The following is a 72089-nucleotide window of genomic DNA, read 5'->3' as shown; positions in this document are numbered from 1 at the left end:
CATTTATCGGTTAATTAAGGAAATATTTATCCCAAATTCCTTGGATAATTGAAAGAAAGTATAAATCGGTCTGAGCCTAAACAATCATAAATTTTGAATAGAAGTTCATGGATCAAATAAAAGCATTAGAAAAGTCCTGGTTTAGAAAAACATTATCATCATATCGTTATTCCACAAGTTCGAAATAGAAAATGAGGAAGATTACCTGATATAAACAAATCAAGATAAAACAAATGATAAACAGTTTGGAGGGAGTAGCATGACGGCAAGTAGATACCAAAATAAGTCACTAATTATCCGAACTCTCATCTTTACCCATCCGAGGATGATCCCATCTCCTCGTCTTCAGATATACATATTCCAACTAATGTGTCTTTCAATATCATTTAAAAGTCGCTCATTAATTTGGTTTCATTATTATATCTATTATTCTAGTGTTTTATCTTGACGACCTTGCTTCATATTATTCCACAAGCATGTGCTTAGCCGATAAGGTCTTACTACATGCATTCATCACGAATTACAAGTGGCTAGTTCCCCCTGGAAGTAGATCAAAGAGATCTTTCAGGAATCTCAATGCAATCCATAAGTTTAGTGGCATGTGTGTGCAAGCGAACATATGCTACCCAAAGTATAGAGGCCTACGAATATATACACGTAGTCTATGATAACATTTTTATCGAAGAATTCAACTTTAGACTCACTGGTCTCTCCTTTCAATAGGTGTTGAGATTGTTGTATCGCTCATTGAAACTATACGCGATTCCATTACATACACGCCATCAATTCTTAACGTCCTAGATCTCTAGGTTAACTCATCATGACTTAAGGTATGAAGCATACTCATAATATTACTTAGTGTGCTCGTCTTATGTTAACATTCTTATATGACATTCAAATCTTCCTCAAGGGAAATAAAATCCTCGAGGGTATAGTGGATACTATCTCTGATGAATTCGATGTTCATAGGGTGTTTGAGTCATCATCGGTAAAATGATACCTTCAACTAGTCCAGGTAACTTATTAACCTCAACCGTGTAAATATAATTAGACTACATGGTTTACACATGTGATGCCCCCTCATGGGCAACCTATAAAGAACTACGAGTACCAATGCTTGTGTTGTTCAAATCAACATATGGTGTTAGTTGTACCGTCTTTACCTTAAATACTCTGGAGACTCAGCTCCGCGTTTTATATCAACTATAGATCCGGGATCAGAGAATTTGGTCGTCACTATGAAACCTCAATATAAAATAGCATGTTTAACAATAAATAAATGAAATATAGCATCTGCGACCCCAAACTATACCGAGATCTTTTTAGGTTATAGTTCTAAAAACAAGAATTCCAAATTCCACAAATAAAATTTTCATTTCTTTTAATTATAAATAATTTAATTTAATTTAACTATTTATAGATAAAATTAATTAATTAAATGAATGAATCAATTAAATAAATTATAAATAATTAATCAAAACAAATTATTAATAATTAAATCAAACTATAATTTTGAAAATAATAAAAGAAAATAATTTTCTGAAATTAAATTAATTATTTAAAATAAATTATAAATTATAAATCAGTTTTGGGAAATTAAAAATAATTTTTAAATTATTTTTAAAATAAAATCTGCACAAACAGATTTTTAGAACTGGTATTGGGGATTTGAAGAAACTGAAACATTTTCTAAATTAATAAGGGACCCTGAATATACATGTAATGTATGCAAAGGCATGCAAATTGAGACTGAACATGTACCACGTAATAAACCCACTTTGACACGTGTCCAAATTGCGTATAATTTCATATAAATGCATTTTAAACACGTAACAATTATTCAAAAAAAACTGTGGTCCTTACGGGACCACATATAAATTTATCACATGTTAAATCATGGCCACCAGCATTTTAAATAATAATAAACACATAATAATTCATTTAAGACGTAACAAAATAGCTATTAATTACTATTTTTAAATATTTTCACAATTCAACCTATACCCGGGTGAACACAGATAAAATATTGAGGCGAGTAAAATATCCACTCAATCCCTAAGCTAGCAAAATAACTCAATTTACCGATAACGATAAAACGATCGGCTTCTTGATAAAATTTTGAAAAAGTAAAGTAATTAATACTTTCACAATAACGACAAGGCTCGATTAAAACATTTCAATTATCACATTAATCCAGTTAAAGACACAAACTAAGCAAACATGAATAAAATATCCCCATAATTTTATTCCTTCATTAATAAAAATTCACATAAAATAATCAAATAATTTACATAAAATGTGAATTATTATTTAGCAAAAAAAAAATTCACATAAAATAATCAAATAATAATACTAATTTCTGAAAATCCGGAATATTACACCAACATCTCTTCCAATCATGTAAGATTCTAAATTCTCTTCTCCTCATTCTGATGACCTCTAATGATTCCATTAATATTAGTATAATACCTCAAGTAAACATGTCATCCAAACTTACTCATTGGTACTACATCCGGTAGTCCAATAACGATCTCCATATGAGCTCTTACGCTAAGCTCACATCTAGACTTAACTCTTAACACTCCCATCTCTAAGTACTATAACTTATTGCTCTGATACCATTTCTGTAATGCCCCCAAATTCGGGGCCAGGAATCTTGGTTGTCACGCAATCATCCAATCATCTAAAAACTGTATTACTTTAATGATCCAACAACTCACATTACAAACCCCCAATCCCTTACACACACAAGTTATAGTCTTAGAAACGATGTACAAAATGTAACTTCTTTTATTATAACTCAAATGCACTTTACAGGATCTCAAACTATTATTCATAACCTCTACATGAAGTTACCACAATCCTATCAACATCTGATACCAATATTATTTAACCTTCCTAAGGTAAAGATGCAAGGACTTCTACCCCCGGTTTTCGATGACTAAGTCCCTCACCGGCATACTGGTTATCTGTTGTGTTGTGACATTTAAAAGAAAGCAAGAATGATCAATAATGCTCAACCATAATATATAAAATAATTTGAAGAATGACTGTTAAAGGTAATTTTATTTTCTCGTATAATATTATATATGTAGGAGAATAACTTTCTTGGTGATATACACCTCTTTCGAGACCATCTTTCATTTTCCTAAATATTCTGTGAATACTTTCAGTAAACCCAGCACCCTGGCTTGAGTCACAGTATTTCATAACAATTTTAATTGGAAATAATGAGGACATTCACCGGAGCCCCTACTATACGATGATCACTCGTATAACATAATATTGTTATTGTTTTCTACTACTACAGAGATGACTTCCTTACTCCCGGTTGTCGCCCTGCCCGCATTCGGGAATTCTATGTTTCCTCTTTATCTCGTGTGTATTTTGCATGCCTCGCATGTCCATCGATATTCATGGTACCTTCTCATACGGTAATAATTAGTAGTCTCCCCAGTACACAAAGTAATGGAGTCTATCCCTCCTTGTCCTTTTAAGAGTCCTATCATATATCTGTGTTAGGCCTTAAATCAACTGTAGAGGGGGGGGGTGTATACAGTTGTTAGGTCACACACACACTGTAGAGGGGGTGAATACAGTGTATAGTACACTCAAATCGAACTTTAAGAACTTAAGTAACAGAAAACAAACTTTATTGAAACAATAAACTCTGTTACAGTATGGAACTGTTACCTCTCAGTGATGAACAAATATCACGAGAGCTGCTAGGGTTACAATGAATAATCTTCTCTAATAATGATAACACTTATAGTGTAAACCCTATATCTGTGTTTATATACTACACAGTTACAAGATAATCGCTAATTGATATGGAATATAATTTTGCTTCCTAAAATATATCAATCAGATATCTTTTCTTCCAAGTATTCCATTCTTTACAGAATTCCTTCTTCATGCATATCTCTTCTTATGTTTATCTTGATCTTCTTTCCTTTAATCAACTACTGTCCTTATCTGATTGTCCTTCAGCACTTAAGTTCTGATATCTATCTTCTGACGATTATCTCCTGATAACATATGTACTGATATCCTTAAGTCCCGACTTCCAGTATAAGTACTGATCAACAGTTAAGTACTGATTTATCCTGTTCAAGTAAGATCTGAAAGCTAAACATAAAACATATTAGCCATGACATTATCAAATATATCTAACAATCTCCCCCAACTTGTAAATTAACATAATATACAAGTTTAACAGATATTTGATGATGTCAAAAACATTACGTACAAATGCATGAGAATTAGACTAGATAACTACAACTTACAGTCCTTAAAGCTTTTACCAATTTCAACTTCTGATAACAACTTCAGTCTGTATAAATATCAGAATTTAAGCAGTTGTAGATCTTCGATTTGGCTTCATCATTTTCTGATCTCTCTGATGTTAGGAGTTGTTCTGAGATAGTTCTTCAACAAACATTTCTCAGCATATCTGAGTTCATCAATCATTCTCCTTTTGACATCTTTAAGCTCTGCAGTATCTTCACCAGTTTGAAAGATTGCAGCTCTGAGATCATTGATCTTTGCTTTTCTCAACTCCTGATCTAGTCTTATGACATAAGCTTTGTCAGACTCTAGATTGAATTCAAGTCCCTTAATACCAAGATATGTTCTGATCTGTGCAGTATTAGGCTTCATATCAACAATATCACCATTGTGATCTCTGTACTTTGGAACATATATGCTGTCAAACTTAATAGAATAAAGCCTTTTCTGTCTCTGAATCTGTTCTTTTAAGTAGTTTGCAGCAGTCTCTGTTATTCTGTCATCCACTTGAAGTAAGAAAAGTACATGCTCCAATTCTTCAAAATACTTCAATGGAATGGCATTTTGTCTTATATGATAAACCCTACCATCTGTCATGAAATACAACATGATGTATTCTTTCAAGTAGGTATGGTAAACCATCTGTACAGATTCCAGTTGATTCAATCTCTCAGGAGTTGCTCCAATACCTGGTTCACTCAAGGAAGTTGGATCATTGGTAGTGTTGTGTACTCTTCTTTCATCAACACTTCCCAATCCAGTTTTATCTCTAGCTTCCTTTCCAGTAACTACTCTTGCTTCAAAACCACTTGCAGTAGTCTTCAAAGATTGAGTCTGTTTTGCTTTAGTGAATCCTGGTAGGAGTGTCTTTGATCTATTTTCTGATATCAAGTTAACTTGAGCTCTGTCAGAGGTTACTTGCTTCTTCTAAATATCAGAACTTACAATTTCTTAACTCTGAACAACTTGAGCCATGTCAGAGGTTGTTTTAAGAACTTTTCTTGAAGTCAGAGCAAGATCATCTTTTTCATCAGTAATTTCTTCCTCCTCAGGAGGTACATAAACCTTGATCGGTTCACCAACCTTTTCTTTACCCTTGGATCTTGGATCTATCTGTGGTTGTGATCTAGCCAACGTTGCTTCAGTATGTGTCCTTTCTTTGATCACAATGCCTTTGAGTTTTGGAAGTGACTTTTTACCAGAAGCTTCAGATTTAGATGTGACTTTCTCTGATTTAAGTCTGGCTTCTTCTTCCTTTAAACTTTCCAAGTCCATTCATGGATTTTCTTGAAGAAATAACTGTCTTGACATTTCCTCATCAAGATCTAGAAGTTCATCAGAATTTATCCTTTTACCAGCAGCAGAACTTATTCTTTTCCCAGTATCAGAACTTGTCCTGTGACTAGCTTGTCTTGATGTAAACCTTCTACCTTGACTATGACCGCTACCCATTCCAGAGTATCCTTGATCATCATTTCCATCATCCTTTCCTTGCAGTGTCTTGTTAGTGTTGCATTTGGACTTAATTACCTTCTCCCCCTTTTTGGCATCAGCAGGTAGTAAAAGAGAGATAAGTAATTCCACTGAGGATTCAATTTCAGTAAGTTGCGATTGCTGAGAAGCTTGATTTGTCAGAATGTCATCAATCTGAGCTTGTTGTTTCTCTTGAGTTTTCTCAATATAAGCAATCCTGTCAATGGTAGGTTGAAAGAACTTTTTCTTATCAATTTTCCAAACTTGTTCTTGTTTGATAAAGTTCTCCTGAATCTTGTGTAGCTCTGCATGAGTAGTTGAATGAAGACCTTGTAGATGTTTAATATTCAATGCAGTGACTCTAAGATGGGTTTTTAAATCATCAGAATTTAACATTTCATCAGCTTTAGTCAAGTGCTCAGCAAGATGTATTGCAGTTGGAACACATGAAACTGAGTTCCATTCCTTAGTCCACTCCTGACCTGCAGGAGTTTCACTCCAAGGTACTGGTGCAGCCCCGGTAACAAACTTCTTTACCAGTTCAGACTTAGGAAGAGTCTGTTGAGGAGTATGTCCTGAAGGACCTGCTTCATCAGCATCTACAGTTGGAGCAGCATCACCAGTATCTCCAGCATTTGCAGCATCAGAACTTAAAGAATCAGTATCTTCTGATAAGACAACAGTGTGAGTAGCAATGGAGGCTTCAGCATCTTCTAATTGCTGATATGATACTAAGTTCTGATCAAAAGCCATATCCTGATGCTCACCTAAAGTCTGATCATCAGCATCTTGATGTAGAGAAGGTGTTGTTGATAACTATGGAGTTTGAACATCATCAGTAACAGGTGTTGTGGAAGGATTATTTGCTGTTGGAGCTTCTAAGAAAAATACTTCAGACACAACCAAGTGTTGAACATCAATATCAACACTTGTGCCTGGATCAACAAGAGACACAGATGGTGAGTTAGCCTTGTCAGATACAGCTTCCTTAGATGGAGTTGATGGAGAAGAAGTGACTGGAGCAAATTCCTTGTCTTGTGAGATCAGAGATTCCTGATCCCCTTCCTTAGCTGCTTCCTCTTCATCATCTGAAACTGGCCTTTGTGCCCTCTGTTTCTTGTACTTCCTTGTTGATTTGGATTCCTTGGGAGTTTCAGGAACTATCATTCGTCTAAGCCTCTTGAGAAGCCTAGAACCCCCAATTTCAGAATCCTTCTGAGAAACCTCTTTCTCAGCTTCAGTAACAGCAGGTTCTCTAGCGGGAACCGGTTCCTCAGAATCAGATTCATCGCTCAATGCAATCCTCCTTCTCTTTTGAGATGTTTGAGGAACATTCTTTGTCCTCTTTGGCTTGGAAGATGAAGATTTCACAGTAGGTGCTGAAGATGAAGGTCGAGCAGTCTGTGAAGTTGAGAGATAGGATTTGAGATATGTTCTGAGGGTAGGTTGAGTAGAATGAGAGGTAGGTACTAAGGTTGATGGATTTTGGGTGTTTGGAGTTGGTTGGACATCAGAGTAAACAAATCTATAAGTATCAGGATCAGCATTTACCAGGATCTGTTTTACAGACTTAGGAATCTGTAATGGTCTAACCACTTTTTTCTTAGTATCAGCATTTACCAGGTCATTAAAGTATCGTTTTGCAACCTTAAAAGGTGGGGTTTGAGTGCTGACTAAATGAGATTCATCAGTACAGTAAGTGTAAATAAGTTGACAGAATCTAGCAAAATAAACAACATCTCGATCCTCTGTAATCCTATCCCCAATAAAACCAATTATTCCAGTTGCAAAATCAAAATGAGTTTGATGAATAATAGCATACCCTATGTGCTGACTCAGAATTGGGATAACATCAAAATTTGAACATTTGTTCCCAAAAGCTTTGGAGATGCAATCAAAGAAGAAACTCCATTATCTTCTGATATTAGCCCGTTTCAACTGTCCAAGTTTCGTCAGACTCTTTTCATATCCCAATTCAGCCATTAACTCCCGAAGGGTTGAGTCCTCTAGAATTGAGAAAGTACAATCTTCTGGAAGATGTAAAGCCCTGCGTACTGTACCAGGAGTGACTACAAAGGATGAATCACCCACTTGGAAGATAATACTGGGAGTTCCACGTTGACCACCATCATTAAAAAGTCCAGTCCTCCAAAACCTCAGAACTTGTTGGCTTGAAAAGAATTCAGGCTGTGTTAATACATACCCAACCTCACTATGTGCAAGAAGATCTTGCACAAAGTGCAATTCAGATGGAGCTTCAGTGTGATCAAGAACTGCAGCATAGTTGTTGGGGACAAACTTAGCTCCATCAATGATTAAATCCTTTGGTGCCATGTGAAAAAAAAATTGAGATTCAAGTATGCCTGTTAGGTGTTTGAGATAATGTCTGTATGAAAAACCAACGTAAGAAAGAAAGAGAAAGAGAGTAAAAGTAAGGAGAGAGATAAAATATAGAGAAAATAAAAGATTAAAGAAATCTTCTCTCTGTTGTACTTATACTCTGAACAAAAATGTTACCGTTGGACACCTGTCAGACATGCAGTAATAACGGACAGTTACTGGGCTTGAGAAAACAGGAATCATTACTTACGCAGTTGCCTAGTTTCAAGGAAAAACCGTTCCATTTATCAAGAGAAACAGTTTTAATTCAAAATTTAAACCGTTAGCACTGATTGAATTATTTTTCACTGCATCATTGATATTCTGAAAATACATCACATGAAAATGACCAAGATAAATTAGATAAGTAAGTGCTGAAAATGAATCAGAACTTAATATAAAACAAAATTTATATGGTCATCAGAATATCAATCAGGATTTATCAACACAAGATAAAATAACTCAGAGACAAAATCTTGAAGGAAAAATAACTTTCATTAATATATCAAGACAATACATTTATGAAATGGAAATTACATCAATACTTATGCAAGATTTTCCCTAAGCTTCTAATCCTAACATCAATAGCCTTAGTCCTAGCTAAGAAGCCTGACAAAGCTGATGATGAAGAAAAATAGGAAGAAGACAAGATTAAGTCATCTTCTTCTTCCTACTCTCGACAAACAGAATGGCGAGTCGGATGATTCGCTCTTGCTGGCGGAGAGCTTCCAGCCTTTCCTCCTCCAATCGCTCCAGATGGCGATGGTAGTCCATATAGAAGAACAGAAGGTGTGTCATTACCTCCTGTGGGACAGAGTCCCATATCTCCTCAGGAATGGCTGTGACATGCCATTCCTGCAGCCACTCGGCACAACTTAGCTCCATATTGAAGTTTTGGTAGTTCAAAAACATGTTATATCTGACCATTGTGTTTTTGAAAGAAGAAGTATGAAGATAAGTGTGTGAGAAGAATTTGATGGAAAGACTGATGTGAAGTGGCTGCTTATATAGGAAAGAGAATGCCAGGAGACGCAAAGAAATTGAATGCTGACAGGTAGAATTAATTCTACCTCTTCTCCCTAGACTTTGAAAAAGAATAACATTCATTGGAAAGAGGAATCATGGTTTAAACCGTACAAGAAACAAGAAACAGTGGACTGTTCAAGTACGAATACCATTAATCGTAATCATAGTGACTATTAATCTTCCACTTCAACATATTCTAGTTCGAACTGAGACTGTTATCAAATTTTATTCACAGATAAGCCAAGTAAAGGATTAGACTGAGAAATCAGAACTTAGACCTATACCAGAACTTAACAGTCATCAGAACATAATTTCTTAACTCGAAAAAGGAATGCCCATCTTAGTAAATCCTCATACAAGTTCTGAGTTATAGACTTCAGAACTTAATCATCAGAATGTGTAACTAGAGGGAGCCGAATGAATGGTTCTTGAGAATATTTTGTTGCCTTGTTTCATTTCTATGTGTTTTGGTGGTGATAACATAAATTTTGGATCAAAAACTTGATAAAACCCTTTGCATGCTAAGTGATCATCTAGATATAGCTTATTCTAGGCTTGCATGTCAATTTCATGGTAGAATATATTTAGAAAATATGTTTTTTTGGTTTGTAAGACTCGAAGTCATGCATGCATGTAGATTTCTCTTGGAATGTTGGAAGATTTTGATCATTTGGAAAGATTTTGTTAGTAAGCTTTAACTTCAGTAGGGATAAGGTATTAATCTTGATTAGTGCTCCTTGATATGTGGTAATAATTCGTATATATATTTTATAAGAATATATAACTTGTTATTTTCAAAAACTTGATGACTTATAAATTGTGTAATGTGATTTCCTTTATTTTGCCATGTTGCACCTTAGGTAAGGATGATCTCCACCAAGATTATTTTGAGTGTAAGGGAGTTAGTTCAGTATATCACCATAGTTAAGTCATGGTTTGGGTATTTGGGTTGTTGGTGGTTCAGTTTGTCAAGTAAAAACCTTGGAGAAAGGATAGTCTTAGTTTCTGCAGAAAATCAGTTTAGTACCCTGAGGTTTTGAGTGAGTTTTGACCATGTCATTGTTGTGCACTTTGAGGCCCAAGCCACTAGAAGCTATCATTGGGAGTATATAAAAGATTTTAGGTGTTGTTTGGAGGTTTGCAAGTCGTTTGGTTAGGTGCACAAGTGGAATCACAAAATCTGTCCAGCAGGGGACAGTTTTGTTGCAACTTAGAAATAGGAAGTTTTGACCATGTCATGGGTAGGCCCTCATTAGGCCCTGTTGGGCCTTAGTTAAAGGCCCAATTGAGAGTCAATAGGTTTTGGATAGTTTAGTAAAGGCACATTGAGTAAGGAAGCCAAAATTTAGAGACTATGTCTAGTATAGCGACCAAGTGACTTAAGTTGTGAGTCAAGATCATCCAAGCCTAGTATTGCATTATGGTGTATGTGATATTATTTGGTAATAAAATATGATATGTGAGTATATGTGGCTATGTGTACAATACTTGATTGATCCTCTTGATTATCATGCTAATGATTCCTAAAGTATTGATATCTCACCCTGATGCTTGAACTCCTATAGAAACATTACCTTGATACCTAAGAGCCAGATATCCATCAAAGTTGTTCTTGATTGATTGATACCCCTCTTTCTTACCCTAAAATTTGACATCCTGATATACCTTAAGCTAATGATCACTTACTTTATATCTTAACTCCTCTGATATTCTTGTAACCCTTGATGCTTATCTTCTTGATGTTACAATACATATACCTTGTTTATAATCCTTGCTTTAAGCCTAGTTCGACATTTACTCTTTCTTATTATCCAATATCCTTGCTAGAACACCTTGTCAAAGTTCTTGTATATGGAAACCTTTCAGTTACCCTAATAGAGTGAAGTCTAGTGGATCATGGCCTTGAGATTTTGTCACACCCCCAACTTAAACAGCAAAGTAAATGTAACTATTACACCATTTAAAAATAAATAAACATAACCAAATCCAAGATCTTACAGTTTAGGGTTTGGAACAGCCCAACACTACCATCTATTACAACTGATTTTAAATATCGAGTCCTCACACAAAACTACTATCTCTTATTCTACCTGAGCTCGAACATAAGCATCAGCATCACAGGTCTTACGGGCGGTCTGCTTGAATCTAACCATAGCTGCTAGCTGTAATATCAGGGTAAAGTAAGGAGTGAGCCAAATGCTCAACAAGTTCTAATCAATATGATACAAAATATAAGTCGAGATATATATTAAAGAATGTCAATGAGAGGACATAACCAATGATATCGAGAGATAAAACATTTGGGAGGTGGCATCATTTTGTTTATATCAAAACAACTTCAAAATCATACTTTTAATCAAAATCATTTTATGACGCTACGGATTACAGCCGGTGATCAGCCGCGAAGTAATCCCGAAACTCGCTGGGTTCTACAATATTAATGGGAATCCCTAGGCAACTTTTAAGCCTAATATAAGTGTGGAAAGGACTCGCGTCTCAGTCCAGATCCACTATTCAAGAAAACGTTTATCCCCCTTTGGGACTGAAAACCCACGTTATATTTATTTCAAAAACTGATGCCGAAATATAACAAAATCTCTTTTAACAGAAACATTTTATCAAGGAATTATAGATCTACTCGAAACACGGGAAATATGGTACTAAATTTCAGGGCCATGATCCACAAAACTATACTCTATTAGGGTAACTGAATGGTTTTCATATATCAAAGTTTGGACAAGGGAATTTAGCGAGGCTATTGGATATTATGAAGGGTAATGCCAAACTGGGCTTAAAGCAATGGTTTCTCATCAAGGTTCAAGTGCTGGATCATCAAGAAGGTAGGCTTCATGAATACTAAGGGTGTTAAGGTATGAAGAAATGATCTTGAGCTCAGGATTTATCAGAATTGTCAAGCTTTAAGATAAGAAAGAGGGGTAATCAATGAGGAATCACTTTGATAAATATCTGGCTTTCAGGGTTCAAGGTAAGCTTCTATAGGGGTTCAAGTATCAGGATGAGATATCAATACTTAGGAATCATTAGCATGTTAATCAAGAGAATCAACCAAGAGTTGTAGCTACCCTTTCTTTTATCATGGCATTCATATTACTTTAAATTAATATCATGATAAGACTTTTGAACTACTTGCAATACGTACTCAAGGGTTCATGGCATTTCAAGGATAAACATAAGATACACTTGACTTAAATATATATATCAAAATGACTCAGGATGGTTGCATCGATATAAATAAACTATTTACAGTGAATTCGAAAGACAAGTTGAATCACTTGCCTTGAGAAAGGCTGGTCTGGTCTGACTGGTAGGAGCAACTGGAAGCTTCACTCGACCTTTATGGCAAGTTTTCCCTTGTCTCGAGATCCTACATAAATAATAATAATCCTCATTATAATATATCCTCACCAACTTAACCTATTTACAACCCGAATTTAAACATGGATGGCACTTAGGCCTATATGCACGTAATTTATATTCACCTTTAAATTATAATTGCACACACATAGCCACATAATCACATATCATATATTAATACCAAATAACACCATATACACCATAATGCAACACTTGGCTTGGATGATCTCGACTCACAACTTAAGTCACTTGGTCGTTAAACTAGACAAAGTCTTCAAATTTTTGGCTTCCTAACTCGATGTGCCTTTACTAAAATATCCAAGACCTATTGACCCTCACTTGGGCCTTTTGCTCTAATGACCTTATAATATCTTACAACTATGGTGGTCAACCTAAATCTCATACCTAAGTGTTCTAAAACTATGTGATAAGTGAAAGTGCTCACTGGTGCAAATTTCAGAATGATATCTATGGTTTCTTGAGTGTATTAGACACTCTTAAACTACAATTTTTCCTTCAAAACTTTTACACAATACCCTCCTGACATAAGGGCATCTTCCAAACTTAATTTGGCTCAAGGGCCTGGCTTGGGCCTTCTTGGGCCTAAGCTCAAAGTCCATGGTTCCCCTGTTTTTCTGGGCAGAAAATGCCCTGACTTGAATTAACTCGTGACACATGGTTTTAACTCATATCCTATGATCTATGGTTGGAAAAACTTTCCTGACACTCCCTCTAACTAAGGCCCAACAGGGCCTAATGAGGACCTACCCATGACATGGTCAAATCTCCCTATTTCTAAGTTGCAACAAAACTGTCCCCTGCTGGACAGTTTTGTTATTTTACTTGTGCACCTAATCAAATGACATGCAAACCTCCAACAAACACCTAAAACCTTTTATATACTCCCAATAATAACTTCTGGTGGCTTGGGCCTCAAAGTGCACATCAATGACATGGTCAAAACTCACCCTAAACCTCAGGGTACTAAACTGATTTTCTGCAGAAACTATGACTCTCCTTTCTCTAAGGTTTTTACTTGACAAACTCAACCACCAACAACCCAATACCCAAACCAAGACTTAGACATGGTGATCTACTGAACTAACTCCCTTATACTCAAAATAATCTTGGTGGAGATCATCCTTACCTAAGGTGCAATCATGGCAAAACAAAAGAAACCACATTTCACAACTCACAAATCATCAGGTTTTTGAAACAACAAGTTATGCATTTTTATAAAAGATATACACGAATTATTACCATGCATCAGGAAGAATTAATCAATATTAACTCCTTATTCCTACTGAAATTAAAGCTTACTAATAAAATCCTTCCTAATGATCAAAATTTTCCAATATTTCAAGAGAAATTCACATGCATGCATAACTTCAAGTTTTACAAACCAAAACAACATATTTTCTAAATATATTCTATCATAAAATTGACATGCAAGCCTAGCATAAGCTATACCTAGATGATCACTTAGCATGCAAAGAGTTTTATCAAATTTTCACTACAAGTTTCATGCCATTATCACATAAACATACAAAAATTGAACCAAGCAACAAGAATGATCTCTAGGACCATTTATTCGGCTCCCTTAAGGTCATGGCCGAATGAAATGGAAGGGAATGGCCATTTAACATCAAGAGTTTCTTTCTCAAGACTTGGCACTTCACCATTCCTTGTAGTCCTCTCAAAAACAACCTTAAATCCACAAAAATCAAGGTTGTACTTTGAGTTTCAACTAAAACCTTAACATGCAACTTTAAAACTTAAACTTTTTACTCAAAACTCCTTGGAATATATGTGATCATGGTATGGGAAGTAACATTTACTTGTGTAGAAGGTGGAAACTTGGTGGAGGAATGAATAAAATGGGGAGGGGGTTGGTTTCGGCTGAAAAACCGAGAGAAGGAGGGGGAGGGCCGAGAGTGAGGGAGTGAGGAGGGTGGGAGGAGAAAGTGTGATGGTGAGTGGAGTGGATGATCATATCAATTGCTTGCTTTATGGTTTTTAATTTGGCAAATGTGAGTGGGAATGAGAATTGACAAGACTATCCCTCCACTTATACTTGGTTTATTTTGCATGCAAGGGTAAAGAAGGAATTTGGCTAGAAAAATAAGAGTTAGTGGGGTTGGAATTGTCTCTTTAGCCCTTTGAATTGAATAGAGACGGATTTGCATGCAAGGACAACCATGTAATTTGCTAATTATGACAACTAACATTTATAAAGATTTATTTTTATAAAATAAAATACAAGTTCAAAAATTATAAAATTTATACCATAAAATAACTTGGATTTTTAGAAATTTTATAAAACCACTTTTGAACTTTGTGAACAAAATAACTTTTAAAAAGATATTTATTCAAGGTTTAAAATATTCCTTATAAATCAAAAATAAAAGAAATAAATAAACTTTTGCTTTAAAAAAAATCATATACCACATAACGAAAATTTAAGACGCAGAAATTCTCATTCACACAAACATACAATAGTTGAATATATTGGCATTCGGCTTTAAAATTACACCAAATTTACAATTAATATTACACGAAAATGCCGGTTGTAACATCCTCTCCCCCTTAAGGGATTCTGTCCCCAGAATCTAAGAGAATAGATGAGGATATCGGGAACGCATATCAGACTCTAACTCCCAAGTCGATTCTTCGACCTTAGGGTTCCTCCAAAGTACTTTTACTAACTTTACTGACTTATTTCTAAGACTCTTCTCTTGCCAGTCGAGTATTTTGACCGGTTGCTCCACAAATGACAGGTCTGCTTGAATTTCTACTGGTTCATATTCTATCACATGGCTAGCGTCAGGATTGTACTTCTTAAGCAACGACACATGGAACACATTATACACATGCTGATTCTGAGGTGGTAAGGCCAACTCGTAGGACACCTTCCCCACTTGACTCAAAATTTCAAAAGGACCTATATATCTAGGTGCTAACTTCCCTTTCTCGCCAAATCTAGACAACCCTTTTCTAGGTGACACCTTCAACAAAACAGCTTCGCCAATTTGGAATCGAACATCCTTACGCGCTGGATCCGCATACTTCCTCTGTCTATCTTGAGCAGCAAGCAACCTTTTCTGAATTAACTTGACTGTGTCATGCAACTGTTGTACCAATTCCGAGCCGAGAATTCTTCCTTCTCCTACTTCATCCCAACTTGTTGGTGATCTACATTTACGCCCGTACAAAGCTTCGTATGGTGGCATGCCAATACTGCGAATGATAGCTATTATTGTAAGAGAATTCAATCAACAGCAAGTGGTCGTCCCAACTTCCTGTAAAATCGATTGCACAACTGCGCAACATGTCTTCGATTGTTTAAATTGTCCTTTCGCTCTGACTATCAGTCTGCGGGTGGTACGCCGTGCTCATATTTAACTTCGTGCCAAGACATTCTTGAAATTGCTTCCAGAATCTCGAGTTAAATCGGGGATCTCTGTATGAAACTATTGATACGGGTACTCCATGCCTTAGTACGATTTCGCGCACATACAGATGAACCAATTTGTCTAATGACGACTTCTCGTTAATTGGAAGGAAATGCGCTGACTTCGTAAGACGATCAACTATAACCCATATAGCGTCATGACCGGATTTCGTTCGCGGTAGTCCTACTATAAAGTCCATAGCGATATTTTCCCATTTCCATTCTGGAATCTTTAGGGGCTGAATTAATCCGCTTGGTCATTGATGTTCTGCCTTCACTTTCTGACAAGTATAACACTTCGCAACCCATTCCGCTACGTCTCGCTTCATATTTGGCCACCAAAAGTTTTTCTTTAAGTCCCGATACATCTTGGTACTCCCAGGGTGGATTGAAAATTTCGAATTGTGGGCTTCGTGTAGGATCTCATTCTTTAATTCAGGTACATGAGGAATCCAAATTCTGGAAGAAAACCTTAGTATCCCTTTCTCATCCCTTTGAGTATTAATCTCCTCTCCAGATAACTGATTCTTCTCTTTCTCCATTACTTCTTCTTGACACTTCTTTATCTTTTCCACTAGTGTTGGCTAAAAGGTCATTGCACGACAAACTTCCTCAACTTTTTCACAATCACAAAGTTCCAGTTCAAATCTCTTGATTTCTTCAGATAATTCCTTTGATGTTGTCATCATATTCAGTCTCTCCTTCCTACTTAGAGCATCGGCCACAACATTCGCCTTTCCAGGATGGTAATTTATCGAGCAGTCATAGTCCTTGATCAATTCCAGCCATCTCCTCTGCCTCATATTGAGCTCCTTCTGAGTGAAAATGTACTTTAAACTCTTATGATCTGTGTAGATTTCATACTTTTCTCCGTAGAGGTAATGTCTCCAAATCTTAAGTGCGAACACTATGGCGACTAGTTCCAAGTCATGCGTCGGGTACTTCAACTCATGTGGTTTCAACTGTCTTGACGCATACACAATCACCTTACTATGTTGCATTAACACACAGCTCAATCCCTTATGTGAAGTGTCACTGAATATCACAAAGTTTCCTTGATCATCTGGAAGCACTAACACCGGAGCTCTTACCAATCTCTGCTTCAACTCTTGAAAGCTATCCTCACATTCTGCACTCCATTCAAACTTTTGATTCTTTCTGGTTAACTTGGTCAATGGCGTGGCAATTTTCGAAAAATCCTTGATGAACCTTCTATAGTATCCTGCCAATCCTAGAAAACTTCGCACTTCCGTAGGAGTCTTTGGCCTCTCCCAACTCATAACTGCCTCAATCTTTGCCGGATCCACTTTAACTCCTTTATTTCCAATGACATGCCCCAAAAATTGAACTTCCTTTAACCAAAACTCACATTTGGTAAACTTGGCATACAACTTCTCTTATCGAAGTATCTCCAATGCTATCCAGAGGTGCTGTTTATGCTCTTCTTCTGACTTAGAATAAATAAGGATGTTATCAATGAATACCACGACAAACTTGTCCAAATACTTCTTAAATACTCGATTCATCAGATCCATAAATGCGGCCGGGGCGTTGGTCAATCCAAACGGCATTACTAGGAATTCATAATGCCCATATCTGGTCCTAAATGCTGTCTTGGGAATATCTTCTTCTTTGATCTTTAATTGATGGTATCCCGATCTCAAGTCGATCTTTGAAAAGCATTTTGCTCCCTTCAGCTAATCAAAAAGGTCATCTATTCTTGGTAGTGGGTAGCGGTTCTTGATCGTCACCTTATTCAACTCCCGATAATCTATGTATAGCCGCATACTCCCATCTTTCTTCTTGATAAACAGAACAGGTGCTCCCCATGGTGACGTACTTGGCTGTATCACTCTTTTATCTAACAATTCTTGTAGCTGGCTCGCCAACTCTTTCACTTCTGCTGGTGCCATCCTATATGGGGCCTTTGAAACTGGTTCCGTGCCTGGAGCAAGGTTGATCTCGAACTCGATTTATCGATCTGTTGGTAAGCCTGGTAGTTCGTCTGGAAACACGTCGGGAAACTCGTTAACTACGGGGATTTCTTCTATGTTGGGACTGCCTTTTTCTGAATCCACTACATACGCTAGGAACGGCTCATAACCTTTTCTAAGTAGCTTCTTAGCCTGAACGATTGTAAGAAATAGCTGTTCTTGCCTCTACCCCTTAAGTACTACCTTCTCTCCACTCTTCGTCTTTAAATACACTTTCTTGGTCTTACAATTAGTCTGAGCATTATTCTCTCCTAACCAATCCATACCTAGAATTATATCAAACTCCCCCAACTTGAAGAGTATCAAGTCGGCTGAAAACTTATATCCTGAAATATCGATCTCACACTTCGGACAGAATTGATTCACATGAATCTTCTCTTGGTTCACAATTACCACATTTACAACCTCACTCATAATCATTTTATCACACTGAAGCTTATCAACAAAAGATTCTGATATGAAAGATCTTGTTGCTCCCGAATCAATCAATACTTTAGCCTTGACATTATTGAGTAAAAGTGTACCTGCTATCACCTCAGAATTCTGAACAACATCCTTCATTTTCAGATCAAATGTCCTTGCTGTTGCTTGCGGGGTTGGTGCGGGTGGTGGAGGTAATGCCAATACCTCAGCTGGCACGCTCGCACTGGTACTTGCCACGTTCATTAGAGCTTTGACTGGTCCGATTGCCTTACACTCCCTAGCCATGTGTCCAGTCTTCCCACACTTGTAGCACGTAACTCCTGGCTTCGACATCTTGCACTCATTCGCCAAATGTCCCTTCTGATTGCACCTATAGCATGTCATGCTCAACTTATTACACACTCTGGGGTGCCTTCTTCCACAGTGCTTGCATTCGGGTCTCTGGAACCTGTTTTCTCCAACTTGTCCTTGGCTTGCCTGGTTGTTCCCTTTTGATTCTTGCCTTTTGCCCAAATTTCCCTTCTTTTGAAAATTTCCGCCCTTATGGAATCCGATCCTCTTTACATTCCGATCTTGTGAACTTCCGGCTTCAGACTTTTCTCCATAAAATGGAACCTTCCTCTTCTTGTTATCCCTTTCCTTCCTTGACTGCATCCCATTATTCTCAATCAGAGCAGCTTTCTGTACTACTCCCGCATAAGTTTCAAGCTCAAATATAGCCACTCTATCTCTGATCCAAGGCTCCAATCCTTGCTGAAATTTCTTCGCTTTTTCCTCCTCGGTGCTGGTATACTTTGTTACAAACCTTGGCAACTCAGTGAACTTCTTCTCATATTCCAATACAGTCATGTTCCCTTGCTTCAACTCAAGAAATTTAAGCTCCATCTGATTCTGCATGTACTTAGGGTAATACTTGTCCAAAAATAACTTCTTAAATCTCTCACAAGAAACTTGTTGAGTTGCTTCCATAGCTTTTACTGATTCCCACCAATAGATGACTTCACCCTTCAAGAAGTAAGTAGCATACGGCGTCTTCTGATCGTCTCCTAACTGTACCAACTCAAAAGCCCTTTCCATTTCCTTAATCCATGTGTTAGCTATTACTAGATCAGTGGTATCATGGAATGCAGGTGGATTCACATTCTGAAAACCTTTGAAAGTGACAACTTGTCTAGGTGGTACTGGTGGTTCAGGTGGTTGGTGTGGTTCACAGTTATCTTGGTTTTCAATTCGTTGTTGAAGGGTTAGTTGTTGTTGAGCTATAACATTGGTTTGTTGTTGCAAAGCTTCCAGTAATCGAAGAATATTTGGGTCTGTGGTGGATGTGGTTGTAGTGTTCTTCTTTTTGGGAGGCATAATCCTGAAATAAGAGTTATGTCAAAACAGATATGAATCATTGAAATAATTTGAGGGTATCGCATGACATTCTTGTTTACTTATGAGGTCAAGTTTCAAGTTAAGCAGATATGGCGATGCATATAAAAATGTAAAATAACAGTTGAGAGCAAATGGAACAATAGAGCATGATTATTGAAATTTAAAGGTCACAATACATAGGATTATGACAAAGTCTGATTCTAGGAACAACAGGCTTATTTAAAGGAAATAACGGAAACAACTGGGAATTCTACGGAGTCTGATAGTACAACAACATGAAAAGGTAAATGGAAAGAACTAAGGCTCCACTCCATATGAACGGGGTTTGGTAGTCTTTTCCTCTCGAAGCGTCTTCACAATGCTCTGGAGCTCATCTGCCACCATCTGAATGACATACTGGCTGGTGCGGTCTCGGTGCGCTGGCATCTCCTCAAGCTTAGTGTTGACGTACTGAACCAAGATCTCAAGTCTCGCAGTCATTTACTCCTTGGGCTTCCCTTCATAGTTTCGGCTGTCTGGGTACACGTTCTTTAGTCGGTCTATCAGTCGGTCGTACTTGCCCTGAAGCATGTCGAACTCGCGCCTCAACTCAGCATACACGGAGAAAACAATGGTGTCGTCCTTCCCAGAGGATGACGAGGAATGCACCCTTTGCTGACAAACCAATAAAATGAATATTAATAAAAAACTTACTTAACCTACTCTCTCACATATTATCTATAACCTATACATATACCCTATAACCTATTTGGGCTGTCCAGGGACTCTAAACCGTAGCTCTGATACCAAAACCTGTCACACCCCCAACTTAAATAGCAAAGTAAATGTAACTATTACACCATTTAAAAATAAATAAACATAACCAAATCCAAGATCTTACATTTTAGGGTTTGGAACAGCCCAACACTACCATCTATTACAACTGATTTTAAATATCGAGTCCTCACACAAAACTACTATCTCTTATTCTACCTGAGCTCAAACATAAACATCAGCATCACAGGTCTTACGGGCGGTCTGCTTGAATCTAACCATAGCTGCTAGCTGTAATATCAGGGTAAAGCAAGGAGTGAGCCAAATGCTCAACAAGTGCTAATGAATATGATACAAAACATAAGTCGAGATATATATTAAAGAATGTCAATGAGAGGACATAACCAATGATATCGAGAGATAAAACTTTTGGGAGGTGGCATCATTTTGTTTGTATCAAAACAACTTCAAAATCATACTTTTAATCAAAATCATTTTATGACGCTACGGATTACAGCTGGTCATCAGCCGCGAAGTAATCCCGAACCTCGCTGGGTTCTACAACATTAATGGGAATCCCTAGGCAACTTTTAAGCCTAATATAAGTGTGGAAATGACCCGCGTCTCAGTACAGATCCACTATTCAAGAAAACGTTTATCCCCCTTTGGGACTGAAACCCACGTTTTATTTATTTAAAAAACTGATGCCGAAATATAACAAAATTTCTTTTAACAGAAACATTTTATCAAGGAATTATAGATCTACTCGAAACACGGGAAATATGATACTAAATTTCAGGGCCATGATCCACAAAACTATACTCTATTAGGGTAACTGAATGGTTTTCATATATCAAAGTTTGGACAAGGGAATTTAGCGAGGCTACTGGATATTATGAAGGGTAATGCCAAACTGGGCTTAAAGCAATGGTTTCTCATCAAGGTTCAAGTGTTGGATCATCAAGAAGGTAGGCTTCATGAATACTAAGGGTGTTAAGGTATGAAGAAATGATCTTGAGCTCAGGATTTATCAGAATTGTCAAGCTTTAAGATAAGAAAGAGGGGTAATCAATGAGGAATCACTTTGATAAATATCTGGCTTTCAGGGTTCAAGGTAAGGTTTTATAGGGGTTCAAGTATCAGGATGAGATATCAATACTTAGGAATCATTAGCGTGTTAATCAAGAGAATCAACCAAGAATTGTAACTACCCTTTCTTTTATCATGGCATTCAAATTACTTTAAATTAATATCATGATAAGACTTTTGAACTACTTGCAATACGTACTCAAGGGTTCATGGTATTTCAAGGATAAACATAAGATACGCTTGACTTAAATATATATATAAAAATGACTCAGGATGGTTGCATTGATATAAATGAACTATTTATAGTAAATACGAAAGACAGGTTGAATCACTTGCCTTGAGAAAGGCTGGTCTGGTCTTACTGGTAGGAGCAACTGGAAGCTTCACTCGACCTTTATGACAAGTTTTCCCTCGTCTCGAGATCCTACATAAATAATAATAATCCTCATTATAATATATCCTCACCAACTTAACCTATTTACAACCCGAATTTAAACACGGATGGCACTTAGGCCTATATGCACTTAATTTATATTCACCTTTAAATTATAATTGCACACACATAGCCACATAATCACATATCATATATTAATACCAAATAACACCATATACACCATAATGCAACACTTGGCTTGGATGATCTGGACTCACAACTTAAGTCAATTGGTCGCTAAACTAGACAAAGTCTTCAAATTTTTGGTTTCCTAACTCGATGTGCCTTTACTAAACTATCCAAGACCTATTGACCCTCACTTGGGCCTTTTTCTCTACTGACCTTATAATATCTTACAACTATGGTGGTCAACCTAAATCTCACTCCTAAGTGTTCTAAAACTATGTGATAAGTGAAAGTGCTCACTGGTGCAAATTTTAGAATGATATCTATGGTTTCTTGAGTGTATTAGACACTCTTAAACTACAAGTTTTCCTTCAAAACTTTTACACAAGACCCTCCTGACCTAAGGGCATCTCCCAAACTTAATGTGGCTCAAGGGCCTGGCTTGGGTCTTCTTGGGCCTAAGCTTAAAGTCCATGGTTCCCCTGTTTTTCTGGGCAGAAAACGCCCTGACTTGAATTAACTCGTGACACATGGTTCTAACTCATATCCTATGATCTATGGTTGGAAAAAATTCTCTGACACTGCCTCTAACTAAGACCCAATGGGGCCTAATGAGGGCCTACCCATGACATGGTCAAATCTCCCTATTTCTAAGTTGCAACAAAACTGTCCCCTGCTGGACAGATTTTGTTATTCTACTTGTGCACCTAACCAAATGACATGCAAACCTCCAACCAACACCTAAAACCTTTTATATACTCCCAATACTAACTTTTGGTGGCTTGGGCCTCAAAGTGCACATCAATGACATTGTCAAAACTCACTCTAAACCTCAGGGTACTAAACTGATTTTCTGCAGAAACTATGACTCTCCTTTCTCTAAGGTTTTTACTTGACAAACTCAACCACCAACAACCCAATACCCAAACCAAGACTTAGACATGGTGATCTACTGAACTAAATCCCTTATACTCAAAATAATCTTGGTGGAGATCATCCTTACCTAAGGTGCAATCATGGAAAAACAAAAGAAACCACATTTCATAACTCACAAATCATCAAGTTTTTGAAACAACAAGTTATGCATTTTTATAAAAGATATACACGAATTATTACCATGCATCAAGAAGAATTAATCAATATTAACTCCTTATTCCTACTGAAATTAAAGCTTACTAATAAAATCCTTCCTAATGATCAAAATCTTCCAACATTTCAAGAGAAATTCACATGCATGCATAACTTCGAGTTTTGCAAACCAAAACAACATATTTTCTAAATATATTCTATCATAAAATTGACATGAAAGCCTAGCATAAGCTATACCTAGATGATCACTTAGCATGCAAAGAGTTTTATCAAATTTTTACTATAAGTTTCATGCCATTATCACATAAACATACAAAAATTGAACCAAGCAACAAGAATGATCTCTAGGACCATTCATTCGGCTCCTTTAAGGTCATGGCCGAATGAAATGGAAGGGAATGGCCATTTAATATCAAGAGTTTCTTTCTCAAGACTTGGCACTTCACCATTCCTTGTAGTCCTCTCAAAAACAACCTTATATCCACAAAAATCAAGGTTGTACTTTGAGTTTCAACTAAAACCTTAACATGCAACTTTAAAACTTAAACTTTTTACTCAAAACTCCTTGGAATATATGTGATCATGGTATGGGAAGTAACATTTACTTGTGTAGAAGGTGGAAACTTGGTGGAGGAATGAAGAAAATAGGGAGGGGGTAGGTTTCGGCTGAAAAACCGAGAGAAGGAGGCGGAGGGCCGAGAGTGAGGGAGTGAGGAGGGTGGGAGGAGAAAGTGTGATGGTGAGTGGAGTGGATGATCATATCAATTGCTTGCTTTATGGTTTTTGATTTGGCAAATGTGAGTGGGAATGAGAATTGACAAGACTATCCCTCCACTTATACTTGGTTCATTTTGCATGCAAGTGTAAAGAAGGAATTTGGCTAGAAAAATAAGAGTTAGTGGGGTTGGAATTGTCTCTTTAGCCCTTTGAATTGAATAGAGAAGGATTTGCATGCAAGGACAACCATGTATCTGCTAATTATGACAACTAACATTTATAAAGATTTATTTTTATAAAATAAAATACAAGTTCAAAAATTATAAAATTTATACCATAAAATAACTTGGATTTTTAGAAATTTTATAAAACCACTTTTGAACTTTGTGAAAAAAATAATTTTTAAAAAGATATTTATTCAAGGTTTAAAATATTCCTTATAAATCAAAAATAAAAGAAATAAATAAACTTTTGATTTGAAAAAAATCATATACCACATAACGAAAATTTAAGACGCAGAAATTCTCATTCACACAAACATACAATAGTTGAATATATTGGCATTCGACTTTAAAATTACACCAAATTTACAATTAATATTACACGAAAATGCCGGTTGTAACATATTTTGTGACATATTTCTAATATTTTAAAGTTGATCTATAATCCCTTGATAAAAATATTTATTGTTTAAGAAATTTTATTATCAATCGGCATCGGTTTTTGAAATGATTAAAATGTGGATTTTTTTTCAATCCCAAAGGGGGATAAATGTTTTCTTTGAATAGTGGATCTGGACTGAGACGCGAATCCTTTTCACATTTATATTGTAGGCTTAAAAGTTGCCTAGGGATCCCATTAATGTTTTAGAACCCAGCGAGGTTCGGTGTTACGACCAGCATTTTATGTAATAGTAATTTTGGACTTGGTATAATATTACAGCCGAATGTAAATATACTAAATGATTGTACGTTTGTGTGAATGAAAATTTATGCATTATAAATTTGCTTTATGTAGTATATGATTTTTCAAAGCAAAAGTTTATTTATTTCCCTTATTTTTGATTTATAAGGAATATTCTAAACCTTGGAGAAATTTTCTTTTAAAAGTTATTTTGTTCACAAATTTCAAAAGTGATTTTATAAAATTTCTAAAAATCCAAGTTATTTTATGGCAAAAATTTTATAATTTTTGAACTTGTATTTTATTTTATAAAAATAATTCTTTAAAAATTTTATTTGTTATAATTAGCAAATTACATAGAAGTCCTTGCATACAAATCACCCTTTTATTCTCTCAAAGGTCAAAGAAGACCTTTCCAACCCCACTAACTCATTTGTTGATTACCAAATTACCACACTAACCTGGCATGCAAAATTGCCTAACTTTAGCTAGAGGTCATTTTTGTACATTCTCACTTCCACTCATTAGTTTGTCAACCCAAAAGCATAAAACCAAAAACCAAGTGGGAGAAGTCATTTTCACTCACTCCACGCTCCAACACACCTCATTTTTCACTCCCCCCCTCCCACCCTTGTTGCTCTCGGCCGAAGCCCCCCATCCCCCACTCCCTTCCATTTTTCATTTCATTTCTCATCTTTCCTAGTGTAAATCTTCTACCTACATTCATTTTATATACTTCCCAAGAGTTTTGTGACTTGGGAGATGAAGTTTCATGGTTGCATGTGTAGTTCTTGTGTGATCTCCAAAGAGAAACTCTTGATTCTTGTGAATTCAAGAGCTCTCTATGAGATATATTTTATATATATGTTAACTAAGTGTTTTATGGAGAAACCATGCTTTAAAATCCTTTGCATGCTACTGAAATTTCATTATATATTCATGTTTAGCCATGCATGCTAGTTTTAAGATATTAAAATGATGATCAACCATGTTTTGCATGCTACTCTTTTCGAAATCATGTGGCTATGTCTAAAAATCTATAAATTTGAAATATGTGTGCTTAAAATAGATTGTTTCCATGATAAATTTCTTATTAATAATTAATAGAAGATATATTTCATGAATATTAAGGATGAGTAATAGGTACAAGTCGAATTTGCAAGCATTTAAACTTAATGCTTTAGCCGAAATCTTGTTAAGTGTTCCCATGAGTTGCATGTTATATTTTTAGTTGCATGTTGTTGTTCTTGGGCATGGATGATCTCCCCTCCTATTGAGGCACTATTTTAGGACATTAATGCACTAGGTTTGCTTTGGTAAGGGTTGGATGCTTGGTTTTTAAGCGGGAGTTAAGGTGGAAAGGGATTAGTTAGTGTTTGCATTTTTCCAGATTTGATGCACTAGTTTATGGGGAAGTTTTGAATGAGCATTTGTTGTGCACTTTGAGGCCCAAGACACCAGAAGCTAGAACTAGGAGTATATAAAAGGTTTTAGGTGTTTTTTGGAGGTCTATAAGTCGTTTGGTTGGGTGCACGAGTGGAATCACAAAATCTGTCCAGTAGGGGACAATTTTGTTGCAACTTAAAAATAGGAAGTTTTGACCATGTCATGGGTAGGCCCTCATTAGGCCCTGTTGGGTCTTAGTTAGAGGGAGTGTCAGAGGAGTTTTCCAGCCATAATTCATAGGATTTGAGTTAGAACCATGTGTCACAAGTTAGTTCAAGTCAAGGCGTTTTTTGCCCAGAAAAAAATAGGGGAACCATGGACTTTAAGCTTAGGCCCAAGGAGGCCCAAGGAGGCCCAAGCTAGGCCCTTGAGCCACATCGAGTTTGGGAGATGCCTTATGGTCAGAACAGTCTAGTGTAGAAGTTTTGGAGGTAAACTTGTAGTTTAAGAGTGTATAATGCACTCAAGAAACCATAGATGTCATTCTGAAACACTTTCACTTATCACATAGTTTTAGAGCACTTATGAGTGAGACCTAGGTTGACCACTATGGTTGAAAGATAGTATAAAGCCAGTAGAGTAAAAGGCCCAAGTGAGGGTCAATAGGTTTTGGATAGTTTAGTAAAGGCACATCGAGTTAGGAGGCCAAAATTTGGAGACTTTGTCTAGTTTAGCGATCAAGTAACTTAGTTGGGGATCGAGATCATCCAAGCCTAGTGTTGCAATATGGTGTGTGTGATATTATTTGATATTAAAATATGATATGTGAGTATATGTGGCTATGTGTACTATTGTATTTATAAGGTGATTAGAAATTGCGTGCATATAGGCCTAAGTGCCATTTGTGCTTAATTTTGGGTTGTAAATAGGTTGAGTTGGTGAGAATATATTATAATGAGGTTATTATTATTTATGTAGGATCTCAAGACGAGGGTAAACTTTCCATAAAGGTCGAGTAAAGCTTCCAGTTGCTCCTACCAGCCAGACCAGGCCAGCATTTCTCAAGGCAAGTGATTCAACCTGTTTTTCGTTTACACTGCAAATGTGTGATAATTAGTTCATATATATTGATGCGAGTATCCTGAGTTATCTTGATATACTTGAACCAAGCGATTCTTAAATCTATCTTCATATTATATAGAAATGCCATGAACCCTCAAGTACATATTGCAAGTAGATCAAAAGTCGTATCACACTAGTATATCAAAGTAATTGGAACACCATGATAAAATAAAGATGTGATGTAATACTTGATTGATCCTCTTGATTAACATGCTATTGATTCCTAAAAAATTGACATCTCACCCTGATGCTTGAACCCCAATAGAAACTTTACCTGGATACCTAAAAGCCAGATATTCTTTAAAGTTGTTCTTAATTGATTTATAACCCTTTTTCTTACCCTACGGCAGGACTATAAAATTCATCCGTTGGGACTATATTAGAACATCCATCGAGAGCTATTAAAACACTAAGTTAAATCTACTAAGGTGTTTTGTTCAATTTATCATCAAGTTCACAACATATTCCTAACAATCTCCCCCAAATTTATGTCTACTGGAATTGTAGCCATAAATTAAGAGAAACTCTATAAAAACAAAACACCCTAAATGTATAGATTGAATTATGGTAGATAAAACTTGTAAGTACTGCAGTTTATTTAAATATTAAACAAAGTGAAGTGTATAAAGAGTTCTCACAATCATTTTCTAGGTGCTCCTGTAGTCTGAGCAGATATGATCTATCTCCTTGATTGTCTTGATTTCTTCCCAAGCTTCCTGTTGTTTTCTTCTATTTGATTTTGGAGTTGTCTGTGAAATTCAAGTTCTTCAGCATTTGATAGATCCAGCTTTTCTTGCATTTCCAATAGAGTCTCATTGCTTGAGATGCTCAATTGGTCATCCAGTCTGAAGAATCTCCTAACACATTTTTCATCCTTGAATTCCATCAGCCAGTAAGGCCTCAAGTGCACTTTATTTCCTGTGAAGGGAATTGATAGAGTCCTTGGGAGTGTATCGAAGGCTTTTCTGTTATTCCTTAGTTCTTTTATCTTCTTTAGAACCATTTTCTTGGATGTCACATTAAATCCAAAATGTTTATTGAAAGATGAGAAGATCTTTATCAAAATAGAATAACTCTCTTGAAGAATTATGTGACTCTTGTATTTGAACACCAGTCTTTCAGGGAGATTTTTGTGAGCATCAATTACTCTTACTTCTTCTAGTTCATCCAAGTAGAGATTTGTATCTGAAAATTCCTTGATGTCACTGATATATAGAAGATCTCCCTTGTTGACAGTTGGTTGAGTTTTGGTTAAGGTTTTGGTTTTGAGTCTCGCAGGCTTGACCTTCTTGATTGCTCTTGTCTTTGTCTTCTTTAACTTGTTGAAGATTGGTAAATTGAGCTCAGGAAAAGGCAAGCTATCTCAGTCTACTGGCTCATCTTTGGGAACTATTGGCTCACCATGATAATTTCTTGTAGGATCCACCTTAAATTCCTCCTGCACTACTGAGGGCTTGGATGTTTGAGTTGTAGATGTAGACTGTTTGGGAATGTAATCTTCCATCTCATCATTATCGAAGTCCAATCTTCTTTTGGCCTTGACTTTGTATCTAAGCTTCTTTGTTTGTTAAGGTTCCTTGTGCATTTTCTGATCCTGGGCTTCAGCTATCACAGGATGCTTCTCAGAAATCTCACTTGCAGTTTTCACAGCTTGGAGCTTGGCTACTATAACAGCTTGCCTTTTCTTCTGTTTGAGCTTCTTAGCATCTAAAGTAACTTGCTTCTTTTCTTGTTTAATTCTCTCCTTTTCTTCCTTCTTAGCTTCTGCCAACTGAGGGTTTCCAGCCACCACACAGATTTCTTTCACATTCCTGTAGATCTTAGCAATTCTTCTCTTTAGTACAGAGTCAGTTGGATCCTTGAAGAATGCAATGGACCTTGCCAACAGCTTCTTTTCATCTGGCCTTGGAGTCTCAAATATAAGATCCAAGGATTTCTTGTCTGATGACTTTGGATAATTTCTTTTGGGCTTCAAAACCAAGTTGGTTTTTAAAGACTTTATACATGAAGGTTTTTTCCATATTACCCAGACTCATTTCATTTATTGAGATTTGCTTTACTTGAGAGAGATGAGGGTTGACTTGAAGTGGTGTTTGCTGTATTCTTTGCTTAACATCCTTGAAAGAGTGTTTGCACTTCTGCTTGAACCAGCTTCTCCCCCTAAATCTATGGGATCCTCCTCTTCATCATCTTCACCATTATCTCCAAATTCTTCACAGAGAGAATCAGAAGCTGCACCAGTTGTGGTAGGCAGGGCATTGATGGCATCCTTGGCCCTTTGCATGGAGGCTATTGTGTGCATTAGATTCAAGGTTCTCTTAGATGCCTCATTGCCATGTGCAGCTAGGAAGTGATAAGCTGGAACAGGATGAGTAAATGCCTCAACATTAAAAGAAACAAAATCTAAAATAGCTTGATATTCTTGTTGAAATAGATGCTTCTTGTAGACTTCATTGACATCCATTAACTCACTAACAACAGGCATTTCCCATTCTTCAGCTGTACCTGCTTTTCTCTCATGTTCTCTATATTCTTGCATCAAGGGCTCCCCTTGGCTCACCACCTTCACACCCTCACCTTCACCTACTAAAGTGGAACTCCCTTCACTCACTTTTGCCAGGCTGGAAGAAATATCCTACATATTTTCTCTCTTTTCATCTCCTTTTTCCTGAGAGCAACTCATCCTCTCACTCTGTTCACTCCCTTCCTTCAATCCTAGGAGTGATTGTACAACTACTAGCTCATCTATACTTGTAATAATTGTTGAAAATTTAGCTTGTGTAGTGAGTACTGACGGATGAGGAACATCCATCGGGGTAGTAGTTAGGATAGCTGACGGATGACTATTGTTAGGCACATCCGTCGGGATATAATTACTAGTCGATGGATTAACAATATCCATTGGAATAGAGGAAATGATAGAGTTTGGAGTAGAAACTATTATGGAATCTGTGCAGATTGATGATAATTTAGGCACAGAAGTCTTAATAGTTCTTGAAAGAATTGGCAAGTGAGCCAACAGATCATCTAGAAGATGATGCTCACTTGCACTGAATTTTGGCTTCTCCAACAGAGTTAAAGAAGGAGAATCAAGAATTGATGTGTGAATCATATCCACATCCAGAGAATTGGTGGGAGAGTTTTGTGTATCTAGTATGTGTGAGATGTTTATAGTTAGAGATTTTGGTTGTGACTCCACATTTATTGGAGCCACATCAAACTAAGTTTGAGAAGGTGCAGTGACTGAGTCTTTAGCTTCAGTTTGCACTGTGTATGATCCCTGTGCATCCCCAAGTTTTCTAGACTTCTTCTTTCTTATATAAGTCTGGGGTGAGTCTGTGTCCCTAACCCTTTTGGCCTGTGCTCCTGGTTGGGAGCTTATTTCTATAGTTGTATCCTTTTAGGAGAATGAAACTAGAGATGTGCTAATTTCCTTATTAAGCACCACAATTTGTTGGGAAACTATGGTGTGGCTAGGTTTGGGTACACTCACCTCACCATCCTTATTCTTAGGGCTTCTTTGATGTTCACCCTGTCCCTCACCAATCTCACCCCCTTCACAATCCCCTCTTTGTTTTTAGTAGAGTTTGAAACTGACATCTTTTGAGAGACACCAGAGTGTGGTTTCTTTGATTTGGATTTTGTGGCTTGGGTAGGCATCTGTTGGGTCATTGACACAGATGCCACAACCACAGTCAATGGCAAAGAAACTTGAGAGGTAGAAGGAGTAGGGACATAAGTATGTACCTCACTTACCTGAGGACCCTCCATGATAAGCAAATAAACAAGGGGCACCTCCTTGTGGTGATTGGCTCCGTTTAAATCTGCAATTGCTCTTCTTTCTTGAACCCAACAATCCAGTTTGTTGGTTGGGTTCTCAATCACAAGATCCTCACAAATATGGTTAGCAATAATCATAAAGAATCTAGCATAATAAACATTCCTAGATCTCTTTTTAATCTCCCCTAACTTGTAGCCTAACTCAAACATGATAACATCACTAAAGTTATAGTAATTGTCACTAAGCAGCACGTAGAGCATGTTAAGCATAGCAGTATTGATAGAATTAAAGTTGCTTATTTTACCAGAAAACACCTTGGAAACTACATCACACAGAAAGCTCCACTCTTTCCAAAGACCTAGCCTCCTAATTTCACTTAATTTAGTGGTAGGAAGTGCATAGCCAATAGAATTAAGCAAGTTAACTAAATCAGCATCTGTGTGTGGTTTAGTAGTAGTGTTTTGAGGAATTTTAAAGCATGTCTGGATGGTATCACTGTTAATACAAAATTCCTTACCTTTAATGGAGAGAGTTATAGTTTTTTCAGTTGCCTGATACACAGCAGTGGTCCACATCTCCTCCACAACTTCACAGTAGATTGTGGGTGATTCAAGCATGGCATAGTTAATCTTGCATCCCTTCACAAAATCCATCATTTTGTGATAATCTTCTGAGGCTGGAATCTCTTTGTTCACAAGACCCGCGAAGTTGTTATTCTCATAAATGAATCCTGACCGAGACATGATCTTGACTACTGGTGCTATTGTTAAGCAAGGAAAGTTACAGAAAGAAAGAGGCTTTTGCTTTGAGGAAGAAGAGAGCAGTTAATTGCAATAGAGAAAGATAAAAGCTAAAATGAACTTGAAATTAGGCTTTTATATATTCTCAGATAAAATGGGATAAAAATTAAAGGTAAAAATTAAAGACCCAATGAAAATTACCCAAAATAGCCTTTTAAAAGTAAAATAAACAGTCAAAATTTTGATAATTATCCGTCATGATATACTTACAGACTGTAAGTAAATCTGATGGATAATGTTCAGAACTTTAACGGCTAAGATGTAGACAATCCGGCGGATGAGAATAAAGCAATTATCCATCGGGTTTAAAATAATCCAGAAAAGTAATTGATTTTTACCAAGCTATTCTATTTCGACAGATGATCTTGATGGATAATGAACATCCGTCAAGATGTAGATTTTGACTTAGCCAAATTTTCATCCAAAACAGAATAATCAATTAAGTTTCTGGCTGCATTTCAACTTGCAAATTTATCAAAAATGATTTAAGAATAATAATGCATACCTAACTCACTTACCAACCTAGTGAAGGTGGATTCATCAAGTGGCTTGGTAAAGATATCTGCAAGTTGCTTCTCATTTAGAACAAAATAAAGTTCCACAATACCATTCATTACATGTTTCCTGATGAAGTGGTACTTGATGTCTATGAGCTTTGTTCTTGAATGTTGTACTGTATTTTCAGTAATAGCAATTACACTTGTGTTATCACAGAAATATGAATTTTGTCCACTTGCAGACCATAGTCCAACAATTGGTTTTTCATCCATAGAAATTGTGCACAGCAACTTTCAGCAACAATATATTCAGCTTCGGCTATAGAAGTAGAAACTGAATTTTGCTTTTTACCGAACCAGGATACCAACTTGTTTCCTAGAAATTGACAGGTTCTTATTGTACTTTCTCTATCAATTTTATAACCTGCATAATCTGCATCTGAATAACCAGTTAGAACAAAACCAGAATCTCTAGGGTACCAAATGCCAAGTTTTGGTGTTCCTTTGAGATATCTGAAAATTCTTTTAATAGCTATTAAATGAGATTCTCTAGGATCAACTTGAAATCTAGCACAGAGACAAGTAGCAAACATTATATCTGGCCTACTAGATGTTAAGGATAAAAGTGAGCCAACCATGCCTCTACAACTTGAAATATTCACATACTTTTCAGTAGTGTTTAATTCAAGTTTAGTTGCAGTGGCCATGGGAGTTTTTGCAGATGTGCAATCCATTAGATCAAACTTCTTTAAAAGATCACAAATATATTTGGTTAGACTAATGAATGTTCCATCACTAACTTGCTTAACTTGTAAACCAAGAAAATAAGTTAGTTCTCCCATCATGCTCATTTCATACTTACTTTGCATCAATTTGGCAAACTTTTTGCAAAGTTTTCCATCTGTAGAGCCAAATATAATATCATCTACATAAATTTGAACAAGTATGCTAGAGCCATTAACATTTCTAAAGAATAAAGTTTTGTCAACAGTGCCTCTTGTGAAGTGATTTTCTAAGAGAAACTTTGACAAAGTATCATACTAGGCTCTAGGTGCTTGCTTCAATCCATAAAGTGCTTTCAAAAGATAGTAGACATATTCTGGAAAATTTGAATCTTCAAAACCAGGAGGCTGACTTACATAGAATTCCTCCTCTAATTCTCCATTCAGAAAGGCACTTTTGACATCCATTTGATAGACTTTGAAATTGGCATGGGCTGTGTGGGCTAAGAAAATTCTAATGGCTTCAAGTCTTGCAACAAGAGCAAAAGTTTCATCAAAATCTATTCCTTCTTGTTGACAGTAGCCCTTAGCAACCAATCTACCTTTGTTCCTGACAACTATGCCATTTTTATCCATCTTGTTTCTGAATACCCACTTGGTGTCAATAGGATTCTTTCCTTTAGGCTTGGGTACAAGCTTCCATACTTTATTCCTCTCAAATTGGTTTAGCTCCTCTTGCATACTAAAACCCAATCAGGATCCAACATAGCTTCTTCTACCTTTTTATGCTCTTTCTGAGATAAAAAGCTGCTATATAGACATTTCTCTTGAGTTGTTTTCCTTATTTGCACTCTTGAGGACACATCACCAATGATCAGTTCAAATGGGTGATCTCTAGTCCATTTTCTCTATTGAGGTAGATTACCTCTAGATGAACAAGCCTCATTGTTATCTTGATGTGTGACTGAGTTTTGATTAGAAGAAACTCCCCCTGAGTTTGTGGATCTTTAATTTAAAGAAGGAGTTTTTTCTGTAAGTGATCTATTTTGACTCTCATCTAATTTGATTTTTCCGATGGATGATGCACTTTATATCCCGACGGATGAAGCTGATTGTCTTCGACGGATGATGCATTTTTTACCTCGACTAATGCTGAATTTTGTGCATCATTGGAGATAGACTTTCTATAATATCCTTAGCCACTATTTCTTGATCACTATCATCATCACTGTCATCACAAATTATCTTAACATTGTCAAATTTGAGGCTATCATGGAAACCTTCATCTTTTAGTCCTTCAATCTTCTTATCATCAAACACAACATGTACAGATTCCATAATATTATTTGTTCTAAGATTGTAGACTCTATATGCTTTTCCAACGGCATATCCAACAAAAATTCCTTCATCTACTTTAGCATCAAACTTTCCATGCTGTTCAGTTTGATTCCTTAGAATGTAGCATTTGCATGTTACGACCGGCATTTTATGTAATATTATTTGTGGATTGGGTATAATATTAAAGTCAAATGAAAATATATTCAATGATTGTACGCTAGTGTGAGTAAAAGTTTCTGCATTATAAATTTGCTTTGTGTAGTATATAATTTTTCAAAGCAAGAGTTTATTTAATTTCTTTATTTTTGATTTATAAGGAATATTCTAAGCTTTGGAAAAATTTTCTTTTAAAAGGTATTTTGTTCACAAATTTTGAAAATGATTTTATAAAGTCTCTAAAAATCCAAGTTATTTTATGATATAAATTTTATAATTTTTGAACTTATATTTTATTTTATAAAAATAAATCATTATAAATTTTAGTTGTCATATTTATCAAATTACATAAGAGACCATGCATGCAAATCACCCTTCTATTCTCTCAAAGGGCAAACAAGACTTTTCCAACCCCACTAACTCATTTAATTATTACCAAATTACTACCTTAGCCTTGCATGCAAAATGGCCTAACTTTAACCAAGGGACATTTTTGTAAGTTCTCACTTCCACTCATCATTTGTAAACCAAATAGCATAAAACAAAGAAATCAAAGTGGGAGAAGTCATTCTCATTCCACACTCCAACACCCCACAAATTTTCTCTCCTCCCCCTCCCACATTGCTCTCGGCCGAAGGCCAAAATCCCCCACCCCTTCCATTTTTCAATTCATTCTTCATCTTCCCAAGTGTAAATCTTTTACCTACATTCATCTTATATACTTTCCAAGTATTTTGTGACTTGGAAGTTGAAGTTCCATGGATGCATGTGTAGTTCTTATGTGATCTCCAAAGAGAAACTCTTGATTCTTGTGAATTCAAGAGCTCTCTATGAGATATATTATGTATATGTGCTAACTAAGTGTTTTATGGAGATATCATGCTTTAAAATCCTTTGCATGCTACTGAAATTTCATTATATATTTATGTTTAGCCATGCATGTTAGTTTTAAGACATTAAAATGATGATCAACCATGTTTTGCATGCTACTCTTTTCGAAATCATGTAGTTATGTTTAAAAATCTATAAATTCGAAATATGTGTGCTTAAAATAGATTATTTCCATGATAAATTTCTTATTAATACTTAAAAGAAGTTATATTTCATGATTATTAAGGATGAGTATTAGGTGCAAGTCGATTTTGCAAGCATTTAAAACTTTATGCCTAGCCGAAATCTTGTTATGTGCTTTCCATGAGTTGCATGTTATATATTTGGTTGCATGTTGTTGTTTTTGGGCATGGATGATCTCACCCAAGTTTATTTTGAGAATAAGGGAGTTATTTCAGTAGATCGCCATGTATAAGTCTTGGTTTAAGTATTGAGTTGTTGTTAGTTGAGTTTGTCAAGTCAAAACCTTGGAAAATGAGAGTTATAGTTTCCGCAGAAAAATCAGTATAGCACCCTGAGGTTTAGAGTGAGTTTTGACCATATCATTGGTGTGCACTTTGAGGCCCAAGCTACCAGAAGTTAGTATTGGGAGTATATAAAAGGTTTTAGGAGTTGTTTGGAGGTTTGCATGTCATTTGGTTAGGTGCACAAGTAGAATCACAAAATCTGTCCAGCAGGGGACAGTTTTGTTGCAACTTAGAAATAGGGAGATTTGACCATGTCATGGGTAGGCCCTCATTATGCCCAATTGGGCCTTAGTTAGAGGGTATGTCAGATAAGTTTTTCCAACCATAGTTCATAGGATATTAGCTAGAACCATGTGTCACAAGTTAATTCAAGTCAGGGCGTTTTCTGCCAAGAAAAACAGGGGAACCTTGGACTTTTAGCTTAGGCCCAAGAAGGCCCAAGCCAGGCCCTTGAGCCACATCAATCTTGTGAGATGCCCTTAGGTCAGGAGAGTCTTATGTAAAAGTTTTGAAGGAAAAATTGTAGTTTAAGAGTGTCTAATGTACTCAAGAAACCATAGTTGTCATTCTGAAATTTGCACCAGTGAGCACTATCACTTATCACATAGTTTTAGAACACTTAGAAGTGAGTATTAGGTCGACCACCATAGTTGTAAGATATTATAAGGTCATTAGAGCAAAAGGCACAAGTGAGGGTCAATAGGTGTTGGATAATTTAGGAAAGGCACATCGAGTTAGGAAGCCAAAATTTGAAGACCTTGTCTAGTTTAGCGACCAAGTGACTTAAGTTGTGAGTCGAGATCATCCAAGCCTAGTGTTGCATTATGGTATATATGGTGTTATTTGGTGTTAATATATGATATGTGAATATGTGGCTATGTGTGTGCAATTGTAATATAAAGGTGGATATAAATTAAGTGCATATAGGCCTAAGTGCCATCCGTGTTTAATTTCGAGTTGTAAATAGGTTAAGTTGGTGAGAATATATTATAATGAGGATTATTATTATTTTTGTAGGATCTCGAGATGAGGGAAAACTTGCCATAAAAGTCGAGTGAAGCTCCAGTTGTTGCTCCTACCAGTCAGACCAGACCAGCCTATTTCAAGGCAAGTGATTCAACTTGACCTTCGTATTTACTAAAATCAGTTCATATATATATCGATGCAACTATCCTGAGTCATTTTGATATATTTAAATCAAGCGTATCTTATGTTTATCTTTGAATCATATAAAAATGCCATGAACCCTCAAGTACTTATTGCAAGTAGATCAAAAGTCATACCATGCTAGTATACCAAAGTAATGGGATGCCAGGATAAAATAGAGATTTGTTATAATAATTTATTGATCCTTTTGATTATCATGCTATTGATCCCTGAGAAATCTTGATATTGCACCCTGATGATTTGATTCAACTCTTGAAATAACCTCGATAGAAACTTTATCTTGATACCTAAAAGCCAATTATTTCTTAAATTCATTCATGATTATTTGATAACTCTATCCTTACCCTAAAACTTGATACCCTGTTATATCTTGAGCTGATGATCACTTTCTTTATATTTTAACACCTCTATCCTATTTGGAACCTGTGATGCTTATCTTCTTGATGTTCTAATACCTATACCTTGTCCACAACCATTGCTTTAAGCCTAGTTTGACATTACTCTTTCATATTATCCAATAGCCTTGCTCAATTTCCTTGTCAAAGTTCTTGTTTATGGAAACCTCTCAATTACCCTAATATAGTAAAGTCTAGTGGATCATGACCCTGAGATTTAGTGTCATATTTCCAGTGTTTCAAGTTGATCTATAATCCCTTGATAAAAATGTTTACAGTCAAAAGAGATTTTGTCATAAATCGGCATCAGTTTTTAAAATGATTAAAATGTGGATTTTTCAGTCCCAAAGGGGGATAAATGTTTTCTTTGAATGGTGGATCTGGACTGAGACGCGAGTCCTTTCCATACTTATATTAGGTTTAAAAGTTGCCTAGGGATTCCCATTAATGTTTTAGAACCCAGCGAGGTTCGGGATTACTTCGCGGCTGATCACCGGCTGTAATCCGTAGCGTCATAAATTGATTTTGATTAAGACATGATTTTAAAAAAAAATTTGATGCAAGCAAAATGATGCCATCTCACATAGTTTTTATCTCTCGTTACCTTTGGTTATGTCTTTCCATTATCATTCTTAAAAGTATATCTCAATTTATGTTTTGTGTCGTACTGTTAGCACTTGTTGAGCATTTGGCTCACTCCTTGCTTTACCCTGATATTATAGCTAGCAGCTATGGTTAGATTCAAGCAGACTGCCCGTAAGACTTGTGATGCTGATTCTTATGTTCGAGCTTAGGTAGAATAAGTAATAATAGTTGTGTGAGGACTCGGTATTTTAAATCAGATGTAATAGTTGGTAGTGTTGGGCTGTTCCAAACCCTAAACTGTAAGATCTTGGATTTTGGTTGTGTATTCTTCATTAAAAAGATGTAATAGCTATATTTAATTTGTTGTTTAAGTTGGGGGTGTGACAGGTTTTGGTATCAGAGCTACGGTTTAGAGTCCCTGGACAGCCCAAATAGGTTATAGGATATGTGTGTAGGTTATAGATTATATGCGAGAGATTAGGTTAAGTAAATTATTATTAATACTCCTATTATTGGTTGTCAGCAAAGGGCGCATTCCTCGTCATCCTCTGGGTCGAACGACACTATTGCTTTCTCCGTGTATGCTGAGTTGAGGCGCGAGTTCGACATGCTTCAGGGCAAGTACGACCGACTGATAGACCGACTGAAGAACGTGTATCCGGACAGCCGAAACTACGAAGGGAAGCCCAAGGAGCAGATGACTGCGAGACTTGAGACCTTGGTTCAGTACGTCAACACTAAGCTTGAGGAGATGCCAGCGCACCGGGACCGTACCAGCCAATATGTCATTCAGATTGTGGCGGATGAGCTCCAGAGCATTGTGAAGACGCTTCGAGAGGAAAAGACTACCAAGCCCCGTTCAGATGGAGTGGAGCCTTAGTTCTTCCCATTTACCTTTCATGTTGTTGTACTATCAGACTCTATGGAATCCCCAGTTGTTTCCGTTGTTTCCTTTAAATAAGCCTGTTATTCCTAGAATCAAACTATGTCCCAATCCTATGTACTGTGACCTTTAAAATTTCAATAATTATGTGCTATTGTTCCATTTGCTCTCAACTATTATTTTATGTTTTTATCATCATATCTGCTTAATTTGGAAACTTGACCCCATATGTAAATGAGAATGCCATGCGATACCCTCGAATCATTTTATCCTTCATATCTGTTTTGACACAACTCTTATTTCAGGATCATGCCTCCCAAAAAGAAGAACCCAACAACCACCTTGTAACACCCCCAAATCCGGGGTCGGGGATCCGGGTTGTCACGAGTTCCATTTCCCTTAATAACACCCAATCTTAATAATTACTCAACTACTCTGTACTGTGACCCCACAGTAAACACACACACACCACACGTTATAGTCTCAGAGATGAAAGAAGACTGCGGAACGTTTTCTAACCGCTTGCGAATCGGGAGCTTGGTCCTGTTCATCTTTTCTATCTGTTGTTGTGTGATGAAAGAAGAAAGCAAGGGTGAGCAGCAAGCCCACCAAAATAATATGTATAATGATTAACAATATATGATCCTTCTCATAGTACTCATGAAAGTCTTGGTCAAAAGAAATGAACCAAGTTTGATATTTTAATGCGATGAAGTCGCAAAATATTTAGTATATATACATATATACTTTTCAAAATATTGGAAGTCCTCTTCCATGCATAATATACCCAAAGTTCCAGTTTATAACTGTATAAAAATATCATTGCAAGGTGATCTAATATATCTAACCTTGTCTCAACGTTTTTTTCTGAAAGTCTTTGATATGCATAAGATAATCATTTACTAGATATAAGTTTAAAAGATGAAGTTAAAAGATACTCCAATATACTTATATCTTTTCCGAATACTACTTGAACTACCACCATTCAAGTTATAATTAGTTTCAAAAGTTCATCACACTGATGAGACTACAAGATAAGACTTGAATAGATTCAATCTTTGAAATATTTTGAAGGAAATGAAGTTATGATATACTTCATTAAGTTCTGATATATATATATATCCACATATACATCTTCTTTATACATTTCCTGAAAACCTCTGTCATGTAAGGTATGAACAGAGTTTGTAACATCCAATGAATTTTTGAAAAGGAAAAAGAATTGTGGCATAAACCCGATATCTTGCTGATCAGGCAAAGATACCAATAAGTAACCTTTTCTACTAGTAGATGGACGAATTCCCCATTGGTCATCACCCTGGTCGCAATAGGACCTTATGCTGGACTGCCACTCAGCCACTTATGCATTTGATGGACTCCCACTGAGCCACTTACACTATCATGGACGCCCACTGAGCCCATGTTGCTTATGCCGACTCGATAGATGGACTTACTTCCTGAATATTGGGTAAGTAATCAATTCATTTACCAAAACTGCAACCTTGTTGCGAATATAAAATACACCATAGAGCCGGATCCCTTAGATTTTTGAGCGAGTATTCAAGTCCCCTTAAAATGGAAGATCTTGAATTTGAAAACAAGTTTTGGGATCCGCTCTACCCTTTTTAAATTCATTTTGAAGACTCGAAAACAGTTTTAAGAATGTTTGGAGTAATGCTGATTTATGAAATAAATCAGTCCCAATATGAAAGAATCTGAATATTATTATTTAAATAATATTCCCATAAAGAATAATGGAGGTAGAAGTTGGAAAACTTATACTCGAATGAATAGCAAATAATCAAAGATATACTTATACGAAAGTAATATCTTTATTTGAATAATCAAAAATAAGTTTGATTATCGACACCTTATTCTTTAATACAATAAAGAATATTATTAAGTAATAAGCGGAGTCATAATACCTCAAATGAATACTATAAATAATATTCATAAAATAAAGGAGTCATACATCCTCAAATGAATATTCAAGTAATATTCAATAATAATATAAACTGAGTCATAAGCCCTCGAATTAATATTCAAATAATATTCAAATAATAAAATAAACTGAGTCATAAGCCCTCGAATGAATACTCAATTAAGTAAAATAAAGGTATCGAATAAACCTTATTCGATCAATAGTTTTAAAAACTATATCCATATATGTATATATAAATATATATATATATATATATAATATACTCGGGAACATCGACTCCCGGTTTAGAAATATGTTCACCTTTGGGTCCCTTATACTAAGGGTATACGCAACTACTGCTTATCTCTAGCATAGGTATTATGCAACTATAAGCATCAAAATCAACAGATAGATAACCAGATTACGAAACAGACATGCATATATACCATATCAGCATGCTCCAATATATCGCAAAATTTGCTAATAACAATCATGCACTTATCACAAGATAATGCATATACATATATTTACATCACAACAACAGTATAACGGGTAGAAAACTTGCCTGAGCGACTGGGGGTTACGAATGGCTCGGGACGAGTCTGGTAACCTATAAACAACAAGTAAGTTGGAATTAAACCAAAGTCACTTGTAAATCTATACTCTAACCAACTCAGACTCTAACGATCGTTTTGCGCTTACTAATTCTCTTAAGTCACTCGAGTACCCTCGGCTCCACCATTTTTAGTAATTTAACCTTTACGAGTTTTAAGGCGATTCCTTCGCGAGTGTCTTACCAACTGCTTAACACACTTACCATAAATGTTTCATACATTAATTAACCCTTTTTGGTCTTTAACCTATGTTTCAAAGTAAGGCGAGGGGAAATGTTTCGTTCGCGAAATGCTGTTACTTGAAACGGTCGTTTCTCCTAAACCGTGCATCGGAATCGAACGAACTATATATCAAAACGAAGCTCGTAACACGAGCTATCTAGACATGGCAATGGTCATAATCTAGCAGGGGCTTCTCGGGTCCTAATGTTATGCACAAAAACAGTCTAAAGAAAATCGGACGTTACGACAGCTATGTTTACGCGATTTCCCAAATTTAAACCATTCAAAACCAACCACAATTCAACCTCAAATCAAACATACAACCAACATCCATCCTTATCACATCATATCAGCCCCAACCAATTCAATTTTAACATTCATACTTATGCCTAAGCTTGAATTTAACTATACTACAATCTTTTAACCAAAACAACAACATTTACCATTCCATTTCAATACCATTTCAATCCCAAATTCTAAATCACAAACATTAAGCTACAATATCACCCTACTAATCAAAATCATCTTATAATACATAGGAATCTAGGGTTTGGAGATGATATACCTTCCTTGAAGTGGTGGGAGGAGCTAGGAAGCCTTAAGAAGCCTTGAGAAGTCTTAGGAATGCTTGGATCTTCAAGGAAAACAAGAAAAATTTCAAGTTAAAAACTTGAAAACACTATTCATTGTCTTCTTCATTGATTAAATGAAGAAGATTGAGAAGGAATTGATGGCTTAAACTCATGATATAGCCCTAACTAAGCATAAGGATGATTAGGGAATTAACTCACCAATTTAGGAAGCTTGGATCTTGAGTTTTGAATTTCTCTCCCTTTGCAATAGTAAAAAGCCGAGAGCTATGAAGAACAATGCCTTGGTTTCTTTTTGATTTTTTTGATGAAAATGATTTGCTTGGCTTGGTTGGTTTGATTTTGTGTTTGTTTTAGTAAATTACCTAGTTGCCCTTGATTTTGTGTGGTTAAAAAGCCACCACATCTCCTTCCTTACCATGTCATGCCTATATCATGCTGTGATGTCATCCTTCCCTCTTTGTCCTCCTCTCATTGGTTGGGTGACATCACTCTCTCTCTAATCCCCTTTGATTAACTTCCTAATTGTTTGCCTAATGACCGCTGATCTGCTATACGGTTTGCTTAACTTTCGTTTTCGTTTATCGTTTGAAGGATCATACCCGGGATCTTATTACTTAGGTTCCCTTAACCTTTCTCAATACATTATATTCCTTTTTATGATCCTCTATTATAATCCTTTAATTTAAATCCTTTTTATCCTGCTACCTTATACTCAATTCTTTCCGTATCTAGTGGATTTCTGGGAAAAATCAAAGTGTTCGGATTTGGATTCTGACGATCTTTACATACACTTATATCCCATATAAAGTACTAATAAAATCTCAGAATATCCATATCAGAACCCCTACATAGTGTGTCACGAAAAGTTTTCTCATTCAGCAAAAACACTATTCATAAGGGTTTCAAAATTTCCCAAAAATTGGGGTTATTACAGTCTCCCCTCCTTAATAGGGATACTCTCTTAGCATTGCACTTTCTAACTCTCGAGTAAATTTTCCCACATTGTGGTTCTTCCATCAAACTCTGACTAGTTTGATAACCCTTCTCCTAAGCACTTGTTCCTTTTCGATCTATAACCCTTTCTGGTTGCTCCCTATAGGTTATGTCTGGTCGCATGCCTATGCGCTCATATGCCCCTATTTATCTGGCATCCGAATTACACTTCCTTAACATTGATACGTGAAACACGTTATGAACTTGCTACATGTTCGGGGGTAGGGCTAGCTCATATGCTAACTTCCCAAATGTCTTGATATATCCAAGGGTCCAACAAATTGTAGACTTAGCTTTCCTTTCTTTTCGAACCTCATCAATCCTTTCCAAGGGATACCTATAACATTACTAGGTCCCCTATTTCATACTCTTTGTCCTTTCATGTCAAATCAACATACTTATCATGTCCATCTTGGGCTACTACTAGCCGTCCTCTGATTAGATCTATCATATCCTTGGTCCTTTGGACTACTGCGGGTCCGAGCATCTTGCGCTCTACAACTTCATCCTAACATAAGGGAGATCGACATTGTCTTCCCTAAAGGATCTCATAAGGCGACATCTCGATAATGACATATGAACTATTGTCGTAAGAAAACTCAATCCGTGTTAAGTGATCATTCCAATTTCTTTCAAGTCTATTGCACAGACTCTCCTTATAGCTTTTAACATTAGAGCTTTTGCTTCTCAATACCCATTCTTTTCGAGTTCGTAATCGCTACTACCTTCCATTCCTAATATTATACTGGTTATACTTTTGCTCGTTAGCGTTCTATAACCTTCTAATAACCATGTCAACCTTAGTATCACGAATGTGTTTCCATTCTGAATACCACCATAACTTTACTACTCCTTTTTCAGCTGCTTCTATCTTTGGAAGCTTAATCAATCATATAGAAGTAAAGGAATTTGTTGAGAGATCACTATGATCATGAACACTTGTTATATCGCATAGTTAATACAGAAGGTGGCCAGCCTTTAGTACTTGACAAGCAATTAAACAATAGATGGTATCCTACTAGGCTTCTATCACACAGATAGATAGTCATTCGGCAATACCTCCCCTTCTGGAAGGGTTGTTCTTCTCATCTTACATGAAATGAAAAGAAGAGAAAAGAGCGAACTGAAGAGAATTATATATATATGTAAAAAAATATTGCCATAAAATATCTGGCTTGGAATCTACCTCTGAACTATAGAGGTTTGTCATAGGAGAACAAAACATATATGTATTTATATCAACATCAAGTATTATAGTATCGTATTTCACATGCCTAAATATTTTCGCTATCCCGTCCATCATTCTATGGACCCATGCTCTTCCTCGAGCTTATACACAATTACCTTTGAAACTCCCTCGACATCGAAAATCGAATCTGGGATCTCATTCTATATATCACCGTTACTAGGATTCTATGCTCGCACCGCAACCTTCCTCATATAGTAATACGACTCTCTATTGATAAGAAGGAGTAAATATTCAGTAGGTAGATACTCTACTTAATTAGTCTATCAATGTTAACTTATACACTACCACGACCCGTTTAGTGGTACTCAATCTCAACATCCATTCCAATACAACTCTCACGGTTGTAACCAGCTCATTACTCGCAGAATCATTGCTGCATTACTATGGTCCACTACTGACCTACTGTCGTCATTCACGTTCCATGAAATCTTAATATCTAACCATACGAAGTCCATACATGTCGTATCAAATCCTTCTAAGGAGGTAACATAATCACCATTTCTGATTCATGAAGAACACTCATGATCCTGACATACATACATGACATGAAGCAGATAAAATTGCAGAAGAGTTTCAATCAAAGCAATGATAGCAGGTTAATACCATTCTTAATCGTATACTTTAAATAGAAGACTTAACTCAAGGGTTCGTCTAGTCCTTTTTGAAACATGGTCCTGGCTTATCTCAAGATAGTATCTTCTGAGATAGATAGCCCGCTCATGGCGATTACACGAAGTAAACCTTTACCAACTACTATCACGGTTGAGTATTACACAGTCATCAGAAGGAATGTCAATCTTCCAAACCATAATACAACTTGCATAGCTTTAACCATCATCACTGTATTCCTTTGGCACAAGCGCCTATAATTATCCTCTTACCTTTAAAGTGTCGGCCACCTCTTTGGCCTTTCCTGATAGTAAAATTTCCTTACAGTCAATGTCATTTTAACCACCTCCAAATAAATTTCTACCTTATTTCAATCATAGCTTATGTGAGAATGCTTTTCTTAAGTCCTGGTGAGAAGAAAAAAAATCACCATTTTTTTTCCATAAGTCATTGCCTTAGTCATTAGATGTGAACATTGCCACGACTGACTCTCAATCATACTTAGAACATCTTTTACCTTAGGTCCTAATGGCCCTGAACAATTTCGACCTTTACTGGTTCGATCCATACTTTCTCGTGGTTTAACACGTGCCCCACTTGGCATCATTATAATTACATCATATTTCCTTTATCAACATTTTTATTCTTGAGAATTTTGAATATTACCTTTCTCCTTGTAAAACCTCTAAGGTTATCCTTCAATCGTTCCTCCCGTATTCCCTATATACAGGGCATATCAAAATACCATTTACTAATACTAGAACCATTGTCTATATACTTCTGAAAAATTTCTCCACTGATTCTTAAAGATTGTTGTTACCTTAACCCTTTCCAAATCATACTGTCAAAACTCATACTGTCCCTATTAAGGGTGAAATGCCAACCTTTATGCATTCCCCTAGGATTCATTTTAAGTTACTGATGTTCTATCTTTAATGCCACCTTTAAAAAGGTACATGCATCCTTCCATGGATAAATCAAGTCATATATCCCTGATAAGGGTATCTTATTCAATCATTCCCACATCGATAGTATATGCCTAGTTTCACAATAACATCTGTATTCAAAATGAGGTCAATCAATATGGCCTCCAAAAGATAACAACGGTTATCCGCTTTTCTTGCCTAATTTGGTAACGATAAAAAGGATGTTCTGGAAGATATTGGTCGTGTTCAACGTGAACCTCTTCTTAATAATTCCTTATTTACTTTTGTTGTTTATCTCAACAGTCACCTCAATGTTGGGATATCTTTCATACATGGCGTCTCCCTTTCTGGGTATCAAGCCACCGGTCTTACACTTCACATTCTTGAAGGTCACTTCCTTCATCCAATTTTTCCTAATTTCTTACTTTCTTGTCTCCTCAGTCTATCCTCGTCTCATTATTTATCCTTCGAACTATCTCAAGGTTTCCTCGAATCCTCCCAACTTACAGGGGATAAAATATATGTTTCTCTTATGCCCTCAACCATCAATTTTAACTCATGGTGAATCACCCTCATCCTGACGATTACATACTTTTCTATTTCTATTGCTACGAGTCTTTAGGGTTTCCTCATACCCAACTCCGTTATCATACCTCAAACTCTATTGCCTTTATATTCCTTTCCACTTCAGTTTCATTTTATTTTCCTTTCTCTTATCATTATTTCATGAACCCACTAATCATTGACTTCAAGCATCATATCGTTCTGGGATTCTTGTCATCAGAACGAAGCTTGACAACTTTTATAACTTAGCTTCATATTTCATCATACTCGTCCGCCTTTGTTCTGACTCTAAAGCTTTTACACTATCTCCATAACCTTGGGAATTACTTTCCCGAAAACAATTGACTGAACTTTAATCAGTTTATTCTAACCTCTGGCTCCGTGCCTTTCTTGGTCTTTCACCAGTGGTGGCCCTTCTCTTAGGAGGGTAAGTGACAAAAATAGTCTTTTGTGATTCGTCCATCATTTAGAATCTCAAATGATTCCTATATTTTCTTTAGCCAGGCTCTTGCCTCGACTAGGTCAACCTGTTCCTTGGAACTCTGAGAGCTTAGAGACTTAAAGGTCCTGAAAGAATTTCCTATTGCATTGTTTCCTCAAGGTGGTGGTTGGGGATAATAGTCTAAGTTCTGTCTAGACAGGTCCATAAATTGCCGTATAGGAGTACCGTCTCGGGTCTCCTTTCCTTACTCGACTTTCTGTTTCCTTAGTATGAAATGTTTCAACCTTCTCCCATAATCGGGGTTATCTTATACATTAAAAACCTTGTTTTCCACTCTATTATGTTATGGGTTCTTTCTTTCTTGATGGCAACCTCCCTGACTATCACATTTTGGGTTTGCCCTAAATCCTATTCCTCAAACTATGGCTCTCATATAAGTTCTCATCCTTAAGCTCTTGAACTTTCGGAACCCAAATTCTATAGGAATACCTCATTATTCCCTTATCATCTTTCTCGGTATTAATCTCATATTTATTTGTTGGCTCTCTGCCTTCATTCATCACCTTTTTCTGGCATAATATGCTCTTTTCCAATAATTCGGTCTCTATTGCAATCTCAAACAGCTTTTCGGTACCGGCTCCGGTTACCTTCACTACTATTTCCATTTTCTCAAAATCTCTTATCAATTCTCCCAAAGACATTATCATCTTGAGTCTCTCCTTTTTACTAAGGGCATCAGCCACCACATTGGCTTTCCCCGAATGATACAGAATCTCCCAATCATAATTCTTGATTAGCTCTAACCGCCTCCTCGGGCGTATGTTGAGCTCTTTCTACGTAAAAATGTACCAGAGCTCCTATGGTTTGTGAATCTCACACTTCTCTCCATACAAGTAGTGCCTCAAATCTTTAGGGCAAAACTATTGCCACGAGCCCAAGCTCATGGGTGGGGATATCGAATTTTAAATTCCCTTAATTGTCTTGATGCAGACGCGATTATCTTGCTGTGCTATATAAGAAGCACCCTAATTCCTTATGCGAAGCGTCACTTACAAATCACAAAATCTCCTTTTTCCATCCGGCAACGCCAACATAGGGGTCGTCACCAACCTTTGCTTCAGTTCTTAAAAGCTGTTCTCGCATTTCTCTGTCTATTCGAACTTTTCAGTCTTATGAGTAAGCCGCGTTAAAGGGGCTACTATCTTTACAAACTTGAATGAACCTCCGGTAGTGACCGACCAATCCTACCTCTGGTAGTCGACCTAACCATGGTCATCAATTCATCAGTGGTCCTTTATTCATTCTTGTCAGGATCCTCCATGGGATCCTCCTCAGCAACTATCCCTTCTAGGATAACATCCTCAACCGCTACATCCTCAATATCAACATCATCCGGTCCTGCATTAGGACACTCTATCGGATCCACAATCCGATCTCCAATTAGTAATAAACATCATCGCGCTGTTGCTCCTCAACCTCAGGGTTCGGAGTCCCGCTACCATCTACGATAACGAACTACGCTTCTATCATGATATTTATAAGGGTTCCCATAAGGGTTTTAACTGTCAGTGCTACGTTAGGTAGCCTGACTATGAACTTGGCAAGAGTTCTTATTATCTTAGTGAACTTATTATCTTAACGTCCCATCATCTCTGAGGTTTATAACGCTTAGCTCTGATACCACTTCTGTAACACCCCCAAATCCGGGGTCGGGGATCCGGGTTGTCACGAGTTCCATTTCCCTTAATAACACCCAATCTTAATAATTACTCAACTACTCTGTACTGTGACCCCACAATAAACACACACACCACACGTTATAGTCTCAGAGATGAACACTCAAAAAATAACACAAGTCCTTATATTCCACAATTATAAACCCTTACACCTTAAAAAGGTTCTGAATAAATTTACATATTCCTTGCCATTATTACAATTCATATTATATATAAGTCTAGTTCATCAATAGTTGAAAACCTAGCCTATTGGTAGCTCCTACCTCAGCTACGGCGGCATCAACGCTTTCAGAAGACTGCGGAACGTTTTCTAACCGCTTGCGAATCGGGAGCTTGGTCCTGTTCATCTTTTCTATCTGTTGTTGTGTGATGAAAGAAGAAAGCAAGGGTGAGCAGCAAGCCCACCAAAATAATATGTATAATGATTAACAATATATGAGCCTTCTCATAGTACTCATGAAAGTCTTGGTCAAAAGAAATGAACCAAGTTTGATATTTTAATGCGATGAAGTCGCAAAATATTTAGTATATATACATATATACTTTTCAAAATCTTGGAAGTCCTCTTCCATGCATAATATACCCAAAGTTCCAGTTTATAACTGTATAAAAATATCATTGCAAGGTGATCTAATATATCTAACTTTGTCTCAACGTTTTTTTCTGAAAGTCTTTGATATGCATAAGATAATCATTTACTAGATATAAGTTTAAAAGATGAAGTTAAAATATACTCCAATATACTTATATCTTTTCCGAATACTACTTGAACTACCACCGTTCAAGTTATAATTAGTTTCAAAAGTTCATCACACTGATGAGACTACAAGATAAGACTTGAATAGATTCAATCTTTGAAATATTTTGAAGGAAATGAAGTTATGATATACTTCATTAAGTTCTGATATATATATATATCCACATATACATCTTCTTTATACATTTCCTGAAAACCTCTGTCATGTAAGGTATGAACAGAGTTTGTAACATCCAATGAATTTTTGAAAAGGAAAAAGAATTGTGGCATAAACCCGATATCTTGCTGATCAGGCAAAGATACCAATAAGTAACCTTTTCTACTAGTAGATGGACGAATTCCCCACTGGTCATCACCCTGGTCGCAATAGGACCTTATGCTGGACTGCCACTCAGCCACTTATGCATTTGATGGACTCCCACTGAGCCACTTACACTATCATGGACGCCCACTGAGCCCATGTTGCTTATGCTGACTCGATAGATGGACTTACTTCCCAACATTGGGTAAGTAATCAATTCATTTACCAAAAATGCAACCTTGTTGCGAATATAAAATACACCACAGAGCCGGATCCCTTAGATTTTTGAACGAGTATTCAAGTCTCCTTAAAATGGAAGATCTTGAATTTGAAAACAAGTTTTGGGATCCGCTCTACCCTTTTTAAATTCATTTTGAAGACTCGAAAACATTTTTAAGAATGTTTGGAGTAATGCTGATTTATGAAATAAATCAGTCCCAATATGAAAGAAATATCTGAATATTATTATTTAAATAATATTCCCATAAAGAATAATGGAGGTAGAAGTTGGAAAACTTATACTCGAATGAATAGCAAATAATCAAAGATATACTTATTCGAAAGTAATATCTTTATTTGAATAATCAAAAATAAGTTTGATTATCGACACCTTATTCTTTAATACAATAAAGAATATTATTAAGTAATAAGCGGAGTCATAATACCTCGAATGAATACTATAAATAATATTCATAAAATAAAGGAGTCATACATCCTCAAATGAATATTCAAGTAATATTCAATAATAATATAAACTGAGTCATAAGCCCTCGAATGAATATTCAAATAATATTCAAATAATAAAATAAACTGAGTCATAAGCCCTCGAATGAATACTCAATTAAGTAAAATAAAGGTATCGAATAAACCTTATTCGATCAATAGTTTTAAAAACTATATCCATATATATATATATATATATATAAATATATATATATATAATATACTCGGGAACATCGACTCCCGGTTTAGAAATATGTTCACCTTTGGGTCCCCTATACTAAGGGTATACACAACTACTGCTTATCTCTAGCATAGGTATTATGCAACTATAAGCATCAAAATCAACAGATAGATAACCAGATTACGAAACAGACATGCATATATACCATATCAGCATGCTCCAATATATCGCAAAATTTGCTAATAACAATCATGCACTAATCACAAGATAATGCATATACATATATTTACATCACAACAACAGTATAACGGGTAGAAAACTTGCCTCAGCGACTGGGGGTTACGAATGGCTCGGGACGAGTCTGGTAACCTATAAACAACAAGTAAGTTGGAATTAAACCAAAGTCACTTGTAAATCTATACTCTAACCAACTCAGACTCTAACGATCATTTTGCGCTTACTAATTCTCTTAAGTCACTCGAGTACCCTCGGCTCCACCATTTTTAGTAATTTAACCTTTACGAGTTTTAAGGCGATTCCTTCGCGAGTGTCTTACCAACTGCTTAACACACTTACCATAAATGTTTCATACATTAATTAACCCTTTTTGGTCTTTAACCTATGTTTCAAAGTAAGGCGAGGGGAAATGTTTCGTTCGCGAAACGCCGTTACTTGAAACGGTCGTTTCTCCTAAACCGTGCATCGGAATCGAACGAACTACATATCAAAATGAAGCTCGTAACACGAGCTATCTAGACATGGCAATGGTCATAATCTAGCAGGGGGTTCTCGGGTCCTAATGTTATGCACAAAAACAGTCTAAAGAAAATCGGACGTTACGACGGCTATGTTTACGCGATTTCCCAAATTTAAACCATTCAAAACCAACCACAATTCAACCTCAAATCAAACATACAACCAACATCCATCCTTATCACATCATATCAGCCCCAACCAATTCAATTTTAACATTCATACTTATGCCTAAGCTTGAATTTAACTATACTACAATCTTTTAACCAAAACAACAACATTTACCATTCCATTTCAATACCATTTCAATCCCAAATTCTAAATCACAAACATTAAGCTACAATATCACCCTACTAATCAAAATCATCTTATAATACATAGGAATCTAGGGTTTGGAGATGATATACCTTCCTTGAAGTGGTGGGAGGAGCTAGGAAGCCTTAAGAAGCCTTGAGAAGTCTTAGGAATGCTTGGATCTTCAAGGAAAACAAGAAAAATTTCAAGTTAAAAACTTGAAAACACTATTCATTATCTTCTTCATTGATTAAATGAAGAAGATTGAGAAGGAATTGATGGCTTAAACTCATGATATAGCCCTAACTAAGCATAAGGATGATTAGGGAATTAACTCACCAATTTAGGAAGCTTGGATCTTGAGTTTTGAATTTCTCTCCCTTTGCAATAGTAAAAAGCCGAGAGCTATGAAGAACAATGCCTTGGTTTCTTTTTGATTTTTTTGATGAAAATGATTTGCTTGGCTTGGTTGGTTTGATTTTGTGTTTGTTTTAGTAAATTACCTAGTTGCCCTTGATTTTGTGTGGTTAAAAAGCCACCACATCTCCTTCCTTCCCATGTCATGCCTATGTCATGTTGTGATGTCATCCTTCCCTCTTTGTCCTCCTCCCATTGGTTGGGTGACATCACTCTCTCTCTAATCCCCTTTGATTAACTTCCTAATTGTTTGCCTAATAACCGCTGATCTGCTATACGGTTTGCTTAACTTTCGTTTTCGTTTATCGTTTGAAGGATCATACCCGGGATCTTATTACTTAGGTTCCCTTAACCTTTCTCAATACATTATATTCCTTTTTATGATCCTCTATTATAATCCTTTAATTTAAATCCTTTTTATCTTGCTACCTTATACTCAATTCTTTCCGTATCTAGTGGATTTCCGGGAAAAATCAAAGTGTTCGGATTTGGATTCTGACGATCTTTACATACACTTATATCCCATATAAAGTACTAATAAAATCTCAGAATATCCATATCAGAACCCCTACATAGTGTGACATGAAAAGTTTTCTTATTCAGCAAAAACACTATTCATAAGGGTTTCAAAATTTCCCAAAAATTGGGGTTATTACACACCTTCACCACAGACCCAAATATTCTTCGACTACTGGAAACCTTGCAACAACAAACCAATGCTATAGCTCAACAACAACTAACTCTTCAACAACGAATTGAAAACCAAGATAACCGTGAGCCACACCAACCACCTGAACCACCAGTACCACCTAGACAAATTGTCACTTTCAAGGCTTTTCAGAATGTGAATCCACCTGTATTTCATGATACCACTGATCCAGTGATAGCTAACACATGGATCAAGGAGATGGAAATGGCTTTTGAGTTGGTACAGTTAGGAGACGATCAGAAGACGCCGTATGCTACTTACTTCTTGAAGGGAGAAGTTATCTATTGGTGGGAATCAGTAAAGGCTATGGAAGTCACTCAGCAGGTTTCTTGGGAGAGATTTAAGAAGTTATTTCTGGACAAGTATTACCCTAAGTACATGCAGAATCAGATGGAGCTAAAATTTCTTGAGTTGAAGCAAGGGAACATGACTGTATTGGAGTATGAGAAGAAGTTCACTGAGTTGTCAAGGTTTGTTACAAAGTATACCAGCACTAAGGAGGAAAAAGCAAAGAAATTTCAGCAAGGATTGGAGCCTTGGATCAGAGATAGGGTGGCTATGTTTGAGCTTGAAACTTATGCGGGAGTAGTACAGAAAGCTGCTCTGATTGAGAATAATGGGATGCAGTCAAGGAAAGAGAGGGATAAACAAGAAGAGGAAGGTTCCATTTTATGGAGAAAAGTCTGAAGCTGGAAGTTTGCAAGATCGGAATGAAAAGAGGATTGGTTTCCAGAAGGGCGGAAATTTTCAAAAGAAGGGAAATTTGGGCAAAAGGCAAGAATCAAAAGGGAACAATCAGGCAAGCCAAGGGCAAGTTGGAGAAAACAGGTTCCAGAGACCGGAATGCAAGCACTGTGGAAGAAGGCACCCCGGAGTATGCAATAAGCTGAGCATGACCTGTTATAGGTGCAATCAGAAGGGACATTTGGCAAATGAGTGCAAGATGCCGAAGCCAGGAGTTACGTGCTACAAGTGTGGGAAGACTGGACATATGGCTAGGGAGTGTAAGGCAACAGGACCAGTCAAAGCTCTGATGAACGTGGCAAGTACCAGTGCAAGCGTGTCAGCTGAGGTATTGGCATTACCTCCACCACCCGCACCAACCCTGCAAGCAACAGCAAGGACATTTGATCTAAAGATGAAAGATGATGTTCAGAATTCTGAGGTGATAGCAGGTACACTTTTACTCAATAATGTCAAAGCTAAAGTATTGATTGATTCGGGAGCAACAAGATCTTTCATATCAGAATCTTTTGTTGATAAGCTTCAATGTGAGAAAATGGTTATGAGTGAGGTAGTAAATATGGTAATTGCGAACCAAGAGAAGATTCCTGTGAATCAATTTTGTCCAAAGTGTGAGATCGATATTTCGGGATATAAGTTTTCAGCCGACTTGATACTCTTCAAGTTGGGAGAGTTTGACATAATTTTAGAAATGGATTGGTTAGGAGAGAATAGCGCTCAGATTAATTGTAAGACCAAGAGAGTGTATTTAAAGACGAAGAGTGGAGAGAAGGTAGTATTTAAGGGGCAGAGGCAAGATAAACTATTTCTTACAATCGTTCAGGCTAAGAAGTTGCTTAGAAAAGGTTGTGAGTCGTTCCTAGCATATGTAGTGGATTCAGAGAGAGGCAGCCTCAGCATGGAAGATATTCCTGTAGTTAGTGAGTTCCCCGATGTATTTTCCGACGAACTACCAGGCTTACCACCAGATCGACAAATTGAGTTCGAGATCAACCTTGCTCCAGGCACGGAACCAGTTTCAAAGGCCCCATATAGGATGGCACCAGCAGAAATGAAAGAGTTGGCGAGCCAGCTACAAGAATTATTGGATAAAGGAGTGATACGACCAAATACGTCGCCATGGGGAGCACCTGTTCTGTTTGTAAAGAAGAAAGATGGGAGTATGCGTCTATGCATAGATTACCGGGAGTTGAATAAGGTGACGATCAAGAACCGCTACCCGCTACCAAGGATAGATGACCTTTTTGATCAGTTGAAGGGAGAAAAATGCTTTTCGAAGATTGATTTGAGATCGGGATACCATCAATTAAAGATCAAAGAAGAAGATATTCCTAAGACCGCATTCAGGACCAGATAAGGGCATTATGAATTCCTACTAATGCCGTTTGGATTGACCAACGCTCCGGCCGCATTTATGGATCTGATGAATCGGGTATTTAAGAAGTATTTGGACAAATTTGTCATGGTATTCATTGATGACATCCTTATTTATTCTAAGTCGGAAGAAGAACATAAGCAGCACCTCTGGATAGCCTTGGAGATACTCCGACAAGAGAAGTTGTATGCCAAGTTCACCAAATGTGAGTTTTGGTTAAAGGAAGTTCAATTTTTGGGGCATGTTATTGGAAATGAGGGAGTTAAAGTGGATCCGGCAAAGATTGAGGCAGTTATGAGTTGGGAGAGGCCAAAGACTCCTACGAAAGTGTGAAGTTTTCTAGGATTTGCCGGATACTATAGAAGATTCGTCAAGGATTTCTCGAAGATTGCCACGCCATTGACCAAGTTAACCAGAAAGAATCAAAAGTTTGAATGGAGTGCAGAATGTGAAGATAGCTTTCAAGAGTTAAAGCGGAAGTTGGTAACAGTTCCGGTGTTGGTACTTCCAGATGATCAAGAGAATTTTGTAATATTCAGCGACGCTTCACATAAGGGTTTGGGTTGTGTGTTGATGCAACACAGTAAAGTGATCGCATATGCGTCAAGACAGTTGAAGCCGCATGAGTTAAAGTACCCGACGCATGACTTGGAACTAGCCGCCATAGTGTTCGCACTCAAGATCTGGAGACATTACCTCTATGGAGAGAAGTGTGAAATCTACACAGATCACAAGAGTTTAAAGTACATTTTTACTCAGAAAGAGCTCAATATGAGGCAGAGGAGATGGCTGGAACTGATCAAGGACTATGACTGCTCGATAAATTCCCATCCTGGAAAGGCGAACGTAGTGGCCGATGCTCTGAGTAGGAAGGAGAGATTGAATATGATGATAACATCAAAAGAGTTATCTGAAGAAATCGAAAGATTGGAATTGGAACTTTGTGCTTATGGAAAAGTCGAGGAAGTTTGTCGTGCAATGACTTTTCAGCCAACACTAGTGGAAAAGATAAAGAAGTGTCAAGATGAAGTAATGGAAAAAGAGAAGAATCAGTTATCTGGAGAGGAGATTAATACTCAAAGGAATGAGCAAGGGATACTAAGGTTTTCATCCAGAATATGGATTCCCCATGTACCTGAATTAAAGAATGAGAACCTCCATGAAGCCCATAATTCGAAATTTTCAATCCACCCGAGAAGCACCAAGATGTATCGAGACTTAAAGAAGAACTTTTGGTGGCCAAATATGAAGCGAGACGTGGCAGAATGGGTTGCGAAGTGCTATACTTGTCAGAAAGTAAAGGCAGAACATCAACGACCAAGCGGATTAATTCAGCCCCTGAAGATTCCAGAATGGAAATGGGAAAATATCGCTATGGACTTTATATTAGGACTACCGCGAACGAAATCCGGACATGACGCAATATGGGTTATAGTTGATCGTCTTACGAAGTCGGCGCATTTCCTTCCAATAAACGAGAAGTCGTCATTGGACAAGTTGGTTCATCTGTATGTGCGCGAAATCGTACTAAGGCATGGAGTACCCGTATCAATAGTTTCAGACAGAGATCCCCGATTTAACTCGAGATTTTAGAAGCAATTTTAGGAATGTCTTGGCACAAAATTGAATATGAGCACGGCGTACCACCCGCAGACTGATGGCCAGAGTGAAAGGACAATTCAAACAATTGAAGATATGTTGCGCAGTTGTGCAATCGATTTTGCAGGAAGTTGGGACGACCATTTGCCGTTGATTGAGTTCTCTTACAACAACAGCTATCATTCCAGTATCGGCATGCCACCATACGAAGCTTTGTACGGGCGAAAATGTAGATCACCAACAAGTTGGGATGAAGTAGGAGAAGGAAGAATTCTCGGCTCGAATTTGGTACAACAGTTGCATGACTCGGTCAAGTTAATTCAGAAAAGGTTGCTTGCTGCTCAAGATAGACAGAGGAAGTATGCGGATCCAGCACGTAAGGACGTTCAATTCCAAATTGGTGAAGCTGTGTTGCTGAAGGTGTCACCTAGAAAAGGGTTGATGAGATTTGGCAAGAAAGGGAAGTTAGCACCTAGATACATAGGTCCTTTTGAGATTTTGAGTCAAGTGGGAAAGGTAGCCTATGAGTTGGCCTTACCACCTCAGTATCAGCATGTGTATAATGTGTTCCATGTGTCGTTGCTTAAGAAGTACAATCCTGACGCTGGCCATGTGATAAAATATGAACCTGTAGAAATTCAGGCAGACCTGTCATTTGTGGAGCAACTGGTTAAAATACTCGACTGGCAACCGGCATTTTATGTAATATTATTTTTGGATTGGGTATAATATTAAAGTCAAATGAAAATATATTCAATGATTGTACGCTAGTGTGAGTAAAAGTTTCTACATTATAAATTTGCTTTGTGTAATATATGATTTTTCAAAGCAAGAGTTTATTTAATTTCTTTATTTTTGATTTATAAGGAATATTCTAAGCTTTGGAAAAATTTTCTTTTAAAAGGTATTTTGTTCACATATTTTGAAAATGATTTTATAAAGTCTCTAAAAATCCAAGTTATTTTATGATATAAATTTTATAATTTTTGAACTTATATTTTATTTTATAAAAATAAATCATTATAAATTTTAGTTGTCAAATTTATCAAATTACATAAGAGACCATGCATGCAAATCACCCTTCTATTCTCTCAAAGGTCAAACAAGACTTTTCCAACCCCACTAACTCATTTGATTATTACCAAATTACTACCTTAGCCTTGCATGCAAAATGGCCTAACTTTAACCAAGGGACATTTTTGTAAGTTCTCACTTCCACTCATCATTTGTAAACCAAATAGCATAAAATAAAGAAATCAAAGTGAGAGAAGTCATTCTCATTCCACACTCCAACACCCCACAAATTTTCTCTGCTCCCCCTCCCACATTACTCTCGGCCGAAGGCCAAAATCCCCCACCCCTTCCATTTTTCAATTCATTCTTCATCTTCCCAAGTGTAAATCTTTTACCTACATTCATCTTATATACTTTCCAAGTATTTTGTGACTTGGAAGTTGAAGTTCCATGGATGCATGTGTAGTTCTTATGTGATCTCCAAAGAGAAACTCTTGATTCTTGTGAATTCAAGAGCTCTCTATGAGATATATTATGTATATGTGCTAACTAAGTGTTTTATGGAGATATCATGCTTTAAAATCCTTTGCATGCTACTGAAATTTCATTATATATTTATGTTTAGCCATGCATGTTAGTTTTAAGACATTAAAATGATGATCAACCATGTTTTGCATGCTACTCTTTTCGAAATCATGTAGTTATGTTTAAAAATCTATAAATTCGAAATATGTGTGCTTAAAATAGATTTTTTCCATGATAAATTTCTTATTAATACTTAAAAGAAGTTATATTTCATGATTATTAAGGATGAGTATTAGGTGCAAGTCGATTTTGCAAGCATTTAAAACTTTATGCCTAGCCGAAATCTTGTTATGTGCTTTCCATGAGTTGCATGTTATATATTTGGTTGCATGTTGTTGTTTTTGGGCATGGATGATCTCACCCAAGTTTATTTTGAGAATAAGGGAGTTATTTCAGTAGATCACCATGTATAAGTCTTGGTTTAAGTATTGAGTTGTTGTTAGTTGAGTTTGTCAAGTCAAAACCTTGGAAAATGAGAGTTATAGTTTCTGCAGAAAAATCAGTATAGCACCCTGAGGTTTAGAGTGAGTTTTGACCATGTCATTTGTGTGAACTTTGAGGCCCAAGCTACCAGAAGTTAGTATTGGGAGTATATAAAAGGTTTTAGGAGTTGTTTGGAGGTTTGCATGTCATTTGGTTAGGTGCACAAGTAGAATCATAAAATCTGTCCAGCAGGGGACAATTTTGTTGCAACTTAGAAATAGGGAGATTTGACCATGTCATGGGTAGGCCCTCATTAGGCCCAATTGGGCCTTAGTTAGAGGGTATGTCAGAGAAGTTTTTCCAACCATAGTTCATAGGATATTAGCTAGAACCATGTGTCACAAGTTAATTCAAGTCAGGGCGTTTTCTGCCCAGAAAAACAGGGGAACCTTGGACTTTTAGCTTAGGCCCAAGAAGGCCCAAGCCAGTCCCTTGAGCCACATCAAGCTTGTGAGATGCCCTTAGGTCAGGAGAGTCTTGTGTAAAAGTTTTGAAGGAAAACTTGTAGTTTAAGAGTGTCTAATGTACTCAAGAAACCATAGTTGTCATTCTGAAATTTGCACCAGTGAGCACTATCACTTATCACATAGTTTTAGAACACTTAGAAGTGAGTATTAGGTCGACCACCATAGTTGTAAGATAGTATAAGGTCAGTAGAGCAAAAGGCACAAGTGAGGGTCAATAGGTGTTGGATAATTTAGGAAAGGCACATCGAGTTAGGAAGCCAACATTTGAAGACCTTGTCTAGTTTAGCGACCAAGTGACTTAAGTTGTGAGTCGAGATCATCCAAGCCTAGTGTTGCATTATGGTATATATGGTGTTATTTGGTGTTAATATATTATATGTGAATATGTGGCTATGTGTGTGCAATTGTAATATAAAGGTGGATATAAATTAAGTGCATATAGGCCTAATTGCCATCCGTGTTTAATTTCGAGTTGTAAATAGGTTAAGTTGGTGAGAATATATTATAATGAGGATTATTATTATTTATGTAGGATCTCGAGACGAGGGAAACATTGCCATAAAAGTCGAGTGAAGCTCCAGTTGTTGCTCCTACCAGTCAGACCAGACCAGCCTATCTCAAGGCAAGTGATTCAACTTGACCTTCGTATTTACTAAAATCAGTTCATATATATATATCGATGCAACTATCCTGAGTCATTTTGATATATTTAAATCAAGCGTATCTTATGTTTATCTTTGAATCATATAAAAATGCCATGAACCCTCAAGTACTTATTGCAAGTAGATCAAAAGTCATACCATGCTAGTATACCAAAGTAATGGGATGTCAGGATAAAATAGAGATTTGTTATAATACTTTATTGATCCTTTTGATTATCATGCTATTGATCCCTGAGAAATCTTGATATTGTACCCTGATGATTTGATTCAACTCTTGAAATAACCTCGATAGAAACTTTATCTTGATACCTAAAAGCCAATTATTTCTTAAATTCATTCATGATTGTTTAATAACTCTATCCTTACCCTAAAGCTTGATACCCTGTTATATCTTGAGCTGATGATCACTTTCTTTATATTTTAACACCTCTATCCTATTTGGAACCAGTGATGCTTATCTTCTTGATGTTCTAATACCTATACCTTGTCTACAACCATTGCTTTAAGCCTAGTTTGGCATTACTCTTTCATATTATCCAATAGCCTTGCTCAATTTCCTTGTCAAAGTTTTTGTTTATGGAAACCTCTCAATTACCCTAATATAGTAAAGTCTAGTGGATCATGGCCCTGAGATTTAGTGTCATATTTCCAGTGTTTCAAGTTGATCTATAATCCCTTGATAAAAATGTTTACAGTCAAAAGAGATTTTGTCAAAAATCGGCATCAGTTTTTAAAATGATTAAAATGTGGATTTTTCAGTCCCAAAGGGGGATAAATGTTTTCTTTGAATGGTGGATCTGGACTGAGACGCGAGTCCTTTCCACACTTATATTAGGCTTAAAAGTTGCCTAGGGATTCCCATTAATGTTTTAGAACCCAGCGAGGTTCGGGATTACTTCGCGGCTGATCACCGGCTGTAATCCGTAGCGTCATAAAATGATTTTGATTAAGACATGATTTTAAAAGAAAATTTGATGCAAGCAAAATGATGCCATCTCACATAGTTTTTATCTCTCGTTACCTTTGGTTATGTCTTTCCATTATCATTCTTAAAAGTATATCTCAATTTATGTTTTGTGTCGTACTGTTAGCACTTGTTGAGCATTTGGCTCACTCCTTGCTTTACCCTGATATTACAGCTAGCAGCTATGGTTAGATTCAAGCAGACTGCCCGTAAGACTTGTGATGCTGATGCTTATGTTCGAGCTCAGGTAGAATAAGTAATAATAGTTGTGTGAGGACTCGATATTTTAAATCAGATGTAATAGTTGGTAGTGTTGGGCTGTTCCAAACCCTAAACTGTAAGATCTTGGATTTTGGTTATGTATTCTTCATTGAAAAGATGTAATAGCTATATTTATTTTGCTGTTTAAGTTGGGGGTGTGACATTGCATCCAAAGACATGAAGAAAATTTAGAGTTGGCTTTCTGTGCTTGAATATCTGATATGGAGTCATTCCTTTTGCTTGATTGATCAAGGAGATATTCTGAGTATAACATATTGTGTTTACAGCTTCTGCCTAAAACTAAGTTGGCAGTCTTGATTCTTCAAGCATTATTCTTGCAGCTTCAATGAGTGATCTATTCTTCCTTTCCACCACACCATTTTGTTGTGGAGTTCTTGCTGTATAAAACTCATGCATGATTCCATACTCTTCAAAAAACACTCTTATCACAGAATTCTTGAACTCAGTTCCATTGTCACTCCTGATTCTTCTAACCTTGAAGTCAGGATGATTGTTAACTTGCCTTATATGATTGGTGATGATTTCACTAGCCTCATCTTTGGATTTTAGAAAATATGTCCAAGAGAACTTTGAAAAATCATCCATAATTACTAGGCAATATCTCTTCTTTGAGATAGACAATACATTTACTGGTCCAAACAAGTCCATATGAGTAGGTTCTTCAATAGATGATTAAAGCTTCTTTTTGAATGATGCTTTAATCTGCTTTCCTTTCTGGCAGGCATCACACAATCCATCCTTTGATAACTCCACTTGAGGAATACCTCTAACCAAATCTTTCTTGACTAGCTCATTCATGGTCTTAAAGTTTAGATGGGACAGCTTCTTGTGCCATAGCCAACTTTTATCTTGACTCGCTTTACTGAGATGACAAGTTATAAATTCAGCATTTGTTGATTTGAATTTAGCTAGATACATATTGCCTTTTCTCACTCCAGTGAGAACCACTTTGTTGCTTTTCTTGTCAGTCACAACACAGGCTTCTGCATTAAAAGTAACTGAGTTGCCCCTATCATAAAGCTGGCTGATACTCAACAGATTCTACTTAAGACCATCCACTAGGGCAACTTCCTCAATGATGACATCATCCTTTGAAATCAATCCATATCCTACAGTATAACCCTTGTTGTCATCTCCAAAAGTAATACTTGGGCCAACTCTTTCTTTAAAACCAGTAAGCAGGGTAGAATCTCCAGTCATGTGCCTTGAGCAACCACTATCCAGATCCCAAAGATTCTTTTTGTTTCCCTGCACACATCAAAATCAAATCAAGTTGATTTTGGTACCAAAGTTTCCTTGGGTCCTACCTTGTTAGCTTTTTTCTTTGGTTTCTTAGTTTTGACCTCATTTGACTTGGGTATTTCAGATTCATCCTTTGTCATTTGAGTTGGACCTTTGAAACCATTCACTGAAGCATAATTGTCATGCATATTTTGATTGACATGAAAAGGCATGTTATGTGCAAACATGTAATTCCAGTAAGGCATGCTAAATGGCATTTGAGGCGTACTAAATGCACCATAATAAGGATTAGGTGCAAATGGCATATTAGCAAATTGTGCATTCAGATCTTGTGCAGGCAAACCATTAACAGGCATTGCAGGCATGTTAGGAAATGAAGGTGGTGCAGATATAGGAGTAGGCATAGCAATTTTGCAATTAACAGACCAGTGATTAACACTACCACACTCAACACAATTTTTTCTTGGCGCATATTTATTAGGTGTGTAGTTATTATGTTTGTTAATTCCTACTTTCCCAATTCTATTGTTTTTCTTTTTAGTCTCTTCGTTCATTTCAATTTTCTCCAATCTGTCATTCAATTTATTGATAGAGAAATGACCTACATTGACTCTTTTGTTCAGTTTCACTTGACTTGTTTCTCCTGGAACAAAGTTCTTAGAAACTGATCCATATTTTTCATTCAACTTAGCTAGCTTAGCTTTGCTAACTGGTTTGCTTACACTCAACGGATATGGCTCATTGTCTTTCGAAGGATAATCCTTTTGATTATTCGATGGATAATTTTTATCATCCGTCGAATCCACATCCGTTGAAAGTCCTTCAACCAGATTGGAATCAAGCTTCTCCTTGTTCTTTTTCCAGGCTGCATCACAAAAAGATTCTATACCTTGAACTTTAGTAATTTGAGCATAGACATCTCTAGATGATTTTCATGCCTTAATTACTTCATGTTCTCGTTCAAATTGCTTTCTTAAAATTTCCTTTTTCTTTAAGAATTCAGTTAGTTCATCCTTAGCAATCTCATATTCTATTTTCAATTTCTCAAACTCAACAAATTGGGTTTTAACACATTGTTTCTTTCACTTAAAACACATTATTCTCTTTAATTTTATTATTTTCTTTAGTGAGAGACTTGAGTGTAACACACAGGTGATATAATTCATTAGACATGTCATTTATGGAATCATTACGCTCAGCTTTAGATAAATGTGCTAGGTTGGTAGTGATTACCTGATTGCTTGATGAACTTGTTTCTGTTTCATTTGATTTGGCCATAAGTTCTAGATTGACATAGATTTTATCTTCATCCTCTTCCAATCCATCTACAGCCCAACCATTTTCTTGTGTAATGAAAGCCCTTTCCTTTTGCTTGAGCAACTCAAAGTATTTCTTCTTATAATCAACAGGATCAAACTTCTTTTTACCAGAATCAGGCTTTCTACACTCACTAGAAAAATGACCTTCCAAGCCACACTTGAAACATTTGAATTTGGAGTTATCAGCCCTGTTTCTGTTTGACTTGGCTGCTCCAAAATTCTTCTTGAATTTGAGCTTGGAAAATCTTCTGGATAGAAAAGCAAGATGCTAATCTATGTCATCCATGTCATCTTGACTAAGTTGGTCTTTATATTCAGCTACTAGTCCCTTTCCTTTTCCTTCACAAACTCTAAAGTTTGATGCACATTTAACAACTTCAACCTTGATCTCCTTCTCCTTTTCTTGCTCAGCAACTAATGCAATGGACCCCCCCTTCTTTCTTCCTTTCTCCATCTTCTCATCTTGCTATATTTCAAGCTCATAGGTTTTTAGGATACCATATAGTCTATCCAAGGTGAACTCCTTACAATCTTGAGAATTTCTTAATGAGACTGTCATTGGATTCCATTCCTTTGGCAAAGATCTAAGAAATTTGAGGTTTGAGTATTTTGTTTGATAGACCCTTCCATGCATTTTTGGAGCATTTAGTAGTTTTTAGAATCTACTGAAAATGTCAGTGAGTGACTCACCTTCTTCACTATGGAAATGCTCATATTGCTGAATTAAGAGTTGCACTTTATTTTCCCTTACATGCTCAGTTCCATCACATATAACTTGAATTATGTCCCAGACATCCTTAGCAGTTTTGCAATTTATGATGTTGTCAAACATGTCAATGTCAACACCATTAAACAAAATGTTCATGGCCTTCTTATCATTTTGAACTTGTTCTTCATCTGGATCTGACCATTATGCTTGTGGCTTAGGGACTGATGCTTCATTTCCTGTAGCATCTCTCACTGGGATATGTGGACCTTTCTCAATGCAGTCCATATATGCTTCATCTTGAGATAAGAGATGCGGGTGCATCTTAACCTTCCAATAGTGATAGTTGTCTTTGTCCAGAAATGGAATCTTTACTCCAACATTTTTTATGTACATCTTGTTAGTTGTTTTGATCTTTAAACTCTTTTTTATTCAAGAGCTTGCTCTAATACCAATTGTTATTCCCAAACAATGCAACAAGAATTACAAAAGGGGGTTGAATGTAATTCTGGTTTCTTTTCCTGATTTTAAAATTGTTCTTACTTAATAATATAACTGTGCAGATTGTTCTATGTTGCGGAATGATAAAGATATGAAAATCAAACACAAAGAAATAAAATACAAGGCTTTAAAACTTTCTGATGGATTTGAACTTATCCACCAGAGATATATATATATATATATTAAGATGAGAACTCTGTGATGCTTGAATAGCACACAGCTGCTTACAAGTGAACTTGCAGAATTACAAAGAGATGCTTAACAGATACATCGTTTTCTATCTCTCTGAAAATAATGCTTTCTTTCTTAGTCTCTTGTTCTACTTGCTACACTTGGCTTATATACTACCAAGTTACATAATAAAAAGACAAACAAGTAAAATAAAAATTGTTTCTAGTCTAATTTCATGCTGCTTCATTACACTATACAACATCTTTGAATATCTTCATGATTGCATGGAAATAGTAATGCTTCTTTGTTCTCTAAATCCTGCACTTAAGCTGCCACATTCCATTTGCAAACACCCAACGCATGTGACTGCTGACTGCGTTATCACTGTCAACTGCTCTTTTGAATATTATCATCCGTCGAAACTATGTTGTAATCCATCGGATTCCTTGTTGATTATCTGTCGGGAGCCTTTGTAGATCATCCGTCGAGAGTCTTTCTGATACTTGACTCTATTTCACTTATACAGAATTACAAGATATCTTATATTTACAATTAGTTACCCTATTCTGCATATCAATCTAGTAGTCAACATGACTTAAAGAATCCTACAACATCTACTCAACTAACACATTATTGTTTGCAGACATGTTCTACAAGACTTATTATTACATAAGTTACACTCTCGATGGATGTTCAGTGGTCATCCGTCGGGACTATAAAGTTCATCCGTCGGGACTATTATAGAACATCTGTCGAGAGCTACAAAAACACTAAGTTAAATCTACTAAGGTGTTTTGTTCAACATATCATCAAGTTCACAACATATTCCTAATAGTATCCTTCTTTGATTGGATCTAATTTCCTCAGTTCCTTCATAAAGTATTTCAATCTTTTCCCAGATCTGCTTAGCAGTGTCACAGTTGACAATGTTATTGTTCATTACATTGTCAATTGACTGTATCAATATCAGCTGCATGCCACTATCTAGGGAAACTTTTTCTTTCTCAGGATCAGTGTACTTAGAAGGATCTTTTGGAGCATAATGAGCTGGAATGACCATATCACCATCTGTAGATTCCTCAACTCCAACCATAGGAGTGAAGGGCCCATTTTTGAGAATATAAATGTATAGTGGATTGGCCATCATGATAAATAACAACATTTTATTTTTTCAAAGAGTGTACTTAGCTTTGTCAAAAGTAGGAATTTTGATGTTACTGATTTTCTGTGTATTCATTCTTCCAAGATCTTGAATCTATTTACTTTCATATTTTGCTCTGATACCACTTGTTAGATAATGAATAACACACAGGGGGGGGTGAATGTGTTTTTGGTGTTTTTATGCTTTTCTTCAATCTTTTATGATTGTGAACAAAGTAAATTAAATCTTGCTGTGAGATGTGTTAATACTGAAGTTAAACAAGTAATAACAGTGAACACAAATCTTTCAAAACTTAATTAATTTTATATTAAAATTAAGAATGTTTTGCTACAAAATTTCTAGGCTCTTTATTGCTAAAGAGCTTAGCTTCTTCCTTAAGAGAATACAAGATTTTTATGATCTAAATTGTTAATTTCTAACAAAGGACCAGTGTTAACTTTATATGATAGTTAACTACTGGTTTACACAGTGTATAATAAGAGATGATGTTCACTTTAGTAAATTGTCACTAATCATTCCATTTTAGAAAAAGTATATCTTCCATTTCTGGCTTAGCATATCTTTGCATACTGTGTTAAATTTGATCTTTCTTTGTCAGTTAATCTTCACCCTTGATCTTGCAAACTCTTCAAGCTCCTTTTTGTAGACTTGTCAATCCAACTGATTGGATTGTTTGTTGATTGTTAATCTTGGATATTGAACTGGTCTGCAATTTGTACTTTGAGATTTTACCTCAAGATCTCCAGTTAGGCATATAGAGATCTTGACATCTCGATAAGTATATTAACTTATCGAGATCTCTAATACTCCGTAGTTGATTTGACTTGTAGAGGTCTCTGATTTCTCTATAAGAGAATTAAGCTTGTCGAGATCTCTCATCTTCATATCTTCACTTTGGTTTATCGATATCTCTGAGTTCTCTAATGACTTGTTGACTTATCGATAACTTAGAGTTCTCTAGTGAAATTTGACTTGTCGATAACTCAGAGTTCTCTAGTAAATTTTGACTTGTCGATATCTCTGAGTTCTCTAGTGAAATTTAACTTGTCGATAACTCAGAGTATTCTAGTGAATTTTGACTTGTCGATAACTCTGAGTTCTCTAGTGAAGAAATGACTTGTCGATATCTCCAATCTTCATGTCTTCAATTTGGCTTGTCGATATCTTTGAGTTCTCTAGTAGATTTCCTGAGTTCTCTATAAGTCATTTTGGAGTTCTTGAATGACTTCTCTATAACACTAAATCTGTGACTTGTAGAGATCTTGACTTAGAACATTTTTCTCAAAACAGATTTATTCAACTCCGAGCTTCTTCATAATTATTCTGAGGCATGATCTTCGTGTTCTTCTTCCAGATAGAATTCTTAGGCTTGATATTGTTTAAAGAAATAGATTCCAGTATGCTCTTTGATATTTTTACAGACTTTAAATGTCACAATAAAAAATGCAAACTAAGATAACAATAGAACTTACTTAGGGTTGTTAATTTGACTTAGTCTTGTTATTGTACAGGCATGTCTTGCAGAACAATATGAACTACCATGTCTTACACCAGTCAATGCAATCTTGCCATCAGACTTGCTAAAAATTTCACAATGCTCCTCATAGAAGTTGACATGGTAACCTTTGTGACAAATTTGACTCACACTGATCAGATTATGCTTAAGTCCTGTAACTAGAGCTACATTTTCAATGATGATATTTCCAACTTTGATTTTTCCATATCCCAAGATTTTTCCTAAGTTGTCATCTCCATAAGAAACTTTTGGGCTAGCCTTCTCCTCAAATTCTGATAGCAGGGATTTATAACCAGTCATATGTCCTGAGCATCCATTATCCAAGACTAGAGCATTCCTCCTGTCACCCTGCAATTAGTAATTTGAATTAGTCGGTGTTTTTAAGGAACCAGACTTGCTTGGATCCTTTGGCCTTTTGAAGTTTGTTAACATATGCAGTAAAAGACTTTTTATTAGAGTTTATGTTAACATTCTTACTATCAGTATTTATACATGCAGAAACATATTTTGCTTTAATTAAAGAGGGTTTCAGTTTATAATAATCATAATACAAATTGTGATACTCTTTACATGTATAAATAGAATGCCAAACACTTCCACAATGAAAATAAGGACTCTGTGGTTTATATCTAACTGTTTTATTTCTAAATTTTGATTTGGAAGAAACAGTTTTTATCTTTTTATTCTTCTTGCTAGAGTTAGCGAGATGATTAGTGCTACCACAGTTTGAACATGTCTTTCTAGGTGCATTAGGTGGAGTTACATAATTTCCATTCTTATTGACACCTACCTTACATTTTCTATTTATCCTAGACCCTTTCCTCTTGTATTTCATGTGTAGATCCTTCAGCTTTTCCTTAATCTATTTCTGAGTCATTGAACCAATGTTTACTGAATTTGTGTGAACTTGTTCACTCTTTTCAGTAATTAAATTTGATCTAGGTGCTGAGGTAGTACCTTCCTCATGGATTGACTTAACAGTATTACCACTTGGATTAAACTTAATGACCTTTATTTGAACCTTGTTCAATTTGACCTTGCTAGCAGTTTTTATTGGTTCTGTTTTGTCAGTTTCTTTTTCACTTTTTTAATCAGAATTAGATCTGGCTGAATATCCTAATCCTGATCCCCAACAACCATTCTGTAGAATTTCCTGAGTTGACTTTCCTGAGTTAATCCAAAGTTTAATGACTTCTCTTTCTTTTGCTAGCTCCTTCTCTAGATAAGCATATTTTTCTAACAATTTTTCCTTAACATAAATAACATTATCTCTTTCTTTTTGAATTTCTAGCATAAAAGCAACTCAATTTCTAGGTGATCATTCCTTTTCCTTAACACGGAGTTTTCACTTTTAATTCTATTATTCTCTAAGGTTTCATCCCTAAAACTAACATGCAGAGACTTAAGAAATAATCTTAATTCATAGATATCATCAGTATCAAAAATAAGAGTAGCATGAGATACCTTTAATTCAGCATTGTTATCCTCAGCATCAACTTTTTCCATGAAAGGATAATTGACTCCATCATCTGAATCTGATGAATCATCCCAGTTTCTCTTCCTTGAGATCAAGGCTTGTTTCTTCTCAGCTTTGGATTTTCTGTAGTCAGCTGCAAAGTGTCCAATTCCATCACAGTTGTAACATCTCTCTTTAAACTTGTCAAGTTTTCCAGATCTTGATTCTTTTCCATCAGTATTTCTCCTGTTGTTCCTCTTATCAAAGTTTGAGGAACTGGAACCTTTTCTGTAAAATCTTCTCCCTTTCCTGAAGTTCTTGTAGACCATCTTCTTGAAGCTTTTAACCAGTAGGGCAGCCATTTGATCCATATCTTCATTGTTGTTATGATCAGTGTCAGTATCTGATTCAATATTAGTATTTGAGTCATCATCAGGATTTGATGATTCAGTATCTGACTTTGAAATCATGGCTTTCCCTTTAGAGTAACTTTTCCTCCTAGCTTTCTCCTTTGGCTTCTCTTCAACCTTTGCAACTGGTCTAGCTTTTGATCTTTTCCTCTTGCTTCTTTGTTCCATCTCTAGTTCATGGGTTTTTAGAACTCCATAGATCTCATCTAGAGGTGTGTTGTCAAGTTGATAGTTATCCCTTATTGATGTGACTTTAAAGTCCCACTTTTCAGGGAGAGCAAGTAGGAACTTCAGGTTTGAGTCCTCCAAATCATATTCTTTGTTGACAAGGGATAAGTCATTCAGCAACTTCTGAAATCTATCATAGATCTCAGTTAAGGACTCATTGTCCCTTGAGTCAAAGTGCTCATATTCTTGAGTAAGTACTGTCCTCCTGTTCTTCTTAATAGCAGTTGTACCTTGACACTTTATTTCTAAAGCATCACATATCTCTTTTGTTGTCTTACATCCAATGACTCTATTGGACATAACACTATCAAGACTGATGTGCAAGATGTGTCTAACCTTATCATCCTTCATGATAGATGAGATATCTTCAAGAGTGTATTCCTTCCCGTCTTTGTCTATCATCTTCTCTGGTTCTCCTGCAAGTGAAACAACTACCTTCATTGGTCTATGAGGACCATCACAGATCATGTTCTGATATTCAGGATTTGTGGCAGCCAAGCACATGGCCATCCTGACTTCGCAGATTGGATATTCATGTATCTTCAGGATAGGCACCTTGATTGCTTCATACCTAATCATGTTGCTGCTCATCAGTGATGTGGCTGGTGGTTGTGGCTTCGGATTTTGTGTTTCTTCTTCTTTGTATGACATGGTTGATTGATTTTCAGATCTTAAACTGCTTTTACTTTAAAAGCAAGCTCTGATACCAATTGTTAGGCCCTTAATCAACTGTAGAGGGGGTGGGGGTTAATACAGTTAATAAAATCAATTTGACAAAGCTTCAACAAAATCAACAGTTTTTATATTAACTCATAAAAACTTATTACAAACGCACTCTCTCGAAATGATGAACAAATATCCTTGAGCGTTGCTAGGTTATGCAAAAGATATAACAATGTCGCAATGCTTATAGCATGAACCTAATTTGTGATTTATATAGAGTATAGCTACACAATGTATAAGGAATCCTATTCAATCAACAACAAGGATACCTATACAATTGCTTCTGAGATAAATTCCTTCACATCCTTGAGTTCCTATTTCCTTTTCCTTCTCGAAGATCAAATAATTTTATAAATACTGATTTCATTATCCGTTGACATCGTCATCTATCGATATCCTTATCCGTAGATTATCAACATCCATCGATGTAAGTTCTGATAAGAACTTCTGATAGTTTCTGCTTGATATCATCAATTTCTCCTAACAATACTTCAATCTGAATTATAATTGATGGTGAATATCCACTTACAACCAACAGTCCGCTTTCTTTGTGGAATCTGAGTGAGAACCCAAGTACAATTTTTCTCAAGAGCATTAATTTCATCATGTACATCAATCTTCCATTTAGGATCTTTTAAGGCTTCATGAATGTTACTGGGAATATGAGCACGGTCAAGAGAAGAGACAAAAGATCTATACGTAGGTGTTAATTTCCCGTAAGCAACATATTTTTCAATAGGATGATTAGTATAACTTCTAACACGTTTTCGATGAGCAATAGGTAAATCAAGATCACTAATAGAAGGAGAAACTAACTCATGACTTATAGAATCTTTACCCTTAAGATTTTCCTTATCAGGAGGGCTTTTATTAGTGTCTGAATAGTTCTTGTCTTGCATATTGACCTCTATATTTCCGGGTTATCTTCTACTGTAAATGTAGTGTATATGTTGTGTACTTGATGATTTCATGAACAAAACACCTTGGTAGATTTTACCTAGTGAAATTATGTAGCACTCGACATATATGGTTTATAGTCCCGACGGATGACTCAATATAGTCCAGACGGATGATGACTTATTATCCATCGAGTGAGTAGCTTATGTAACAATAAGTCTGTAGCACATTTCTGCATATACATTGTTTAGAATCTGTAGTAGTATTTGAGTCATGTTGACTTTAATTAGATATGCAGAATAGGTTGATTAATTGTACATAGATGATGTCTTGTAATTCTGCATAAGTGAAATGAAGTCAAGTACCTGATTGCTACCCGACGGGTAAACAACAATAAATTCGACGGATGATCAACAACTCGACGGATGATCAATAACTCGACGGATGATCATGAACCCAACGGATAAAGAATTCAAATATCTGTTGACAGTGAC

The sequence above is a fragment of the Apium graveolens genome, chromosome 10, assembly GCF_009905375.1.
Source record: "Apium graveolens cultivar Ventura chromosome 10, ASM990537v1, whole genome shotgun sequence".
Classification (NCBI taxonomy): Eukaryota; Viridiplantae; Streptophyta; class Magnoliopsida; order Apiales; family Apiaceae; genus Apium; species Apium graveolens.
Note: the sequence above shows the minus strand (reverse complement) of the source record.